General features: G+C 42.3%; 1 protein-coding gene across 1 annotated transcript; it reads right to left on the bottom strand.

Annotated features, from left to right (window-relative positions):
- Positions 1 to 7,363: 7,363 nt before the first annotated feature.
- LOC108714668 (fibroleukin) lies at positions 7,364 to 35,309 on the bottom strand. Its single transcript, XM_018259082.2, has 4 exons — positions 34,553 to 35,309; positions 14,694 to 14,774; positions 13,291 to 13,412; positions 7,364 to 8,744 (listed from the first exon to the last, which is right to left on the bottom strand). Exons 1-4 carry the CDS (start codon positions 35,124 to 35,126, stop codon positions 8,151 to 8,153), a joined length of 1,371 nt encoding a protein of 456 aa, XP_018114571.1. The 5' UTR covers positions 35,127 to 35,309; the 3' UTR covers positions 7,364 to 8,150.
- Between the last annotated feature and the right edge of the window lie 31,957 nt (positions 35,310 to 67,266).

Genomic DNA, 67,266 nt, shown 5'->3' with positions numbered 1-67,266 from the left:
AAATTCAGCTGTTTTTGTTTTCTTCTCTTTCTGCATCATTTGAAATCCTGGCAGGGAAGGAGGGACTAAACACTGATGTTACAAATTGTTGCAACTTCTCCACAGCTTACAGACAGCATGTATGAACTACATAACCCACAATGCATTGCACTGTGATATTCTTTTCCTTATTGAAATCACGTGTGCAGGGAATTGTGGGGTTTGGAGGATGCAGGCTGAGGACAGAAGGCTGTTGATACAAAGTAACAGTAGTCAGACAGCTCAGCAAAGTAGTCAGACAGATCAGCAGGAGAGCAGGGGGCTAGGCTTAGGGAACTGTTCCAAACCATTAAAAATCATGAAAAGTCTGCATATTTTTTAATTAATGTATATTGCATAGTTGCTTGAAATTATGTTTACATTTCGAAAAATCTTAAGTTATGTTTGTGTGGAATCCCCCTTTAACTCTCACTGTTAGCTGCTTCCTTTCAGTTTGACTTGAAGGACAGGGTCTCCTGCTTAGAAACATTATATCTTTATAGCAAGTGAGGACATACAAGGCTACTGCTATTAATATTCACATTAATATACTGACCCTGAAATTGGTCCGACTGTCTTTTTAAGAAGGAATTTTCCCCCCTTCTGAGGGAAAGCACAATTGGGGGGTCACCTTTTTATGGGTCACCTAGGGCAGTGATCCCCAATCAGTGGCTTCTGTGCAACTTATTGTTCTTTACCTACATATATAGTAAGTGCCGTTTTTCAATCCCTGACATAAAGGGATACTGTCATGGGGAATTTTTTTTTTTCAAAATGAATCCATTATTAGTGCTGCTCCAGCAGAATTCTGCACTGAAATCCATGTCTCAAAAGAGCAAACAGATTTTTTTATATTCAATTTTGAAATCTGACATGGGGCTAGACATATTGTCAATTTCCCAGCTGCCCCAAGTCATGTGACTTGTGCTCTGATAATCTTCAATCACTCTTAACTGCTGTACTGCAAGTTGGAGTGATATCACCCCCTCCCTTCCCCCCCCCCAGCAGCCAAACAAAAGAACAATGGGAAGGTAACCAGATAACAGCTCCCTAACACTAGATAACAGCTGCCTGGTAGATCTAAGAACAACACTCAATAGTAAAAACCCATGTCTCACTGAGACACATTCAGTTACATTGAGAAGGAAAAACAGCAGCCTGCCAGAAAGCATTTCTCTCCTAAAGTGCAGGCACAAGTCACATGACCAGGGGCAGCTGGGAAATTGACAAAATGTCTAGCCCCATGTCAGATTTCAAAATTGAATATAAAAAATCTGTTTGCTCTTTTGAGAAATGAATTTCAGTGCAGAATTCTGATGGAGCAGCACTATTAACTGATTCATTTTGAAAAAATGTTTTTTTTCCCATGACAGGATCCCTTTAAATTCAAGTTTTGGGGGCATAAAGACATTGGTTATCTCTAACAGAACCTCATGTAGGCTAGTAGTCCTCATTGGGCTATCAATTAGCCCATCACAGCACTTATTTGGCATCTGCAAGAGTCTGTTTTGTTGTTTGCGAGGCTCCTCAACAGTTTTTACATTTGAGTGTGGCTCACGGGGACCCCTGAGTAGAGGTGAGCTAACATTTACTATGGCAAAAAGTTAGACTTGATGCAAATTTATCTCTGTATAGTTTTCACTTACATCAAACAAAGTAATTATAAAGTATAATAATGTGACGTTTTCATATCAAAACCAACTTGAAGAGAACGGAGCATGGCCGCATTATAAAAAATATTCTTCTTGTTTAATTCAGTTATAAAAAGGAATATACATTTCCAAGCTTCAGATCTCCGGCAGGACGCAGAAGGCAGAGCGCAACTTAGTCTGAGCCTATAAAAACCAAACTACAAAAGATATACATATAAAATGCTTTTAAGCCATCAGTTCTCCTTTTCTTTACAAGAGTTTGGCAATTCTATGGCCTGGGCAACATCAAAGAGAGAGATTTAATGAACTATAATGGAACCATTACAAAATGAGGTAATTATGTTGTAATATCTTTAACTATACTTTAACTATAGTTTAGTATCAGCCTCCTGAGTTATGAGTTATGCTATGGACATATGCTAGAGAGACACAAAAGTCCTATATTTTATCTCATATAAACAGGGTTACAGAACCAGGCTGGTAGCTTTTTTTGTTAAAGTTCGAGTTTTCACTGTGCGGTGAATGTGCACCCGGCACAAAGAAGGAAGAAGCAGGATAACAATCTCTCAGTGGTTCTCACTCAGGAATAACCTGGACCCCTCAAGCCAGTTCTTCTGTTAGCAGAAAACTGCATCTGTCCAGGGATTGTTATCCTGCTTCTTCCTTCTTTGTGCCGGGCGCACATTCACCGCACAGTGAAAACTCGAACTTTAACAAAAAAGCTGGCATTTTTCACTCTACTGGGCATGTGTTGGCATAGAAAAGCCGGCCCTTTCACTCTACTGGGCATGTGTCGGCCCAGAAAAGCCGGCCTTTTCACTCTACTGGGCATGTGTCGGCCCAGAAAAGCCGGCCCTTTCACTCTACTGGGCATGTGTCGGCCCAGAAAAGCCGGCCCTTTCACTCTACTGGGCATGTGTCGGCCCAGAAAAGCCGGCCTTTTCATTCTACTGGTCATGTGTCTGCCCAGAAAAGCCGGCCTTTTCACTCTACTGGGCATGTGTCGGCCCAGAAAAGCCGGCCTTTTCACTCTACTGGGCATGTGTCTGCCCAGAAAAGCTGGCCTTTTCACTCTACTGGGCATGTGTTGGCCCAGAAAAGCCAGCCCTTTCACTCTACTGGGCATGTGTCGGCTCAGAAAAGCCGGCCTTTTCATTCTACTGGTCATGTGTCTGCCCAGAAAAGCCGGCCTTTTCACTCTACTGGGCATGTGTCAGCCCAGAAAAGCCGGCCTTTTCACTCTACTGGGCATGTGTCGGCCCAGAAAAGCTGGCCTTTTCACTCTACTGGGCATGTGTCGGCCCAGAAAAGCTGGCCCTTTCATTCTACTGGTCATGTGTCTGCCCAGAAAAGCTGGCCTTTTCACTCTACTGGGCAAGTGTTGGCCCAGAAAAGCCGGCCTTCGGCCTTTTCACTCTACTGGGCATTTGTTGGCCAAGAAAAGCCGGCCTTTTCACTCTACTGGGCATGTGTCGGCCCAAAAAAGCTGGCCCTTTCCCTCTACTGGGCATGTGTCGGCCCAGAAAAGCCGGCCTTTTCATTCTACTGGTCATGTGTCTGCCCAGAAAAGCCGGCCTTTTCACTCTACTGGGCAAGTGTTGGCCCAGAAAAGCCGGCCTTCGGCCTTTTCACTCTACTGGGCATTTGTTGGCCAAGAAAAGCCGGCCTTTTCACTCTACTGGGTATGTGTCGGCCCAGAAAAGCTGGCCCTTTCCCTCTACTGGGCATGTGTCGGCCCAGAAAAGCTGGCCTTTTCATTCTACTGGTCATGTGTCTGCCCAGAAAAGCCGGCCTTTTCACTCTACTGGGCAAGTGTTGGCCCAGAAAAGCTGGCCTTAGGCCTTTTCACTCTACTGGGCATTTGTTGGCCAAGAAAAGCCGGCCTTTTCACTCTACTGGGCAGGTGTTGGCCCAGAAAAGCTGGCCTTCCCACTCTACTGGGCATGTGTTGGCACAGAAAAACTGGCCTTTTCACACTACTGGGCATGTGTTGGTCCAGAAAAGCCGGCCTTTTCACTCTACTGGGCATGTGTCGGCCCAGAAAAGCCGGCATTTTCACTCTACTTGGCATGTGTCGGCCCAGAAAAGCCGACCTTTTCACTCTACTGGGCATGTGTCGGCCCAGAAAAGCCGGCCCTTTCACTCTACTGGGCATGTGTCGGCCCAGAAAAGCCGGCCTTTTCATTCTACTGGGCATGTGTCGGTTTTCACTCTACTGTGCAGGTGTTGGCCCAGAAAAGCTGGCCTTCCCACTCTACTGGGCATGTGTTGGCCCAGAAAAACTGGCCTTTTCACACTACTGGGCAGGTGTTGGCCCAGAAAATCTGGCCGTCTCACTCTACTGGGGATGTGTCAGCCCATAAAAGCCGGCCTTTTCATTCTACTGGGCATGTGTCGGCCCAGAAAAGCCGGCCTTTTCACTCTACTGGGCATGTGTCGGCCCAGAAAAGCCGGCCCTTTCACTCTACTGGGCATGTGTCGGCCCAGAAAAGCCGGCATTTTCATTCTACTGGTCATGTGTCTGCCCAGAAAAGCCGGCCTTTTCACTCTACTGGGCATGTGTTGGCCCAGAAAAGCCGGCCTTTTCACTCTACTGGGCATGTGTCGGCCCAGAAAAGCTGGCCTTTTCACTCTACTGGGCATGTGTCGGCCCAGAAAAGCTGGCCCTTTCATTCTACTGGTCATGTGTCTGCCCAGAAAAGCCGGCCTTTTCACTCTACTGGGCAAGTGTTGGCCCAGAAAAGCCGGCCTTCGGCCTTTTCACTCTACTGGGCATTTGTTGGCCAAGAAAAGCCGGCCTTTTCACTCTACTGGGCATGTGTCGGCCCAGAAAAGCTGGCCCTTTTCCTCTACTGGGCATGTGTCGGCCCAGAAAAGCCGGCCTTTTCATTCTACTGGTCATGTGTCTGCCCAGAAAAGCCGGCCTTTTCACTCTACTGGGCATGTGTTGGCCCAGAAAAGCCGGCCTTCGGCCTTTTCACTCTACTGGGCATTTGTTGGCCAAGAAAAACTGGCCTTTTCACACTACTGGGCAGGTGTTGGCCCAAAAAAGCTGGCCGTCTCACTCTACTGGGGATGTGTCAGCCCAGAAAAGCCGGCCTTTTCATTCTACTGGGCATGTGTTGGCCCAGAAAAGCCAGCCTTTCCACTTTACTGGGCATGTGTTGGCCCTATAAAAGCTGGCCTTTTCACTCTACTGGGCATGTATCGGCCCAGAAGTGGAAGAAGAGGAGGATCGCACTGTGATGCTCACTGAAAAGTACCCCTGGCTGGTGCAGTTTTCTGCTGACTGGGATATTGACCCAGAGGTATAAGGTGATTACAATCACTGCAGAGGGGGGAATGGTTTGACATTTGGCACCTATTAAAGAAGACTTTCCTTCTACTTGAAGAGGTGATCCAGTTTGGAAAAGTATGTATGTATGTATCCATCTATTTACAAACAATATACCCTGATACTTTAAAGGGGTTGTTCACCTTTAAATTAACTTTAAGTATGATGTAGAAAGTGCTATCCTTGGATAATCTGCAATTGGTTTTTATCATTTTGTTTTTTGAGTTATTTAGCTTTTCATTCAGCAGCTCTCCATTTGCAATTTCAGCCATCTGATTGCTAGGGTCCAAATGACTTTAGCAAGCATGCACTGATTTGAATAAGAGACTGGAATAAATATGAATAGGAGAGGGACTGAAAAGAAAGATGAGTAATAAAAAGTACCAAGAACGATACATTTTTAGCCTTACAGAGCATTTGCTTTTAGATGGGGTCAGTGACTAGGGATGTAGCGAACCGCCGAGTATGTGTTCGCGAACGCCGTTCGCGAACACCGGCAAAAAATGCGAACAGTTCGCGAACTGTTCGCGAACTTCGAACATCCGAAAATCGTTCGATTCGAACGATCGTAGGATTTTTAATCGTTCGATCGAACGATTTTCGTTCGAATCGAACGAAAATCGTTCGATTTTAGCGATCGAATGGTCGAATGGTCGAACGATTTTGACGCGAACGCCTATTGGCGAACGTCGCGCGACGTTCGCGAACTTGCGGCGGACGCGAACAGCCGATGTTCGCGCGAACAAGTTCGCCGCAGAACAGTTCGCTACATCCCTGTCAGTGACCCACATTTGAAAGCTGGAAAGAATCAGAGGAAGAAGACAAAAGATTCAAAAACCATAAAAAAGAAAAAATGAAGACTAATTGAAGAGTTGCTTAGAATTAGCCATTCTATTACATACTAAAAGCTAACTTAAAGGTGAACCACACCTTAAGAAACATACAGTATTTCATTGTGTATTTAACATCCTGTTTGGGTAGTAATCAGATTGATAATGGCTGATTTAAAGGATTAGTTTAGTTTAAAGGACAAAATTAACCCTAAATGAATTTGGCTAAAAATGCCATGTTTTCATATAATGATCTTATTGCACAATCCTAAAGTTTGAGCTTCTCAATAAAAGCAATGATCCAGGACTTCAAGAGTCCAAGAGATAAAATACAAATAAATAGAAAAAAATATAGTCCTTTCATTCCTGTTTACTCCTGCCGATCCCGCTTCAGTCTCTCAAACTGCAGAATTACTTCACATGTATATAGAAATGGATCAGCGCCTCTGGCAACGGAGAAAAATGAACAACAGAAAAAAGAAGAAAAATATAGTGTACTATTTTTGAAAAAGGAGAAAAAATTGAAAAAAAGAGAAAAAAAAGTTCATTTAACCACGTTTTACCATGGGGAATTGGTGATGTATTATATTACTTCCCCTTTAAATTCAGATTTGTTTTTCCAAATGTAATAAAAATCGTGTGTGGTTGCCTTTTAAAGTGACCGTTATATTCTTTCAGCATGCATGTGTGGTTTTTTGCAGATACTTCCACCAAACTGGCAGAAATGCCTACTTACTAGACGGTAATTATAAGCTGGCATGTAATATTATCTCTGCTGCTCTCTTCCTCCGTCTCTCCATATGGTTCCACATATAAAACAAAGCCTTATACAGTGTACTTCGCTTTAATAAAACTTTTTTTTTTTAAAAACAAGTTTTGCACTCACATTTCTTTCATTAAAAATGTTCATAGAGAGGCTGTCTTTACAAGTTGTCCAGTTGGATCCGGGATAGGAGTAATGCCGGCTTCTGGAGAACGGGAAGCCGGCATTACGCCTATCCCTTTTTCAAAAATACTACACTATGTTTTGCTTCTTTTTTTCTGTTGTTCATTTTTCTGATCCATTTCTATATAATTGTCACAGGGGGTCACCATCTTGGAAAGTGTCTGTGACACTCACATGCTCAGTGGGCTCTGAGCAGCTGTTGAGAAGCTAAGCTTAGGGCTCGTCACTAATTATCCAGCAGAAAATGAGCTTGGTCTGTAATATAAGCTGATGCTACAGGGCTGATTATTAAATTCTGATGCTAATTGCACTGGTTTCTGTGCTGCCATGTAGTAATTATCTGTATTAATGACTAATCAGCCTTATATTGTGACATTTCTATTCTATGTGTACTGTATATTGTGAGTGGGTCCCTAAGCTCAGTAAGTGACAGCAGCACAGAGAATGTGCAGTGAATCAGCAGAAAAGAAGATAGGGAGCTACTGGGGCATCTTTGGAGACACAGATCTTTACTGCTAAAGGACTGTGGTTTCCTTGGGCTGGTACAGAAGCACAAAACATAATGTACAACATTTCTAGCCTATTTCTTTAAGTAAGCTTTAATTCTCCTTTTAAACAATTGTTTCTGCCGGCTAATAGAGCACTCCAGTTGAGGGAGACAACAGTTTTTTTAAAGCCCCCTGCAAGCCCCTTAGCCACTCAGGGACCTCCGAATGTAGGCAGCCATATTCAGTGCCTAATGAGCGATTCTTTCGCAATGAACAATTCAGAGGGTCCAGGCACCTCCCCCTGTAGTCTGTCTATGGGCCTATTTATAATGACAAAGGGCTATATTAACACTGCAGGCTGCCCTGTGGCTGGGACATTCAATACGAGAAATCTCATTCATATCTATAAATACAAACAATAGAAAAGGAATGTCCTGTGCTCAGAAAAAAGCTATGCCTTTATAATAAACTCTCTATTATAAGGGAGATAACCCTTCCTTATAAATACACTTTAAGCATTATTATTCAGTCCAAGCTAAGAATTCCCCAATGCTACTGATGGTGGACGACTGAGAGGGGTTATTGGCTGGTACATATCCAGAACAAAAAAGCCTTTATTCTATGAGTATTATAGTATGAAGCTTCCATTGCATGTCTACAGCATTAAATGTATCCCGTGGGACGGCTGAACCAAACAACCTGATATTGGATTTTTTTTATTGACAGCCACTTAAAATGTGGCCTACCTACCAAAATGTTTAAAGCATTGAGCTTCTTGGCTTGATGATTTACTTCAAATATAACCCTAAATCTAGACATGAACAAATCATACAAAACATATATATATATATAAAAAAAGTCCAAGTCCTTCCAACGAGGCTTTTAAACATTAAGAATCCTGGTTTTCATTTCTACCTTCTTAAACGAATACTTTTGCTTCGTCCTCTTGTCCGTTAAGATGTACCATGTTCCCCAGTATATACCGTTGGTTACACCGCTATAGCGCCCTCGGTAATACTTGCCGTTCAGATTGGACGCCAGGCAGGTATCGAACCACCAGCCGGCACCGTAGTACATGCCGCAGTTCCCCGAGGGGTAATTGTCATTGTCACTGTCATGTGTAGTAAAATGCTTGTTGTCGTGGTTGTAGTTTCGGCTGTAACTGAGGGCGTTCCCAGCATTGCCCTGGTATTCTCTGGCCGTCAGTCTGTACTTGTTCTGCTCGCTGGCCAGTTTAAACTTGCGGTAGACTGCGTGCCTCTTGACTCCGTACCAGTCCTCCAGCTCAATGCGCAGGTTGTGTTGACCAAGTCTGGTGAGACTGTGCACGTTTTCATTTCCCAGCCAGTGTTCCCCTTGGAGGTTGCCGAAACCCTGCTTGTAATCCTGCCATGTGCGGTTAAAATCTACCGAGCCATCTTGTCTCCTCTGGAAAACCGTCCAGCCACCCCCATCCGTCACCATGTCACAATAGGCCTAAAATGAACCATAGAACATGACTTTGATTATCAGTTGGTGTTTTGTACTGCCAAAAACATTCATTGTAATAACTTTGCCTTTCTACTATTGTCATCTCCTCCTGTTTCACGTCTGCAAACAGACTCTGGAACAACAAAAAAAATACAAAAACGGTCTTGTGATTGTACAAATTGGGTTAAAGTCAGGCAAATGCTTTATGGCTGGGTCCAGTGGCATAAATAAGGTGCCACCTGTCTGGTTTGGACTCTGACAGCCCGTTTTTGAAGGGCTGTCTGGGTCAAAACTGCCTTCCCGGTTTTCCAAATTAGGAAACCGGGCAGGATTCCCTATGATTGACGTGGCGGTCACAGGCCCGGATTTGTGGAGAGGCCACCAAGGCCCGGGCCTAGGGCGGCAGGATTTAAGGGGGCAGCATGCTGCCCAACCACACCCACAATGGTTCAGAAACACTGGGGATGCTCATGAGATACGATAGGTTTTAAAATTTCCTGTGCGCCAATCCCCATTGCTCTCGCTAGGGGCGCCTGCTATGTAAATCTGGGCGGTCAACCAATTGACCCAGTCACATTGTGTCACAGCCCCACCCCCATTGAGTCACGACCATGCCCGGAGTTAGATGGGCCAAAAAGTGGCATCAGGGTCGGACTGGGGGGCCCGGGGCCCACCGGGACTGCTGTCCAGGGGCCCCCCTCCGGCCCCCCGCAGCCCTACAAAATTGCGTCTGCCCAGCAACACCGCCACTCGGCGCATGCGCAACAGCGCCGTTTGACGCGCATGCGCAACAGCACCATTCGTCGCGCATGCGCAGGCGGCGCTGCGCATCGCCGGAAAAAATTTTTTTCCCCGTGATTGGAAATATTTAGAGACGGGTTCTGGCCCGGCGGGGGCCCACGAGGGTCGGGGCCCACCGGGTTTTTTCCCGGTTTCCCGCCGGGCCAGTCCGACACTGAGTGGCATCCATAGGCGTAAATATAGAGGAAACAAGGAGTTTCTTCCAAAAAGTAGTTAAAAGTTCAAAAAGCATTTATTAGGCCATTACAAATAATGGCCTAACGCATTTCGTGCCTGTCGGGTGACTTAGTAATAGATTCAAACAGCCCCAACAGGCACAAACGTGTTAGGCCATCATTTGTAATGTCCTAATAAATGCTTTTTGAACTTCTAACTACTTTTAACAACAATTTTTGTAGTTGTTTCATGTATTAGCACCATTAGACGGGGCTGAACTTTGAGTATATCCTCTCCCTTCCACTACTTTCTTTGGTTTTTACTATTGAACCTTAATTCCTAGTGCTTATATTTGCTCTCTGCCCAATATTATTCTATTGTAAATATAGAGGAAGCAGACCCCTTGGTCGCAGGGAGGCCCGGACTGCAGGGTCTGCTTACTCTACAGTTAAGTGGCAACGCCCCAATCCCAGCCGCACTCTCAGGCCCGGATTTACATAGCGGGCGCCCCTAGGCACAGTGCCTTTTGTCGCCCCTGTCCCCTCCCCTTTATTCATGCCCATTTTCATCATTGGGACTGGAGCAATGGGGAAATTCTAAAAATTATTGTATCGCCTGCACATCCCCAGTGCTTTTGAACCAATGTGGGTGTGGTTGGGCAGCATGCCGCCCCCTAAAATCATGCCACCCTAGGCCCGGGCCTAGGTGGCCTTTCCACAAATCCGGGCCTGCGCACTCTTACCTTTGGCCGGGGAAGGGAGAAGCAGGCTGCTCCGGCACTGGGTGGGAAGGGGGCGGGAAGTAGGTGGGAGGGTCAGTGCAGACAGGCAGGTGGCTTGGGAAGTGCAATGCTCTGGGCAGGGGGGCCTGGCACACTGTAGTTATGCCACTGGCTGGGTCCATGGTATTGTACATATCGTTTGCCCTTTTCTCTGCCTGTTGGTGCCATAACTTACATTTACCCTGGCAGATCATTACTTTCCCCATCAAAACAACCCTACAATTCCTGATGTTAATGACTTGTGCACCTTAAATACATTTATATTATAGGAAATTACTGCAGGTATAGAATCCGTTATCCAGAAACCCGTTATCCGTAATCTCCGAATTACAGAAATGCCGTCTCCCATAGACTCCAATTTAATAAATTAATGCAATTTTTTCCTCTGTAATAATAAAACAGTAGCTTGTACTTGATCCCAACTAAAATATAATTAATCCTCACTAGAAGCAAAATAATATTTAAATTGTTAAATTATTTTTTCAGTAGACTTAGGGGCAGATTTATCAAGGGTTGAATTTCAAAGTAATGGGAGTTTTTTTTAAACTCCCATAACTTTGAAATTCGAAGAAGAAAAGACCAACCGAAACATATTAAAAAAAAATTACGTTTTTTTTGGCGGGTGAATAGATGCTACTTCCATTGTTTGAATCGAAGTAACATCGTATTCAATCAAATTAGATTCGAAGTATTTTCAAAAAAATCTTCCATTTCTCAAAGTTCATGCATTAATTTCAGATAGGAGGTCCCCCATTGGCTAAAACAGCAATTCAGCAGGTTTTAGATGGCGAATGGTTGAAGTTTTAAAGAGACGGTACATGATAAATTTCGATATTCCAATAGTCAGATTTTTTTCAAATTCGAATCGAATTTTGGCCTATTTGATTGATTTTTTTACTTCAAATTTTCACTTCGACCCTTGATAAATCTGCGCCTTAAGGTATGGAAATCCAAATTACAGAAAATTTCCTTTTCCGGGAAAACCTGAAATCCTGAGTATTCTGGACAACAGGTCCCATAGCTGTACTCATACTCCGAGGAGGAGGTTGAAATATGATGCTTTCCACTGGAAAATGTATAATGATATAAGAATATGTAACAGCCTCTCTAAATTGTCCATTTCTATTGATACTTGTGTTTGTAAGCAAAGCTGAGTCAAAAGCTGTGGGGTATTAATGTTCTAATCCTATTAAAAATTAAGAGTTAGGTTTAGGAGTTTTGCTGTACTCTCGATGCAATGTAAATCCCATAGAATATAAGGCAAAGTACAGGTTGAAATCCAAGGCATCTTGTATTTATTATAACTGCACAATTCCATTTTATGGAACACCTGCACATATTAAGGGCCTTTGTTGAAACTCAGACCTTACTGTTATTTTATAAATAGAAAAATTGAATAATACAATCCATATATATATAAGTTTTAACACGTACTCCATCCTCTACACCAGGGGTCCCCAAACTTTTTTACCCGTGAGCCACATTCAGAAATAAAGAGTTGGAGAGTTAATGTTCCATGCAGGTTGCTAAGATAATTTGGACCACAGCAACCAGATCTATGCTAAACAAAAAGCTGCTGAACAAATCTACAGCATAATAAAATTAATTTCAAGATGAACTGCCCCTTAAAATAATTTTCCTAGACTCTTCAGAGTCAAGGAGGCAGTTAGCATAAATGTTCCATGCACAAACTCAAATACAACGTATGTACTGTCTTTCAGCACAAACCCCAATTTACAGAGTTTATGTGCCGCAGAGGAGTATATTATCCCTTTAAATCTACTCATGAAGTGGAAACACTGTAGCACCCTTTACTGTAAGTTCTTTAATAGTTGGTTTTATGGTCAGATTCCTGAAAAAGGTGTGTGTGTACATCAAAACACTGAGTAATAAAGCCGTCGCACTAAAGTACTAGGTGTGCAGCTGTTCTGTCATCTTTCCGACAGCAGCCAAAATACATTGGAGCAAATTCTCTAACCTTACAAAAATTCGCCAGCGACGGCTTCGCTCACAGCGCAACACTTCGCCAGGCGAAGATTCGCCAGGAAAATGCTAATTCACTAAAATCCAAAGTTGCGTTCAGGGCGCCGAACGCTGACGAAGTTGCGCTAGCATTACTGCGCCAAGCGAAGTGAAGTTGCGCTAGCGTTGCCTAATTTGCATACAGCGGGAAGTTAAATTTGAATGGACGTATATGTAGCAGCAAATACATTACACTACACAAGCCTGGGAAACCTTAATAAAATAAAATAGAGTTGTTATATTGCCCCACACATGAGCCCAGTCTATAGTTTATGTGCCACATGTTGGGAAATTTAGGGGGGAAGCCGGGTACCCCAAAAAAATTTACGATCTTTTGCAGCCTATCACCCTGAAAAAAGGAAAATTCGCCAGCGTTTTTGGGATTTTTTTAGGAACTCCTATCTACTCTATTGCACTTTGCCTGGTCTGAGGTGGCGAAGGCAAGTCTGGCGCAAGAGGTCACGTTCAGTAAAATCCACATCTTAGTGAATTTGCGTAGTAACGTCCATTCGCCAGAGCGCAAATTCGCCTGGCATTAGGGAGTGAAGTACAGCTAGAGTCTATCTCCTTCTCTCTCTCTCTCTCTCTCTCTCTCTCTCTCTCTCTCTCACTCTCTCTCTCTCTCTCTCTCTCTCTCTCTCTCTCTCTCTCTCTCTCTCCATATACTGATAGTAATCCCCCAGACTGTAAACACAAGCAGGGCTCTCCCTTCCTTATATCACTGTATGTGTTCCTCAGTGCAATATGGAAAATGACTCATTTATAAGAAATCAACAGTAAAACTGCATTCACCTCAAATGGCTGCTTTAAAGGGATGGGTTGGATAGTGTAGATTCCATTCTCCCTGATGCCCTGCTTGTAGATCTCTGAGCAGTCACGAGGGAACAGTCTTTCCGGCTTTTCTGAAAATGTAACTTGCAGAAGAGAAAAATATACAGGAAAAGGAAAATAATTACATTTTCACATAATATATATATATATATATATATATATATATATATATATATATATATATATATATATATATATATATATATATATATATATATATATATATATATATATATATATATATATATACTATATCTCCAAAAGAGAATATATATATATATGCACATTAGGTTAAAGGGCACATCATGCCTAGGATACAACCTTGGGCTGGCCAACTAGAGTTGTCCGCCCATTTAAATTAACTTAGTATTATACCACAATAGTATGATGTAGAGAGTGATATTCTCTGACAATTTGCAACTGATTTTCCTTTTTTTATTATTCTTTTTGTTTTTTGTGTCATTAAGCTTTTTTTGAGCATCTCTTTATTTTGCAATTTCAGCAATCCGGTTGCTAGGGTTCAAATTAACCTAGCAACCATGCACTGATCTGAATGAGAGACTGGACTTTGAATAGGAGAGGGTCTGAATAGAAAGATGAGTAAGAAAAACAGCAGTAACAATAAGGGGCTGATTCACCAAGGGTCGAATATCGAGGGTTAATTAACCCTCGATATTCGACTGGGAATTAAAATCCTTCGACTTCGAATATCGAAGTCGAAGGATTTTAGCGCAAATAGTTCGATCGAACAATCGAATGATTATTCCTTCGATTGAACGATTCGAAGGATTTAAATCCAACGATCGAAGGAATATCCTTCGATCAAAAAAACGTAGGAAAGCCTATGGGGACCTTCCCCATTGGCTAACATTGAGTTCGGTAGGTTTTAGATGGCGAACTAGGGGGTCGAAGTTTTTTCTTAATGAGACAGTACTTCGACTATCGAATGGTCGATTAGTCGAACGATTTTTAGTTAGAATCCTTCGATTCGAAGTCGAAGTCGTAGTCGAAGGTCGAAGTAGCCCAAAAAACACTTTGAAATTCGAAGTTTTTTTACTTCGAATCCTTCACTCGAAGTTAATGAATCGGCCCCTTAATGTGCAGTCTTACATTTCTTTTTTATAGATGGGGTCAGTGACCCCCATGTGAGAAAAGTTGCCTAGAATTGTCCATTCTATACGCTGCTAAAAGTCAACTTAAAGGTGAAAGATCCTTTTAAAGCTTTTGAAACTGATTATGTATGAGGATGGGAAGATGTGCCCCTGCTCAGTAATACACAATTACCAATCCCATTTATTTATTTAAGGAGATTAACAGCTGAATGGTTGCCATGGGTTACAAGGTTGCTCTAAACATATCCTCACCTGGGGAGCCCGTGTTGCTCACACCTTTCAGATTCATCGGAAGATCTTCCTTTGTCTCAAAGGACTTGAGGCGTCGGCTTTCTGCAAAGAAGGCAAACAGTAATGAACAAGATGAATGAAACATTCAGCACAACCACAAAACATTATTTGGGGTACACGGCGAACAATTGTTGGCATGAATATCCAGCTAGTTCTAATGACAAGCAAATGTTGCAACAGGTGCCATGTTTTAGAGAGAGAAACAGGGCTTAGTAGCAAGGGTATCTGGGGTATCAGTTTAAGGGCAGAGATACACTGGAAGATTCGGGGAGATTAAGTCGCCTGGCGACTTCGGAAAACGAATCCATTTGATTGCCAGCCCACTGGTGATCTAGATTCTAGCTGGCAGGAAGGCTTTTTGGGGAGATTAGTCGCCCGAAGAAGAGTCGATTAGTCGCCGGTCAACTAAATCTCCCCGAATCTTCCTGTGTGTCTCTGTCTCTCTAATGGGGTGGTTCAACCTTAAAGAGATTTTTAGTATGTTATAGAATGTCCAATTCTAAAAATCCTTTCAATTGGACTTCAGTATTTATTTATTTATTTTTAATTATTTGTAGTGATGGGCGAATAAATTCGCCTGGCACAAATTTGCGGCGAATTTCAGTGTTTCGCCGCCGGCGAATAAATTTGCGAATCTCCCATGAAAATTCGCCAGTGAAAATTTGCCGGCGCCAATTTCCGATTTTTACAATTTTTCCATGAAAATGTCAGATTTTCCGAATTTTTTTGTGAAAACCTTAAAATTTCACGATTTTTTTGTGAAAACCTTAAAAATTCACGATTTTTTAGAGGATACTTTCAAATTTCACGATTTTTTTGTGAACTATTTGCCTTCTTCTTCTCTCTCTTTCCAGATTTCAAATTTATTGCTATTGCTACTTTTTATTACCCATCTTTCTTTTCAGTTCCTCTCCCATTCATATTCCAGTCTCTCATTCAGATGAATGCATGGTTGCTAGGGTAATTTGGACCCTAGCAACCAGATTGCTGAAATTGCAAACTGGAGAGCTGCTGAATAAAAAGCTAAATAACTCAAAAACCACAAAGAATAAAAAGTGAAAAACAAATGCAAATTTTCTCAAAATATGAATCTTTACGTTATCCTAAAAGTTCATTTAAAGGGCAAGTCAACCTTAAAATAAAAATTTGCCTAATAAAAGAAAACATAATTCTAAGCAACTTTGCAATGTACATTTATTAAAAATTTTGCAGTGCATTTTAAGTTATTTGTAAAAAAAAATTGCTATTGAAAGCAGCATTTGCTTAACTCCTGGTTGTTACTTTTAAACAATGTTGCAAAAGTCTTAGTTCCCCAGCAGCAAAGACAGGTCTGTTAATCTGCTGCCTTGTCTTACATTGTATCAACAGTCTGAGCCACCAGGACAGAGAATTGAAAGGGACAGACACTGGTTTCAGTAGTAATACATATACAAATAACTTGAAATCCATATAAAATATTTAATGAATGAATATTCGAAAGTTGCTTAGAATTATGTTTTCTTTTATAAGGCACATTTTTATTTTGGTGTTGACTTGCCCTTTAAAGGCGAGCAATCCCTTTAACTGGGAACATTCAGGGTAGAGCTTAGATGTGATTGTTAAAATCCCAGTTTTAAACTTAAAAAACTGAGAGGCAAACAACTTCCCTTTAATTGACCACTGTTGGAACACTGCCCTGTCTGAGTTATGAATATGCGAATTACTAAAATAAGAGTTCAAAGGGAAACTCTAGATAAATCCCAAAAGCAAGAAAAGAAAGGACAGATACACAGAACTTGCAAAGGGGATGCGGGTGCTGAAAAGAAGAGAAGGTGGATCTTGGCTATGAGGACAAGTACTAAAATAAGAGAAAAAAGAAATGGAAAAATTCTAAGAGTAAAGTAAACTGGAAGACTGCGGAGAGAAGGAAGGGGAGAGGCTTGAAAAAACAAAGCTGAAAGGACTAGGAGGTGAGCAAGTTTACCCAAGAGTCACCTGTGCAACCGGCTGGAGACAAGTAACTATTCAGCATTCCCAAGGAATGACATCTCAGAAGTAATGGTACATTCATGTTTATTCATTGGTTATCCTCAGCGCTTGCCTTAAGGTGGCCATACACGGGCCGATAAAAGCTGCCGACAGACCAAGTCGGCAGCTTATTGGCCCGTGTATGGGGGCCCCCGACGGGCTTCCCCGATCGAGATCTGGCCGAAAGTCGGCCAGATCTCGATCAGATGGGGTTAAAAATCCCGTCGGATCGCGGCCGCATCTGTTCGTTGATGCGGTCCCGCGATCCGACCGCCCGTTTGGCGAACGCTAGGATCCGATCGTTGGGCCCTAGGGCCCACGATCGGATCAGCCCGATATTGCCCACCTCAAGGTGGGCATATCGGAGGGAGATCCGCTCGTTTGGCGACATCGCCAAACGAGCGGATCTATCCGTGTATGGCCACCTTTATTCTGGATGTAGATTTAGTCACTGCCGTGTCTGAACTGTGTAGATAATTTTATAGTCTATTAATCTGCAATTGCTGAACTGCTCTACTCTTCTCATTAAACAGTAAGAAGGGATCATTTACCCAGGCAGAAGAGCAAGAGCACAAAGGAGTAGTAATGGGCGAATTTGTCCCGTTTTGCCATGAAATTCGAGAATTTCCAGGGAAATTTGCAAAACGGGTGAAAAATTGACGAAACGCGAATTTTGACGCTGGCAACAATTCGCCGTCGTCAAAATTGACACAATCGACATTTGACACGCCTGCTGAATAAATTCACCCATCACTACTAAGGAGCAGGGTCTGCACCTAACACCTTCCATAGGGTAGGTGATAAGTACTGCTTCTTCTACCTACCTGCCCCCCTCATGAATATAGCTTTGCTGAGTGTAAACAGCACTGTATCCATGGGGCTGGCTGCAGGTATCTCTGCTTTTCTATGGAGCACAGCTGCTGCAATTCATTTAGTATGAAAGGCAGGCCGAAATGTGCAAAGGAAGGGCAAATTATGTCTGTTTCTGCACTTTACACCGGGACTTCCACTTGATAAATGACCCCTGTCTTCATTACACTGCTTGGTTAGCTGCATACATGTGCATCAGGATTAAGCATCACTGAACTGCTTTATTCTGCTTAGAAAATTAATCACTGGCTGAACTGTGTTACCCTCCCATAAAATAGTCAGTCTATGATTGTTTCACTATCTTCATGGGCAGTCTGTATCATACACGCCATTTGCATGTAGGATATAGACCATCTTCTATTGAGCTCCAGCTTAGTTGTGCCAAAAAATAGTTAAAAACAGACTTTGTGGCTCCTCATTACTAAAAAGGACAATGGAAACCTTCAGCTGTTGTTGATCTACACCTATCAGAACCACCCAGCAGCCTTTGGCTTTCAGAGGGTGTTGGGAGGAGTGTTGGAGTGGCCCGATGGGCACTGGGAAAAAACCCATTGGACCCTGTTGGTTCCTTTCATCCCAGGCATCTCGGCAGGCTGTTTGGTACAATGGTGAAGCACTAATGAGCCCTGCCTCCCCCAGTCCGACACTGGTTGGAAGTTGTACTTTAGCAATGGCTGAAGGGCTGAAGGTAGAGCAACACTGATATAAAATGCTACTGTCTCACCTTGACCTATCAACACCACAAAATGCAGCTCAGCTTCTACTGGGTTTCCATTAATATTATTGTGTAATTAACTATGGTACCATCTGAATCTGTACAATAACTGAGAACCGCTGCTTTGGGTATCTTCCTGATGATCCCAGTTAGGGCACATTTTTTTTTTCCCCTCCAAAGCGCTGATGAGACCAGACAGTATTGTATCCCAACTTCCCTCATTTAATGACAATTTTTTCCTATACATCATTGTCTCTTCATCATAAATTCACAGCTCATAGCCAAAAACAGAGTGGGGATTGTGTGGGGGAACCAGAATAAAACAATCACCCTGTCTTTGTTCAGTGGAGGAGTTGGGCGCATGGCCGGTCACATAACAAAAAACCTTTTCCATCGTTGCAGCACGTCGCAGCTCCAAGGGTCTGTCGGGGCTTCGCAGACAATAACATTAAAGGGATCCTGTCATCAGAAAACATGTTTTTTTTCAAAACGTATCAGTTAATAGTATTACTCCAGCAGACTTCTGCACTGAAATCCATTTCTCAAAATAGCAAACAGATTTTTTTATATTCAATTTTGAAATCTGACATGGGGCTAGACATTTTGTCAATTTCCCAGCTGCTCCTGGTCATGTGACTTGTGCCTGCACTTTAAGAGAGAAATGCTTTCTGGCAGGCTGCTGTTTTTCCTTCTCAATGTAACTGAATGTGTCTCAGTGGGACATGGGTTTTTACTATTGAGTGCTGTTCTTAGATCTACCAGGCAGCTGTTATCTTGTGTTAGGGAGCTGCTATCTGGTTACCTTCCCATTGTTCTTTTGTTTGGCTGCTGGGGGGGGTGATTTCACTCCAACTTGCAGTACAGCAGTAAAGAGTGATCGAAGTTTATCAGAGCACAAGTCACATGACTTGGGGCAGCTGGGAAACTGACAATATGTCTAGCCCCATGTCAGATTTCAAAATTGAATATAAAAAAATCTGTTTGCTCTTTTGAGAAACGGATTTCAGTGCAGAATTCTGCTGGAGCAGCACTATTAACTGATTCATTTTGAAAAAATGTTTTTTTCCCCATGACAGTATCCCTTTAAAAAAAGCTGCATGTCCTACTTCTGTTTACTTTTTCTTTGGCATCAGCGCTTCTTAGTTAATTCATAGTTAGGATTTTTGGGGTGTTTAGTAAGGAAAGAATTGTGGTGAGCGGATTAACCACTTTGTTGGCAGCGGTCCGGGCAGCGTAATTACACACAACATAGAATCGTGCCTTCCAGAACTGCTGAGTGCAAGAAGGAAGCAATTCCAGGCAAAGAGCAGTGACAGTGAATGGCTTGTTATTGTAGGGAAGATCAATGAATGCAGGAGTTGGCAGTCAGGGAACCTTTAACATGATATTTATATCTCCATCACGTTAGAGATATTGATTTCATACACTTATATTAAGTTATACCTCAGCTAACCTTTTGAATGTCTCCTCTTATTCAATAAAATCACAGGAGCCTTCCAGTATCAGTACTTTGAATATTTTTAAAGGGATACTGTCATGGGAAAACATGTTTTTTTCAAAATGAATCAGTTAATAGTGCTGCTCCAGCAGAATTCTGCACTGAAATCCATTTTTCAAAAACAGATTTTGTTATATTCAATTTTGAAATCTGACATGGGGCTAGACATATTGTCAGTTTCCCAGCTGCCTCCAGTCATGTGACTTGTGCTCTGATAAACTTCGATCACTTTTTACTGCTGTACTTCAAGTTGGAGTGATATCACCCCCCCCCCCCCCAGCAGCCTAACAACAACAAGGAAACTTCGGGTGACTTCGGAATACGAAGGGATGCGCAGGTGATTTTTCATTTTAGCCGGCGTAAGACAGAGAGAAGGCATTCGGGGAGATTGGTCGCCGCAAAGATGAGGTGATTAGTCCTCAAATCGCCCAGTGTGCCCCTACCCTTAACTGATGTGTTTTGGAAAAGACATGTTTTTCCATGACAGTATCCCTTTAAGCCTTTCAGCCTTTCATTTAAAAAGATCTTTACCAGACAAGGCTGGAGAATGGCAAACTCAAAATCTATGCTGAATACCTTCTCAGAATATTTTAAGGACCAATATGAACATATAACCTATACAGGTATAGGGCCTATTATATAGAATGCTCGAGACCTGCGGTTGATCGGATAAGGACTCTTTCCATAATTTGGATCTCCATACATTAAGGGTTTATAACTTTAAAGCACGAAATTTTTTGGTCGTTATTTTAAAGGGGAAAAAAGAAAATCGAATTTTTTCAAGATTTATTATATCCTGAAGCTGCTAAAAGTCCAAATCAAAAAAAAATCCATCTCCAACCTCTCGAGGTCATGTAGAAGTCAATGGCAGGTATCCCTTTTCCAGTTTGAAGATATTGTGGTCTGCGTTGGGTTTGCGGTCAAAAACTCCAAAATATCTTTCGAGTTATTTTAATTAATAAATAAGGTAAAATCGTGGATAGAAGTTTGGTCGAGTTTGTTTTCTTGAAATCATGAGAAAAAATAGAATTTTAGTAAATAACACCCTAAGTCTACTGAAAAATCATTTAAACATTAAATTAACCCAATAGGCTGGTTTTGCCTCCAATAAGGATTAATTATCTCTTAGTTGGGATCAAGTATAAGATACTTTTATTATTTTAGAGAAAAGGGAAATCATTTTTAAAAATGTGAATTTGCTTATAATATGGGAGTCTATGAGAGATGGCCTTCCAATAATTCCAATAATTCAAAATTTTCTGGACAACGGGTTTCCAGATAAAAGACCTTCATCATCAGCCACTGTTTCTCTGTCATTGTGGGCAGACTGACTATACACAAATTATTATATATGGTACAAGAATGGCTTTTCTGATCGTTGGATAGAAACAAAAATTCAAGACAGTAAAGGTATTGGATCTTTTATTCAGACTTCTCAGGACCTGGGTTTTTCCAGATAAGGGATTTTTTCATTATTGGGATCATATAACTTACGTCTACTAGAAAATCATTTAAACATTAAATAAGCCCAATAGGCTGGTTTTGCCTCCAATAAGGATAAATTAAATCTTCCTTGGGACCAAGAACAAGGTTTTATACTTTACATTTCTCTATAATAATACAGAATAAAAGGAAATAATTTGTAAAAAAAAAAGTGATTTGTTTAAAGTGGAGTCTATGGGAGATGGCCTTCCCCTAATCTGGAGCTTTCTGGATAAAGGGTTTCCATATTATGGATCCAATACTTGTATTTGTACAGATACAATAGTATAAATCAGATATTTTCCTTCTGGGGGCTGGTGGATCACAATCATACAGGATTTGTCCCCAAAAGGCAAGGTGCTAAAAATATCAGAGGGTTTTTTAATGTCCTTTAATGTTCAGCATCTTCAACATTCCAAACCACAGGTATGTTATCAATTAAAGGGAAACTATTGCTAAAATGAAAATTTAACAAAAGCTTCAGCATGCCGAAATAAGAAACTTTATAAATATAATCAATTAAACATTCTTTACCATTTCTACAATAATTAAGTTTATCTTCGCTATCCTTCTCTTCGCATCTGTTTCTCTTCAGTCTGTATTCAGGCAGGCGTCAGATGTGTCAGATAATCATTCACAGTTAGATCTAATATATAATTTATGGTGGGCTCCCTTTCCTAACATATATATTAGAACTCACTCAAAAAATGACTCCAACACAAGCAAAATGTAACAACATAACTGACTTTCGCACAAACCCTGCAGGTAGGAAACCAAGATTTTTGGAGATTTTAAGTGAGCTCTAAGACATCATCTAGGCAAAATAGCCCCCCCCCCCAAAGCTGTATTAGACTTAACTGTCATTGAATATCAGACTCCCAACTCCTGCACAAGACATAATGAAGACCGATGCAGAGGAGGAGAGTGAATAGCAACATGAATATTTCAGAAATGGGTCAGAATTTTTAATTGATTATATTAAGAACACTTTTTATTTTAGTATGATGAGGCTTATATTAAATTTGCATGTTCTCGATAGTTCCCCTTTAACCTTAAAATTTTTTGATTCAATATCTTGGCCTTAGCTTTACTAGATATTACAGATATTACATGTATGACTTTTAGTAAACCTGTATCAATACAGGGCTACAAGGCAAGGCTGCCCTCTCTAACACTTTCTGGATTGTCTTTGTTGGAGGTGGAAACCCTGACTGCTCTTGTTAGATCCTCCCTGGACATTACAGGGGTCAGATTAAATTTAAACCATTGCAAAGATAGGCCATTGCATAGCCATATTAAGATGGAACCCTGATAAGACATATATTTACAGTTACAAACATAACAATACTTCTGTTCAACATGTCAAGGCTATACTAAACTAAATCAGTATCAGTGAAAATTTTTCATTTCTGAAATACCATGTAAGCTTCAAGAAACAACAAAAGCCTGAATAAAACACAAGTACTGGACCTGTTATCAAGAATGCTTGGGACCTGGGGTTTTCTGGATAATGGATCTTTCTGTAATTTGGATCTTCATATTTTTAAGTCTAATAGAAAATCATTAAATAAACCCAATAGGATGGTTTTGCTTCCAATAAGGATTAATTATATCTTAGTTAGGATCAGTTTCTGTATTATTATTACAGAGAAAGAGGATTTTTATTTAAAAGAATTTGCATTATTTGGATGAAAAGGAGTCTATGGGGGTGGCATCCCGTAATTCAGAGGTTTCTGGATATGGGGTTTCCGGATAATCTATTCCATAGCTGTATATATTTCCATATGAAATGGAACCTGCTCCTTGGTGTTTGATGTGTGGACTAAGGAGGAACTGTGGGATAGACAGAACAAATACTGGAAAACAGGTTTACTCTTTATTCAGGCAGAGGTGGGCCTAGACAAGGCAGCCAAGCAACGTTCCCTCTAATTCCTTCCTGAATATGTGTGCAAATAAATTCCTTTGTGCTCAATTTCTAAACTTGTGTGTACAGTTTTTAATAACTGTCAGAATTAATACAAAATTTGCGTTTCACACAAAATTCTTTGTGCACACCACAATTTGTTGTGTGCACTGGCCTCAAAATTTGTGTGCGTGTGCACAAGCGCACATCTTAGAGGGAACATTGCAGCCAAGAGATGTACCGGGAACAGGCACTGGAAAAGACCGGACAGGCAAGGTAGGTACAGGCAGACAGGCACAGGGGCAAAAGTCCTAAAGCAAGGTACCAAGGGGTTTGAGTACTAGGTCAGAGTCCAGGTAGAACACTATAAGAATAGTCAGTATTGCAATCAATAAAAAATTATGTACTGTCTCTGAAATAATCAAGTTCATCTTCACTATCCCTCTCTCAGCATCTGTTCATTCTGTCTTCATTAAAATCACCAGAAATCATGTCTCTCTACATGCAGTAATTGTGCAAAAGGCAGTAATTGTGCAAAAGGCAGTAATTTTGTTAGATTTTGTTTGTACTGGAATCAGTTATTTGAGTGAGCTCTAATTCATCTGCTAGGAAAGAAAGCCCTCCTATAAGATATATTGGATCATTCATCTGACACCCAACTGCTGCATGAAGACAGAATGAAGAGAAACAGATGCTGAGACAGGGATAGTGAACATATACTTGATTATTTCAGAACGATGCAGAATATTTAATTGGTTGTATTTACAAAGTTTCTTATTTCAGTATGCAAAATAGTTTGCGATAGTTCCCCTTTACCAAAATTGAAAGTCTGGTCCCTTCACACAGTTTGATTGAATTTCAGCTCGTGTGCACGAGGGGAAACGGGGGTGCAGAAGCCACGTTGCATGTACCAATCATACACGGCCCTTCTCCAAGTCTGATCATGCCCAATGTGAGGGGTCAATAAGTGTATACCAGAGAGCACCAGGAAAGACAAGATAGAGTTAAAAACGTTTGAGAAAGTGACTGTTGGGCTACGAAATGGTTCTGTGATATGAATGCGATCCTGAACTGCTTGTGTTTTTAATGGATGAATAAAGAATGGAGGTTTTAACGTTATCTCGGTCTTCGTGGTTCTCCGTGGTATACACTTTTTTGATTGGCCCTGAATGCCTTCCAGGGACAGGACTTTACACTGTAGCACCAAGGACTGAGTTTCTACCGGGGTGCTGGCTTACACTACTGTTTAATTTGCAATGTGGGGGGTCAGTCTAGATCTTCTCTCTCCAAATATGAGCCCTTGCTTTCTTTATATTCACTTTTGTCTTGTTACGTTTTTTCTAATAAGCCTCCCCTGACGGGGAAAGCAACTTGTTGATACTTGCTACACATATGAAAGCCATGTTGCAAATTCAATAAAAATAAATGTAAACAAAAAATTGAGACTTTTAGATAAAGGGTTATAAAACCTGCCTTGTGTCTTAAGGTGGCCATACACGGGCCGATAAAAGCTGCCGACAGACCGAGTCGGCAGCTTATTGGCCCGTGTATGGGGGCCCCCGACGGGCTTCCCCGATCGAGATCTGGCCGAAAGTCGGCCAGATCTCGATCGGATGGGATTAAAAATCCCGTCGGATCGCGGCCGCATCTGTTCGTTGATGCGGTCCCGCGATCCGACCGCCCGTTTGGCGAACGCTAGGATCCGATCGTTGGGCCCTAGGGCCCACGATCGGATCAGCCCGATATTGCCCACCTCAAGGTGGGCATATCGGAGGGAGATCCGCTCGTTTGGCGACATCGCCAAACGAGCGGATCTATCCGTGTATGGCCACCTTTAGAAAGCTATTTATCTCATCTATAGTATATACAGTATATTTCCAACCATAAAGCAAAACAGGTCTGCAAGAAAGAACAGAAGTCAGGCAGCCTATGGGTGGACATCTGTTCAAATAAATAACATTAATAATACTGATTTAATAAAAATGATGTAAAAAAAAGATATTTTGCTGAGGATTGGCGATGAATAATAAAAGCCTTAGGATATCTGAAAACCAGGCAGAGGGTGTATATGTCATAACTTCAAAATGTAATGTGAAATTAAGCTGAAGCAAATGAAATGTTCTCTATTTATGGCTAGGGATAGGCAAATTTTTTCACCTTGTTTTACCGCAAAAATTACGCCCATAGACTTGTATGGCATTGTGCGCAACAAAATTTTTCTATGCCCATAGACTTTAATTGGCGTCAGCGACATTTCGCCAGCAGCAAATTTTTGGCGAAACTAAATGGGTCAAATTCGCCCATCCCTATTCATGGCAAATGTAGAAATAAAGTCAGTAACCCAAACCAACAAACAAAAATACCCAAATGTATCTGCTCAAGTCATGACATGAGACAGTAAAGGAGACCTGGTTAGAGTGTGGCTGAACAGATGTGGGTGTGGCTGAGCAAATGTGGGCGTGGTATGGCCACGGCTGAGTTGACTTTAACCACCTGGCAAGTGCTAAATGCAGACATTATTTTTTCTGAAATTTATAACTGGCACAGCCAACAATTGTGACATCACTTGAAGCTGCTGCATACATAAAGTAATTATATACTTTTATACACAGAGTTGTACATTTCAAATAATCCAGTCCAGGGTCTTGCTGCTGTCCGCACAAAAATTCCAGCAGAAGGTGTCGTTTGCAGCAGCAATGGGTGCAGCCCTGTCCCTACCAACAGTTATAGGCGAGGGTCTCCTTTGCACCCTGTGACCTCCAGCATTCCCTAACTGCATCTAAATTTGAAAACAGGAATAGAAAAGGGGAAACTTAGGTACAGTATCTTGCTCCGACAGCCCCCCATGAATAAAGAACTGCCAAATGTAGGCAGCAATGTATTCATGGGGAAAGCACATGTCCTTGCTCTGTATTTTGGAGCGCAAAGACCTATGCCTAAAACTGCTGACCAGGCCAATATTGGGGTTAGGCAGGAGAGGTGCATGACTGAGGTGCAATAGTGGTGGTAGCACTTCCTAGATGTAACTGCTCTCTCCACATTCCCCTGTTCTCTTCACCATTTAATTGTGTAACCAGGGCATGGGGATGGACATCAGGTCCCCCATTCTGGTGCACAAACAAGATTCTGAGATGATACAAGGCTTGTCTTAATAACAGTGTCCACAAAATGGCTCCTGCCTGCTTGTTATAATTATGAATTCCCAGACTGAAGGAAACAAGATTCAAATAATTTATATAGTGTAATTAAAGTTCATTTTACTTGACTAATGTAATAAAATAGGATTCTGAATAATTGTTTTGGGTGATGGGTCCCCTTTAAGGGGTGATATGATAACTATGTATAAATATATAAGGGGGATCATATTATAATCTTTATTTACCAGTAGGTCTTTCCAGCTGACACAAGGGCACCCATTCTGATTAGAAGAAAAGAGGTTCCGGCTAAATATTGGGAAGGGGTTTGTTACAGGGAGAGCTGTGAAGATGTGGAATGCTCTCCCTGAATCAGTGGTACAGGCTGATACATTAGATAGCTTTAAGAAGGGGTTGGATGGTGTTTAGCAAGTGAGGGAATACAGGGTTATGGGAAATAGCTCATAGTACAAGTTGATCCAGGGACTGGTCCGATTGCCATTTTGGAGTCAGGAAGGAATTTTCCCCCCTCTGAGGCAAATTGGAGAGGCTTCAAATGGGGTTTTTGCCTTCCTCTGGATCAACTGGCAGCAGGGGCAGAACTAGGGGTAAGCAGAGTAGGCACGTGCGTCGGGCGCGAAGCTGGGGGGTACCAGGCACACACCTTCTCTGCCTCCTAGTCCAGTTGTCCCGGCGCTTTGGCCGGTGTCTGCATTCTCATGCAAGCATGCGCAAATATCCTTTTCGCTGGAGCGTCCTTTTTGCATGTATGTGCGTGCGTCTTTTTTTCACGCACGCGTTCTTTCGCACACACCTACTGGGCGCCTGCCTGGTTTGGCCCGGCATTGACTAACAGTTAGGCAGGTTATATATAGACATAGAAGGCTGAACTTGATGGACATTTGTCTTTTTTCAACCTAACTTGCAATGTTACTATGTTGCCGTGGTGGTGCTTAAGTGACAAGCGGGTGGAAGGGGGCTTGCCTTGGGCACCCTTACCTATTGGCCAAGCACAGGGCAGAGTACAAAGTGCAAAACATGGCATATTGTTCCTGGGTTTTTTTTTGCAGTTTGCCTCTGCCCCTCCATTATTTAATGAGCCCTACAGTCTAAAAGCCTTTTAATCCTGAACATCACAGACAGGTCTGAATTCTTTTTTGTTAATTTAGAGAGGCCAGGTTTCCTAGATTACACATAGTTCACGCTAATGCTTTACAATCTGCATCAGCCCAGACACACAGAACAATGCCCTCGTCTGAAACCAACTGCCACCCAGATCAAGTGGGTCACATGGTAACAAACACAGTTAGCGCCCTTCCATTGGCCGTGCATTTTCAGTACATCCCTGAATATTGACAGATGTAACACACACACTAAAGAATTGGCACCACTGGGAGGTATTCCACGAATCTCTCCTCCCTTCTGTGAAGTTTCTGTTGCTCTCCCCCTGGCATAAACTGCATGAAATGGCAAGGAATGAGCTCAAATGATGCATATAGAAGAGGCAGCAGCGTGACGCGTCTCTCCTGGCGGAACCTGCTTTAATACACAGAAATGGTCTGGTCAGGTTGGGGCCGAGGGCCATTTCCACCCCCCCCCCCTTCTCTGATAACAAGGAACAGATTCTGTAACTATCAGTTCTGACTTTACCTCTATGTAACCTCCAAGCTATCAGGGATGATAAATGATGAAGTGTGAGGTTATCTGTTCAATAGCCCAGATGTGCACAAAAGCATTTGTAGGGCCGCTATTAAAGGCAGAGATATCTAAATGTTTAATGGACTTTATGTTCTTGTCTCCCATCTAAGTATATCGCTTTCTTCCAGGTGATCTTGATTCTGATGCTTTAATCTGGTGATTATAGATGATATTAAAGGGCTTAAGGCTAGGGCCACACCATACGGATTTTGATCTGTTGTGAAACCCAGGCTGAGAATCCTCTGGGAAGCCTTTGTCCCAATAAATACTTTTTACATTTTACAACTACCTTTACTACTGCATTTACTATTTGTGGGTCTTTTTCACCTATTTTGAGTTTTCCAATTTCTGAGAGTCTGCTCATTTGCTGCTCCTCTTCTGCTCCGCTGCCTGCCATTACCTCCACTCAGGTGTAGGCAGACGTGGCAGATTTTGGCGCAGAAACGCAAGTTTTGTATTTTGCACTGAAATCCACCACGTCTGCCTGGACCCAAGCGTTGGTAATGATTGTGGGTGCAGACAGAACACAAGAAAAGCAGCAGCGGGTAGCGGATTCTCGGTCTGCTTTTCTCCGCAGGACAAGATACATATGGTGTGGCCCCTAGCCTTAATTTGTCCCTCAGCATTTTTGTTTCCTCTGGATCAGATATAATTCTGCATGATTCAGTGGTGTAACCACAACTTTAATTTGCAGGGTGCTTCTGCATTAAAGGGGTTGTTTACTAAGTGCATGGTGCAAATTGAAAACAATGGGTGGAATCTGTCATGTTTCACACGCTTCCCTGTATTTCTGTCAATGTATGCAGGTCTTAGTGTTCATAAATGGACCTGAGACCTGCCCCCATAAATACAGCACCAGCTCCATGTGGAATACAGTCATCCCTTCTCTCGCCCCCTACCCTTCCCCAAACTTGTGCATCATTCAGATGTACAGGTCAGGGAATGACAGTGAGCAAAGGGTGCAAAAGAGACCTGTACTTAAGGACTAACCTATGGCGGTGCTAACAGCAGTGCAACCCTGTGCCACCAGAGCTGTGCTCTGCATCCATACCAGATTTCCAATTCAGTGCCATTCAGCCAGACCCTGGACACAATTGCTTTTAGCCTAAAGCTGGCCATAGATGGAAAGATAAAGTCGGACGAATCTTCGTTTCATACGATTTTTGGACCGTGTGTGGTTGTCCCAACATTTTTAGTGCCGCGGAGATCGGTTGTTTAGTCAATCGGACAGGTTAGAAGATTTCTGTTGGCTAACGATAATATCTCTGCATGTATCGCCTATCTCACAATATCAGTGGGAGACTGTCACTACTATTTGTCAGACATAACACACGATTGCTCTGTGAATTAATGGCCAGAACATTATTTGATTTGTTCTTTTTACTACTTTATTTAATCTGAATGGTTAGTGGTAGGTCGGGCATTCATAGATAAATTCTGCACTGAAATCCCCCCCCCCAGCAGCCTAACAACAGAACAATGGGAAGGTAACCAGATAACAGCTCCCTTACACAAGATAACAACTCCCTGGTAGAACAGCACTCAATAGTAAAATCCAGGTCCCACCGCGACACATTCAGTTACATTGAGTAGGAGAAACAACAGCCTGCCAGAAAGCAGTTCCATCCTAAAGTTTCTGAAAGCACATGACCAGGCAAAATGACCTGAGATGCACCTACACACCAATATTACAACTAAAGAAAAATACACTTGCTGGTTCAGGAATGAAATTTTATGTTTTAGAGTGAAATATTTGCAGTGTTAACAGTGTAATTTAGAAATAAGAACTACACCATAAAAATCATGACAGAATCCCTTTATAGGGAACCTGTCACCTTCAGTCTGGGAATTCATAATTATATCAAGCAGGCAGGAGCCATTTTGTGGACACTGTTATTAAGACAAGCCTTGTATCATCTCAGAATGTTGTTTGTGCACCCGATGCACTGGTTACACAATTACATGGTAAAGATAGAGGGAGATGGGGGCAGAGCAGTGACATCTAGGAAGTGCTGAATGGAAAGTGAAAGTAATTGTCTGCCCCGCCTCTATGCCTAAGGCATAGAGGAGGGGCAGACAATATTTGATTGACAGCTGATATTTTTAAATGAGCTTACAACAGCTATGAATGCTTTAATTAAAATATTATTTGGATTTCATGTTTAATCTGAAAATGACTTTTATTATACAGCTTTTTATTTCTGGGTCACAGGCCCACTTCAAGCCCCTTAAAGTGGACTTATTAATAGTAAACCTATGTATCTTAAAAAAAATAATAATTTACCCCATCTGATGCCCACAAATATGTATTCTGAAACTGGCCCATGTCTAAAGCCCTCACAATGGCCTGCCTGACAAAAATTAGGCAACTATCTATCGCTTGGGAAAGGACAACATTACTGTTTATTTATTATAATAAGTTTATTTATTATAATACACAAGTTTCAGTGAGTCATGTGACAGAAATGACATCAGAACTCACCGTTTATAACTGATGACATCAGAACTCACCGTTTATAAGGATATACTTTACAAGACATTCATGGCTTTTGTGTATTATATATATATATATATATATATATATATATATATATATATATATATATATATATATATATATATATATATATTGGCAATTCAAGCCTATTACAACTGTGTGGGTGTTTTTTTAAAGAAGCCATTGAAATTAAAATACATTAAAATACATATAATCATTTAATATAGGCTAGGGTAAAAAGTAGGTACTAAAGCATTTTACTCTCCCTTTAAGGTCTGCCAAGTCTGGCACACTGGGAAGGGTGCTGGAAAATTTGAAGACCTCCTTCCCCCACCCCATTCATTCATTGCAGAAATAATCTAGGAAATAAAAATATGGGGTGAGACAGCTTTAATTCCTCGGTCATTTATTTGAATGTTTCGCTGACCAATTCCTACGGTGACGCAATATTTTCCATCCTTGACTTCCTCTCTGGGTCTTTTTTTTTGCAGGTTTTATGAATCCCAGCACTAAATCCTGCCATTCACAGACCTACAGAATAGTAAGGAAATAAAACAGTTCACAGCAGTTGATGTCATTGAAGCTTCCAAGGCACTCAGAGGGGATCCGAGGTAACAGCCGCTCGCTGACACTCTCAACAATAAAACGATTCACTCTGAACATCAGCCCCCCTCTAAAGTAGAGCCACCGGACTGTGCCAGAGAGGATAGGGTTAAGTCCGGCCACAGACATACAGCTGTCACTGCCATGCAGGGCTGTCTAACAAATGTATGGGACACATTTGACTTTCTGCAAGTTGTAATAAGTCTCAGGCCTCCCTCCCACACACAATCATTACTAGGAAATAATGACACTGACTCGCACTGGGAATAATAGTCTCTTGATGGGTGACTAAATCCATTTCATGCCAATTGTTACATTATTATATATAACCTAAATACTTGCCTTATGGGTTATTTATGAACATTGGGTAAATTTGCACCCGGGCAGCAACCCATGGCAACCAATCAGATGATTGCTTTTAGTGTTCAACCTGAAATAAGCTGATTGGCTGATATGGGTTACTGCCAAGGTGCAAATTTGCCCAGTGTTTATAAACAAGTCACACATATTGCATCTTAGGGTAGGACTACACAGACATTTTGGCGCGATACAACGCGCTGCGACAAATTGCATTCGACAAATCGCATGTGACGGAAATAAGGTAAGAGATGGAAATGTCGGCTGAAGTCGGAGCGTTGATCCGACGCGACATGACTGTCAGATGCAGACGCTGCACCCTGCGTCTGCATCCAACAGTCGTGTCGCGCCGGATCAAAGCTGCGACTTTATTCGACATTTCCATCTCTTACCTTATTTCCGTTGCATGCGATTTGTAAAACGACAATGCATTCACTTACCTTATTTCCGTCGCATGCGTTATGTCGCAGCGCGTCAGATCGCGCCAAAAACATCCGTGTAGGCCTACCCTTAAGGTGGCCATATACGCACAGATAATATCGTACGAAATAAATTTTCGTACGATTTATGGTGGGAAAACGAGCCGACCAATATCAGCAGAAGACTTGGATATCGGTCAGCTTAGCGATCGGGCTGGATGGAAAATTTCAATTGGGCACTTTTGAAGGCACCTGAACATCGGCCATTGTTAGTGCTGAATCGTCAGATACAGGTAGAATTCTATTGTTTCTATCTGTATATCTGACTATTCAGCTCTACACGTGTGTATTGGAACGAATGATCTTTCTTGGAAACATCTTTTCCAAGAAAGATTGTAATTGTTACTTCTATGGCCTACGAAGACATGTTTTATTATAATCTGACCCCAGAACAGAAAGGGACAGACGGGTATTGCTTTCAATTGCAGATAAATTTACAAATAACTGAAAAACCATTTCAGTACTTTATTAATGTTTATTGTAAAGTTGCTTAAAGGAGAATGAAAGCTCCAATCCATGGGAAATGCCAAATGTTAAGGCTCTCCCCTAGGATTGTAATGACTTACCTGAAGGAAGGAAGGAAGAGGATTACTTGCTTGCAAGTGCCCTGGGCTAGTGTTTTCTGCTAACAGGTGAACCGGCCCAGGGTATCGGGTCATTACAAACCTTGGGGAGGTGCCCTAACATTTGGTACTGCTATCGATTAGAGAGCTTATTCTCTTTTAAATGAATGAATATTTAAATTGGGCATCAGGACATAACTTACACATTCAGGAAATTTCCCATCAACATTGACTATCAGTACGTCAGTGTCAATGTTAAATCAGGGGTTTAAAAATGAGGGAAGCGGACCCTGCTCCACATATAGGGACAAGGAATATAGAGGACCCCAAGGGATGCTAAATGACATGCACATTCATTATATGTTTGGAAAAGAGATATCAAAATGCCATAATCACTTGGCATAAGCTTACAATAATTGGAAGAGTGATGTGTGTGGCCCAAGCTGCCCGGCTAACCCAAGTAATTGAATGGCACGTAGCAGACTATTCTCCACTTTGGTCACAACTGGAACAATACTTGGTGGGAAACTTACTTTTAACGCTTGTAAATCCACCCTCTATACCCCACTGCGGTGTACCATTCTCTCCAGGTCTGGTGCATGGCTGGAAAGAGGTTCCTATTATCCTTCTTTCACAGACCTGTCCTATGACATGGGCTCATTTACACATGTTGGCTGCAAGGCTGTGACTCTATTACATTATACTCATTGGCACAGGTACGCAAAGGGGCACCCAAAAAAGCAGGAATTTTACATTTTGCATATAGGAGTGTACTACCGGTCTAATATGATGGCTTTTGTAATTCATGCCGGGCAATACCAGCATGGGCAGCCCAAGTGTGCAATGGATGCACACTAGAAGCATTCTACCTGTGCCCACTAAAGGTGGCCATAGACGAACCGATAGTATCGTACGAAAATTTTTCGTACAATATTATCGGTCTATGGCCACCTTTAGTGGGTACAGGTACAATGCTTCTAGTGTATATTGGGTGTGTTTATAGTGGAAGAGGAGATGATATCTGCAGAAGGCTTGGATATCGGTCTGGCAACTTCGAAGGCACCCAAACATTGGCCATTGTTAGTGCTGAATCGTCAGATACATAGAATTCTATTGTTTCTATCTGTATATCTGACGATTCTACACATGTGGCTTAAAATGAACAATCTTTCCTGGAAAGATCTGTTCTAGGAAAGATGGTAAGTGTTACATTGATGGCCACCTTACGCCTCTCCTTTCTTGCCATTAAGTTGCCCCCTGGTTGTGTAACTGAAGCAGACCACTCGCTGCTGCTCCATTTGCACAAATGCTGTGGGAGCAGCTCACTATCTGTATATACAGAGCTAAACTAGTGAAACTGCCATTGGCTTTGGCACCAGATTTTGTTTTAGTGGATTTAACCTCTGTGTTCTTAAAATGCCAGGGCCTATTTTAAATCCCAGTCCAGACCTGAGTGAATGTATTGAAACTATACTTTCATGTAACACAAAACTCACCATCCTCTCCTGCTCCGAATAAATACAAGAATAAATACAAGAATAATGCAAATGAAGGGGAAGACAACTGTTGCTAAAACCTTTAGCATGGGACATCTGTGCGTAAAATTGATAGAAAACAGCATTAAATATTCCAACGCCCCCACAGAACTAATTTAAACAAAGAGGCTTGACTTTTTTCCTTACGTTCAGCTTCTATATTATGTTAAAGTTAACTGTAAGGTTAAGTTCTCATTTAATTATATAGAACCTATATGTCGAGTCTTTTTACAGAACCATTTGACCCAAAGCAAAGACAGGTTCAAAAGTGTTGCTGGATACTTCCATCTATACATTTATTTTTTCTTATCAAATTGGGGCTCCGGCTTTCCCGCAATATTGGGGCTCCCAGAATCTATAACCCTCCAATATTTTAGAAGCTAATGGTTGAGCTTCATGGATACAAGTCTATTTTCAACCTCAGCTGCTGTAATTATACCACTAAACACAAGAGGGGTAGAAGATCTGCTTGCACTCACCTAGCATGGAAAGCTTCTGAACAGACTCATTACAGGGCAGTTCACAGCCAGATAAAATTCCCAGGAGCAGCACCACCAGCGAATTGAGTTTCTCTTCTATCTTGCTCAGGTTGACCTTACTCTCATCCTGTAACTTCTGCAGTCTGGAGGTGAGGGAGAGAAGGCTGGCCTCCACCACACTCAGCCTGTCCCCTACGCTCTTGGATTTTGGGTTGTTCTGCTTGGTACCCCCCTCAGTGCCAGACTGCTTTAGGGTCTGTTTGAATTCCTGGTGGGTATCCTGGTGAAAGTCCTTGAGCTCCTCAGGTGTTGGTTGCACCTCGGGTGGGAGAAAATGCAGCCGGCATCCCATAGGTCCATCGCAGTTGGACTCTGCTAGTGGCCTGGCCACAAGAAGCTCCAAACATGCTGGGTCATCCTTCCTCTCATTACACTCAGGGCTCTCGGATCCAGGTTCCCCCAAGGTTAATTGCAGCAAAATGATCAGCATCCATAGCACCTTCCCACACAAGGGGAATCCCAACACAAATGCCCTGCAAGCTCCACTCATTCTCCCCAGAGACACAACATCCATCACGGGCTGATTGAAACAGACTGCCTGTGTAAACTCTCTGCACGTTTTATGGGTTGGGAAATATCCCTCTGTACACAATCCTTCCTAGGCTGGGAAATCCACTCAGATCTTCAAAGCAAATGAAGATAGTTAGTGTGAGGCATGCATGGGAGGGAGGGGGGTTCTGCATCCAGCAAAGAGGGGAGAGGAGGGACAGACAGGCTTCATGTAAAGAACACTTGAAAAAATCAGATTAGCATCTTGCAGCCCTTGAAGAACAGCGGCTGCTTGTGTCTAGGTAAATGGGCAAAGGCTGCTCATTATTCTGTGCACTTTTGTTTCCAGCTTGCAAGGACATGAATGGAAGGGCTGGGCTGCTCCAAAGGGCATGTAAAGTAAATTAGTACTAAATTGTCATGGGGTGTAATGGAAATGTGTACATGAAAGAGATAGATCTCCCAGTTACATATACAGCAGGACTGTCGATACAAACCATAATAAATCATTTATTGGATAGGCAGTAAGTAGAATAACTGGGGGAAAGTTTGATTTACAAATTGAATTTATGGTTGGATGTCTGTGAAATGAATCTGGCCATGACTGCTGGCTTGGTCACTCTTCGCCAATTTGGCAGCTAAGTATCCCACGTATAGGGTGCAAATAATTGTTTCCCCAGCCAATATATGGGCAGACCTCAGTCTGATATCAATTAGGCTGCCTAAGGGCAGAGACACACGTGGAGATTTGGGGAGATTTAGTCGCCCAGCAACAATCCTGCCTCTTCTTGGGGCGGCTAATCTCCCCAACTGCCTTCCCACCGACTAGAATCTGAATTTGCCGGCAGGATGGCACTCGTTTTCCGAAGTCACATGAAGTTGCCTCACAAGGAAACTTTGGGCGACTTCGGAAAACGAAGCGCTCCGAGTGCCATCCCGCTGGAGATTTAGATTCTAGCCGGCAGGAAGGCAGTTGGGGAGATTAGTCGCCCGAAGAAGAGGCGATTTGTCGCCGGTCGACTAATCTCCCTGAATCTCCACGTGTGTCTCTGTCCTAAAACAACAGACTGTTGCTGATATCCTCTTCTGGTGGTTCTACCCAGGCTTCCACATCAGACAATCACTGTATGGGGGAAATGATTAGATAAGCCCCATCATCTGGGTAGCCAAATCAGGCACGGATCTGCTACATTGTAGATCAAATCTTCCATTTTACCAGCTTTTAGTTTTCTATGCATTCTCCTGCTTAAAGGGGTTGTTCACCTTTGAGTTAACTTTTAGTATGATGTAGAGAGTGATATTCTGAGACAATTTGCAATTTGTTTTCATTTTCTATTATTTGTGGTTTTTGAGTTATTTAGCTTTTTATTCAGCAGCTCTCCAGTTTGCAATTTCAGCAATCTGATTGCTAGGGTCCAAATTATCCTAGCAACCATGCATTGATTTGAATAAAAGACTGGAATATGAATAGGAGAGGCCTGAATAGAAAGATGAGTAATAAAAACCAGTAGCCTCACAAAGCATTTGATTTTAGATGGGGTCAGTAACCCCCATTTGAAAGCTGGAAAGAAGAAGGCAAATAATTCAAAAACTATAACAAATAAATAATGAAGACCAATTGAAAAGGTAATTATAACTGGCCGTTCTATAATATACTAAAAGTTATCTTAAAGGTGAACAACCCCATTAAAGTTGGTCTTAAATAGGCCAATACTTACACAGCAGTTTATTGGTCCATGTGTGGGCCTAAAACTATGACCTCCCAACTGATATCTGATTGGATGCATGGTAAGGATTACATTGGTGTAGGCAGAGTATCATGGAATCTGTATGAATATTATTTTATTATGGAGTTTTTAATAAAACGTGTAATTTGTCATCTTTTTTGAGCTCTTTGTTCGACTGGCCATATACACTCCCCAAAAAGGATTTTAACCGTTTTTTACATCGGTCTAAGGTATAATTTTAAAGGAGAGCTAAACCCTCCAATAAGAAAAGCCCCTACCTACTACACTAGATAGTCCTCCCACATAGTTCATTACCTCTGAAAGTGTCCAGGATACTTTGCTCATGTATAGGTGCAGACTAAGCACAGTGGAGCTCATGGGCGCCATCTTCCAGATCTTCTTCGGGTCCTCTTCCTTCACTTTGGCAATTCCAGGGGTAATGGACTATGCAGTGGGGAAGCAGTAGGTATGGGGCTTTTCTTATAGGGGGGTTTAGTCCTCCTTTAAGTGTCCCATTTATTAAACCTCAAATTTTTCTGGTCGAGGATTCTAGGGGGGAAACTCGATTTTTTCGTGGGAAAAAAACCTCGAATTTTTAGAGATTTATTATACCCCAAAACTGCTCAAAATTTGAATCAGAAAATACTCCATCTCAAACCTGTCGAGGTCATATAGAAGTCAATGGCAGATGCCCCTGAAGTTGTTTCTTGACATTGTGATCTGCGCTGGATAATCCGAAAAAGTTGAGTTTTCGTTTGATAATCCAAAAAAGTCAAGTTTTCATAGAGAAAACACGATAAAAAAAAGTTTTCGGAGCTTCAATCTAAGGATGCAACGAATTCAGGATTCAGTTCTGGATTAGGCCAGGATTCGGCCTTTTTCAGCAGGATTCAGACTCGGCCGAATCCTTCTGCCCCGGCGAACCGAATCCTAATTTGCATATGCAAATTAGGGGTGGGGAGGGAAATCGCTTAAATTTTTGTCACAAAACAAGGAAGTAAAAAGATTTCCCCTTCCCACCCATAATAATAATTATTTATAAATGAGCTTAATTCATGGAAGGGAATTTGATTGGATTTACTTTCATAAAAAAATTGATTAATTCGTGTTTTAGTAAATCAGACCCTAAATGTTCTGGCAGCTTTTTTTTTAGAGGTTTCATACAGGGTTATAGACCTGAGCAAGAAGCACAAATATAAATAAGCCTCCAGTACTAAATACAAGAACTAAGATACATAACATAAGCGTTAACTGAAAACATATAGGACTATCTGTCTAATTGTCCCAGTGACTGAACAGAGGGATCATTTGACAGTTTGGCAACACACTAATTGCTCAATTTAAGCCAAGATCTGGTCTTTCAGCTGTAAACATTGCAGACAGGCCCGGACTGGCAATCTGTGGGTTCTGGCAAATGCCATAGGGGCTGCTATAAGGTCCCATAGAAAGTCAGTATTTAGTGGGCTGGTGGAGGCTGTTTGGGCCTCTGTGTGGGCTGATTGGGCCTCTGTGTACCTGAAATGCCAGGGCCTATTTTAATTCTCAGTCCGGACCTGATTGCAGAGGTGAGAGGCCCCTGAACTTGACAGCCCATACTGCAGCTGCATCTGTTCAAAATCATATCAGCCAATTGCCCTTCTAGGTGGGTTTATGAGGCATCTCCATATGTTGCTGAACTACAACTATGCACCCTGACAACCCACAGGTTGCAGATTTCTGAATGAGAAAAGCGTCCCAGCAGAAATTGCCCCCTCTAGTGTCTCCAGACGGACAAAGCAAGTGACTGTGCTCTCATGTAATAGTCCTTTTGCTGTTAAAGGGACAGTATCCTCCTTGTTCTACATCAGTGATTCCCAACCAGTAACATGTTGCTCCCCAACCCCTTGGATGTTGCTCTCAGTGGCCTCAAAGCAGGACCTTATTTTTGAATTCCAGGCTTGGAGACAAGTTTTAGTTGCATAAAAACCAAATGTACTGCCAAGAGCCAGTCCACATAGGAGCAACCAAATAGCCAATCACAGCCCTTATTTGGCAGTGACTTTTTTCATGTTTGCTCCCTACACTTTTTACATTTGAATGTGGGTCCCAGATAAAAAATGTTAAGGACCTCCATTCTACATGAATGCAATACATAGGGTTGTGCTAAATATTTTTTTTGCGTATCATGAAACATCTTCTTTAGCTAAACAAGGCCAACAGGGAAGTTGTTACATTGAATGAACAATCTTTCATTGTACAAAGAATAAATTCTGCATGCCTATGGCTATCTTAAGGGCAGAGACGCACGCTGCAATTCGAGGAGATTAGTCGCCCGTCGACAAATCTCCTCTTTTTTGGGGAGACTAATCTCTCCAAACTGCCTCCCCTGCCTTCCCACCGGCTAAAATTAGATTAATCGCCCCAAAGAAGAGGAGATTTGTCGCCGGGTGTCTCTGCCCTTAGGGTGACACCACATAGGCTGTTTATCACAAGCAAGAAAACGTCAGACAATACCTTTGTATTGAAGTCTATCTGACTCACATGAATGATGCATAATTGAGCAAAATTTACTTCTTCTGCATTTTCATGGGATTATTTCATTTAAATGTATTACCTATAACAAAACAATCACAACAAAGGGTGATGGGAGAGGGCTGTATACTGGGGATCTAATTATTTACCGGCTCGGAAGGACCAAACATGAAGTAGATTCAGTTGCCTGTTTACCCTGTTTAGTTCAAATAACAAAAGCCATAGATTTTTCCCTATAGGCAAAAAGTATGTTTAGCCCAAGCCCTGTCCTTTCTTACAGGACACAGTGGGAATGTTTACTGGTGGATTTTTTAACACTGACATCTGTCATTGCCCAAACTAACTTCACAAAATGGACATCGGCAGATTAGGTTCTTAGTTTAAATAGGGCAATGGCAGACTGATGCCAGTATGGTCTGTAGAAATAGACTGCACAAAGGTCCATGCATTGAGAAGGTCTGGCATTAAAGTGAAAACATTTGGCCACCATTAGGCAAATACTTTAAATGTTGATGGAGGGTCAGTTACCCCATCATATTGCCTTGTTGAAAAAAGAAAGAAAGAAAAAAGGTGAACTTTCACCAAAAAAACACACTTTGCTCCTTAGTAAATCTGCCCCCAGATGTTCCCAGAATGCAAGTATATAGTCATTTTCAGCTCCCACTAGGTGGCAGTAGCTAGGGCACTAATTATGGACGTGCCTATTGTCTGTTTGGACAGAATGCCCTATGCACTATGAATAAAATAGGATCCCCCTCCCTGAATGAGTTTCGGCACCAGAGTGTCTGCTTTTGTTTATTTTTGGCTCCTGGCTATCTTGAGATTATCAAACAGTCCAATCAATAGGAAGATTCCTGTGGAGAATAATCTGGGGGCACATTAGCACAGATGCTACATATGATACATTGTCAGTTATCTTAAATAGGGAGCAGGATCACATAAAAGAACGTCTCTTTTTTGCTCAGCCTTTTCCTAATGACAATTATGACAACAACAAAAATCTATTATTTGGGCACGAGTCTTTTTGACAGCCTGAAGGGATGGTTTTGTAATTAGCCCTTATTTTTGGCTCAGTTGCATGAGTGTTAGCCTTAAGGGCAGGGGCACATGGGCAGATTCGGGGAGATTTAGTCGCCTAGCGACTAATCGCCTCTTCTTCCGGGCGACAATCTCCCCAAACTGCCTTCCCCCTGCTATAATGAGAAAGCGCCAGTGCAATGGCACTCGTGGAGCTTTGATTTCCGCAGTCGCCCCGAAGTTGCCTCACCAGAAAACTTCGGAGTACTTTGGAAATTGAAGGGCCGCGTGTGCATTGTCGCAGCTGATTTTTAATTTTAGCAGGCGGAAGGCAGGGGGAAGGCAGTTCGGGGAGATTGTCGCCCTGAAGAAGAGGCGATTAGTCGCCAGGCGACTAAATCACCTGAATCTGCCCGTGTGCCCCTGCCCTAAGGTGGCCATAGACGTGCAGATTTACCTTCATATCAGACGAATGATCGTTTGGTGCCATCTCCCGGCCTGCCACTAACCTTTTAGATCAAATAAAGTAGAAAAGAACAGATCAGACTATGTTCTGCCCCTGGCAGCAATCGTACGAAAATTATGTCCAACAAAAACTAGTGACAGTCTCCCACTGATATCATCAGATCGGCAATACATGCAGAGATATTATCGGCACCCGACAGAAACTTTCTAACCTGTCTGATCAACAGAACGACCGATCGACATCTCACGAAAAATGTCGGGACACTCCACACACGGAGACAAGAGCTCGCTGCGGAGCGCTGATCAGAATAATCCAGGAGACTGTATAATATCAATCCGGCTTTATTACAACGCTTAAAATTACATGGATCGGAAGGGTATGTCAATCTCTCTAATGCGTTTTGTGCCTACATCCTTGGCACTTCATCAGAAGTGCCAAGGATGTACCAATGGTCACAATCTGTTGCTTGGATGTTGTGACTTGCAGTTTTACAACATCTGGATGGCCACTCGCCCCTGATGTTCAATATATAAGAGCAAGGTTTAGGAGCTCAATACACACTAAGGGCTTTGGCACAAAGAGGAATGGGATTAGCGCTCATATCTCAGGGGCAAAACACTGCTGTTTATTAATTTAGTAACTCTGTAGGCCCCCAGTTTAGCCAGACCTCTTTGAAGACTGTAGACATTGTGATGTGATTTGTATCACTGTGTTTATTTTATAATGATCAACAACTCAGGAGATATGGCTATCCACATCGCCCTCAGCAACATTAATAAACAATGTAAACATAAACAATCCCAGAACAAAACCCAAGGTTATACAGATCTAGTAGCAATAACTTCCATTATAACAGCAGCTCTCAATCCACCCAGCAGGCTCCTAGCCAATCACCAGTGTTTTCCGGATTTGTCCAATGTCCTGCTATTTACATGGCAACATCTCGACTGGATGGCTGAGATATGCCCACCTTGAAATGGGCAATATCGGGCTGATCCTAACAAATGGTAAAGGGCGGCCAGATGGCCGGACCGCATCAACGAACAGATGCGACTGCGATCCGACTGGATTTTTAGTCCCATCCGATCGAGATCTGGCCGACTTCCGGCCAGGTCTCGATCAGGGAAGCCCGTCGGGGGGCCCCATACACGGGCCACTAAGCTGCCAACTCGGTCTGTTGGCAGCTTTTATCGGCCCGTGTATGGCCACCCACCTTTAGCAAATCCAAAATACACCTCTTAGCAAGCAATGAAATGTATTTAAACTTTCACTATTACTGAACACATTGCCTGCTTGATTTTTTTTTCCAAAAATGTGCCTTTTTCTTCTCTTTCCACCTTACAATTGCTCTGTAAGGCTACCCATTTATTGTTATTACTACTTTTTATTACTCCTCTTTCTATCCAGACTCTCTCCTATTCATATTCTAGTCTCTTATTCAGATCAATTCATGGTCGCTAGCAACCAGACTGCTGAAATTGCAAACTGGAGAACTGCTGAATAAAAAGCTAAATAACTCAAAAACCACAAATAAAAAAATGAAAAACAAATTGCAAATTGTCACAGAATATCACAATTTGCTCCGTTAGTTGATACATTTCTCAGCAGCATCTGTGGAATATTAACAACTATTGTATCAATTCTAAGGGCAGAGACACATGGTCAGATTCAGGAATATTAATCACCTTTTCTTCAGGGCGACTAATCTCCCAAACTGCCTTCCCCTGCCTTCACGCTGGCTAGAATGTAAATCGCTGGCAGAATGGCACGCGGAGCATTTCGTTTTTGAAGTCCCCAAAGACGAAGCACTCCGAGTGACATCCTGCCGGCAATTTACATTCTAGCTGGCGGGAAGGAAGTTCGGTGAGATTAGTCGCCCCGAAGAAGAAGAGATTTCGTTTTCCGAAGTCCCCAAAGATGAAGCACCCCGAGTGCCATCCTGCCGGCAATTTACATTCTAGCTAGCGGGAAGGCAGGGGAAGGCAGTTCGGTGAGATTAGTCGCCCCGATGGAAGAGGAGATTTGTTGCCGGGCGACTAATCTCCCCAAATCTAACCGTGTGTATCTGCCCTTAGAGCTGCCTTTAATGGAACTATAAGAAAATTATCAACTAATGAATCGATTTAGAACAGTTTACAGGGTTGGTGCCTCACTGAGTTGCTAGAAGGTGAAAAATGTAACTTTAATATTAGAAAAATGATCACAAATAGAAAATATAAAGTAACTGGAAAACGACTGAAAACTGAAAAATGTGTTGAAAGGTGAACAACCCCATTAAAATTGCCCATGCCACTGTTTTCACTTCCTCACTTCACACTGCCAGAATTAGGGACATTTTGAGGCATTTTTAATTGCCAAACATTGATATTTCTGCACCTAAACAAAAAATAGTCAGAACTCACTTCTGGTTGTAATGAATTCATACCTGTGCTACAAGGATTTGCTAGTTGCCCTGAGCTCATCATTTTCATCATCTAGTTCTACAACACCGCAGCACATCTGTCAACTAAAGCACAATTAGCCCCAAAGCACACACTGGGAATACAAAGACATTGTCACTGATTAACAATAACACATATATATGACCATCCAGTCTCCATCCCGTCTGCCTCTACACCTGGGAAGGTTCAACTAGATGTTGGACATTGCTAGTGGAATTTGCTCCCATTCATACATACTGTAAGTGCTTGGGCAATGGGGACATGCCATTTAAGAGCAATTACAATTGAGGTGCTTCAGAGTTGAATACAATGTTACAACTAGGGTTGCCACCTTTTCTGGAAAAAAATACCGGCCTTCCTATATTCTTACCATTTTATCCTATTAATAACATTGGCATCAAGCATCATTTTTACCAGCCAGGCCGGCAAAATACCGGCCAGGTGGCGACCCTAGTTACAATTGCAACAACCTTCTGCACTTCCAGTTAACCCGTTCAGCTAAAGAACACACTCAGTGTGTTAAAACATAACCTCTATTTAGAATAAGTTAAAATCACCAAACACCATCGACTCACTACAGACAACCCTTGTTTGTAGTGCTGGACCATGTCCAGAAAATAACATTTAATTAAGAACACATAGGGGCACATTTACTTAGGGTCGAATATCGAGGGTTGATTAACCCTTGATATTCGACCTTCGAAGTAAAATCCTTCGACTTTGAATATTGAAGTCGAAGGATTTACTGCAATTCGTTTGTTCGAACGATCCTAGGAAAAATCGTTTGATCGAACGATTTGAAGGATTTTAATTCATCGATCGAACGATTTTCCTTCGATAAAAAAATACTTAGAAAGCCTATGAGGAACTTCTCCATAGGCTAACATTGTACCTTGGTAGGTTTTAGGTGGCGAAGTAGGTGGTCGAAGTTTTTTTTAAAGAGAAAATACTTTGACTATCGAATGGTCGAATAATTGAACGATTTTTAGTTCGAATCGTTCGATTCGAAGTCGAAGCCGAAGGTTGAAGTAGCCAATTCAATGGTCAAAGTAGCCAAAAAAATTATTCGAAATTCAAAGTATTTCTTATTCTAATCCTTCACTCGAGCTAAGTAAATGTGCCCCTTAGAGTGGACTAGTGGTATGTCTGGTTATTTTATTATAATTTTTCACTGTTTAACTGCTTCAGTCATCCAGTATATCATAGGGGTGTTGGTCACTGAAGCCTCCCTTTAATATGTTCCGAGAAAAGTATTCCAAACCATTGTCCCAGAGTAATCTGCCCTGCCTCCTCTACCCCCCTTCTCCTGGTAGATTAGTGGCAGGTAAAACAATGTTTCAGTTAATCATAGAAAGTATAAGAGCCCCAGTTCAAACACCGGGAAAATCTGCCCAACACACTCTTTTCCCTCCCTTCCAAGCATCCGTGAATCCTACCTATCTACGTGGGGAGCGAGTGGGAGCTATTCAACCACCGTCCACCTATGCCGTCCGTACATGCCATTTACCACTCTAGAGTATGTGTTTCCATTGGTGTTGACTCTTCTCCAGCTGACACTTGGTTATGTTTATTTGCCTCTGATCACCCGTAACACCCTACACTTAATATGTTTTTGTGTTGCCATTGTTTCTGCAGACAGTTCTGAACTCAGCAGTGACTGTTCTAACTGAGGACAGGGCATTTTAGAAGAAGTGTCCAGATACTTTTGGCTGAAAACGTATATTTGTTTGGCCACAGTACCGATAAAAGCTGCCGACAGACCGGGTCGGCAGCTTATTGGCCCGTGTGTGGGGTCATCCAATGGGCTTCCCTGATCGATATCTGGCTGAAAGTCATCATCATCATCATTTATTTATATAGCACTGACAAGATATGCAGTGCAAGAAAGTCAGCCAGATCTCGATCGGGCAGGTTAAAAAATCCCATCGGAAGAGCATCTGATATCTGAAAAAATGAATGGAAAAAATATTGTTGTATACGTTGTATTGATTATTAATAAAAAAAGAAAAAATCCCGTTGGATTGCGGCTGCGTCTATGCGGTCCTGTGATCCGCCCGCCCGTATAGCATCCATTATGATCCGATCATTGAGCCCTAGGGCCCACGATCGGATCAGCCCGATATCGCTCACTTCAATGTGGGCATATCGGGGAGAGACCCGCGTGTTTGGCGTCATCGCCAAACGAGCGGATCTCTACGTTTATGGCCACCTTGTTGATATGGTTCCTTTAAAGCTAAATGTGTGCAAGTCAGACACTTCATTTAGACCAGGGATTCCCAAACTTTTATATCAGTGAGCCACATTCAAATGTAAAAAGAGTTGAAAAGCAACACAAGAATGCAAACAGTTCCTGGGGATGCCAAATATGAGCTGTGATTGCCCATTTGGTATCCCCTATGTGGACTGTTAACCTACAGGAGACTCTGTTTGGCAGAGCACCTGATTTTTAAGCAACCAAAACTTGCCTCCAAGCCTAGAATTAAAAAATAAGCCCCTGCTTTGAGACCAGTGGGAACAACATCCAAGGGGGTGGGGAGCAACATGTTACTCACAAGCCACCGGTTGGGAATCACTGATTTAAACCATAAAGAGGAGTAAAACTGGTGTTAAAGGTACTCAGGTACTAGGCCCGGTGGTTGGGGGGATGTGAGGGAATATGGCTCATTATAATATGGGAACAGCTGGACACACAAGTTAAGTGGTATCATAGCCCTTGACAGCTCTGCCACAATCTATACAGAAAACCTTAAAATGAAAGCTAAAAATATGCTTTCATATCTGTCCATTGTTATTTTCCTTCATGGCATCAGTATTATTATTATTTTTTAATAAGAGGCGGGTTTGTTCTTTTCAGAGGTCATTATCTATGACGTTTCCTCAATCAGCAGGCAAGGTGGGGCAGATGGAAAAGTTCATGAGTACGGGACCTTTAATCGTCTCACTTCCTCCCACACCTGACGAGCAAGCGTAGCCCCTGTTCGGAAACATACCTTCCCATTGTGACATTTCCCTTTCATCTTCAAGCGAAGTGCTCAGTGATGATATGAGGGCAAGAAATGCTGGGCAGTCACATGCAAGGTTCTTAATCATCCTGTCTGATCCCTGCTGTGAGCAGTAAAAGCGGGCCAAATGGAATTATGTAGCAGTCTCTTCTTCCTCCCATAAAGGTTATTATGAATTATTAGATGCAACCCCCCACAGGGTGTGAGAATATAGATAAAACACAATGGATATATTTAATTAAGTAATAAATGTGAGATATTGTCTGTATATACAGTATATTTATATGATGGTGGCCAAACTGTAGTTTTTCAGCTGTTTTGAAATTGCAGCATTGAATATCTACAACCTCACAGTCACACTCAGAGACTATTATCCCACTGTCACTATAGGCACCATCTCTCCCTACTATACCTGCTATCCCACAGTCACACTCCCTTCCCAGAGACTATTATCCCCACTGTTACTATAGGCACCATCTCTCCCTACTATACCTGCTATCCCACAGTCACACTCCCTTCCCAGAGACTATTATCCCACTGTTACTATAGGCACCATCTCTCCCTACTATACCTGCTATCCACAGTCACACTCCCTTCCCAGAGACTATTATCCACTGTTACTATAGGCACCATCTCTCCCTACTATACCTGCTATCCCACAATCACACTCCCTTCCCAGAGACTATTATCCCACTGTTACTATAGGCACCATCTCTCCCTACTATACCTACTATCCCACAGTCACACTCCCTTCCCAGAGACTATTATCCACTGTTAATATAGGCACCATCTCTCCCTACTATACCTGCTATCCCACAGTAACAGTCCCTTCCCAGAGACTATTATCCACTGTTACTATAGGCATCATCTCTCCCAACTATACCTGCTATCCCACAGTCACACTCCCTTCCCAGAGACTATTATCCCACTGTTACTATAGGCACCATCTCTCCCTACTATACCTGCTATCCCACAGTCACACTCCCTTCCCAGAGACTATTATCCCACTGTTACTATAGGCACCATCTCTCCCTACTATACCTGCTATCCCACAGTCACACTCCCTTCCCAGAGACTATTATCCACTGTTACTATAGGCACCATCTCTCCCTACTATACCTGCTATCCCACAGTCACACTCCCTTCCCAGAGACTATTATCCCACTGTTACTATAGGCATCATCTCTCCCTACTATACCTGCTATCCCACAGTCACACTCCCTTCCCAGAGACTATTATCCACTGTTACTATAGGCACCATCTCTCCCTACTATGCCTGCTATCCCACAGTCACAGTCCCTTCCCAGAGACTATTATCCCACTGTTACTATAGACACCATCTCTCCCTACTATACCTGCTATCCCACAGTCACACTCCCTTCCCAGAGACTATTATCCCACTGTTACTATAGGCACCATCTCTCCCTACTATACCTACTATCCCACAGTCACACTCCCTTCCCAGAGACTATTATCCACTGTTAATATAGGCACCATCTCTCCCTACTATACCTGCTATCCCACAGTAACAGTCCCTTCCCAGAGACTATTATCCACTGTTACTATAGGCATCATCTCTCCCAACTATACCTGCTATCCCACAGTCACACTCCCTTCCCAGAGACTATTATCCCACTGTTACTATAGGCACCATCTCTCCCTACTATACCTGCTATCCACAGTCACACTCCCTTCCCAGAGACTATTATCCCACTGTTACTATAGACACCATCTCTCCCTACTATACCTGCTATCCCACAGTCACACTCCCTTCCCAGAGACTATTATCCCACTGTTACTATAGACACCATCTCTCCCTACTATACCTGCTATCCCACAGTCACACTCCCTTCCCAGAGACTATTATCCACTGTTACTATAGGCACCATCTCTCCCTACTATACCTGCTATCCCACAGTCACACTCCCTTCCCAGAGACTATTATCCCACTGTTACTATAGGCACCATCTCTCCCTACTATACCTACTATCCCACAGTCACACTCCCTTCCCAGAGACTATTATCCACTGTTACTATAGGCACCATCTCTCCCTACTATACCTGCTATCCCACAGTAACAGTCCCTTCCCAGAGACTATTATCCACTGTTAATATAGGCACCATCTCTCCCTACTATACCTGCTATCCCACAGCCACACTCCCTTCCCAGAGACTATTATCCACTGTTACTATAGGCACCATCTCTCCCTACTATATCTGCTATCCCACAGCCACAGTCCCTTCCCAGAGACTATTATCCCACTGTTACTATAGGCACCATCTCTCCCTACTATACCTGCTATCCCACAGTCACACTCCCTTCCCAGAGACTATTATCCCACTGTTACTATAGGCACCATCTCTCCCTACTATACCTGCTATCCCACAGTCACAGTCCCTTCCCAGAGACTATTATCCACTGTTAATATAGGCACCATCTCTCCCTACTATACCTGCTATCCCACAGCCACACTCCCTTCCCAGAGACTATTATCCACTGTTACTATAGGCACCATCTCTCCCTACTATATCTGCTATCCCACAGTCACACTCCCTTCCCAGAGACTATTATCCACTGTTAATATAGGCACCATCTCTCCATACTATACCTGCTATCCCACAGTCACAGTCCCTTCCCAGAGACTATTATCCACTGTTACTATAGGCACCATCTCTCCCTACTATACCTGCTATCCCACAGTCACACTCCCTTCCCAGAGACTATTATCCACTGTTACTATAGGCACCATCTCTCCCTACTATATCTGCTATCCCACAGTCACACTCCCTTCCCAGAGACTATTATCCACTGTTACTATAGGCACCATCTCTCCCTACTATATCTGCTATCCCACAGTCACACTCCCTTCCCAGAGACTATTATCCACTGTTAATATAGGCACCATCTCTCCCTACTATACCTGCTATCCCACAGTAACAGTCCCTTCCCAGAGACTATTATCCACTGTTACTATAGGCATCATCTCTCCCAACTATACCTGCTATCCCACAGTCACACTCCCTTCCCAGAGACTATTATCCCACTGTTACTATAGGCACCATCTCTCCCTACTATACCTGCTATCCCACAGTCACACTCCCTTCCCAGAGACTATTATCCCACTGTTACTATAGACACCATCTCTCCCTACTATACCTGCTATCCCACAGTCACACTCCCTTCCCAGAGACTATTATCCCACTGTTACTATAGACACCATCTCTCCCTACTATACCTGCTATCCCACAGTCACACTCCCTTCCCAGAGACTATTATCCACTGTTACTATAGGCACCATCTCTCCCTACTATACCTGCTATCCCACAGTCACACTCCCTTCCCAGAGACTATTATCCCACTGTTACTATAGGCACCATCTCTCCCTACTATAACTGCTATCCCACAGTCACACTCCCTTCCCAGAGACTATTATCCCACTGTTACTATAGGCATCATCTCTCCCTACTATACCTGCTATCCCACAGTCACACTCCCTTCCCAGAGACTATTATCCACTGTTACTATAGGCACCATCTCTCCCTACTATACCTGCTATCCCACAGTCACAGTCCCTTCCCAGAGACTATTATCCCACTGTTACTATAGACACCATCTCTCCCTACTATACCTGCTATCCCACAGTCACACTCCCTTCCCAGAGACTATTATCCCACTGTTACTATAGGCACCATCTCTCCCTACTATACCTACTATCCCACAGTCACACTCCCTTCCCAGAGACTATTATCCACTGTTACTATAGGCACCATCTCTCCCTACTATACCTGCTATCCCACAGTAACAGTCCCTTCCCAGAGACTATTATCCACTGTTAATATAGGCACCATCTCTCCCTACTATACCTGCTATCCCACAGCCACACTCCCTTCCCAGAGACTATTATCCACTGTTACTATAGGCACCATCTCTCCCTACTATATCTGCTATCCCACAGTCACACTCCCTTCCCAGAGACTATTATCCACTGTTAATATAGGCACCATCTCTCCCTACTATACCTGCTATCCCACAGTCACACTCCCTTCCCAGAGACTATTATCCACTGTTACTATAGGCACCATCTCTCCCTACTATATCTGCTATCCCACAGTCACACTCCCTTCCCAGAGACTATTATCCACTGTTAATATAGGCACCATCTCTCCCTACTATACCTGCTATCCCACAGTAACAGTCCCTTCCCAGAGACTATTATCCACTGTTACTATAGGCATCATCTCTCCCAACTATACCTGCTATCCCACAGTCACACTCCCTTCCCAGAGACTATTATCCCACTGTTACTATAGGCACCATCTCTCCCTACTATACCTGCTATCCCACAGTCACACTCCCTTCCCAGAGACTATTATCCCACTGTTACTATAGGCACCATCTCTCCCTACTATACCTGCTATCCCACAGTCACACTCCCTTCCCAGAGACTATTATCCACTGTTACTATAGACACCATCTCTCCCTACTATACCTGCTATCCCACAGTCACACTCCCTTCCCAGAGACTATTATCCCACTGTTACTATAGACACCATCTCTCCCTACTATACCTGCTATCCCACAGTCACACTCCCTTCCCAGAGACTATTATCCACTGTTACTATAGGCACCATCTCTCCCTACTATACCTGCTATCCCACAGTCACACTCCCTTCCCAGAGACTATTATCCCACTGTTACTATAGGCACCATCTCTCCCTACTATAACTGCTATCCCACAGTCACACTCCCTTCCCAGAGACTATTATCCCACTGTTACTATAGGCATCATCTCTCCCTACTATACCTGCTATCCCACAGTCACACTCCCTTCCCAGAGACTATTATCCACTGTTACTATAGGCACCATCTCTCCCTACTATACCTGCTATCCCACAGTCACAGTCCCTTCCCAGAGACTATTATCCCACTGTTACTATAGACACCATCTCTCCCTACTATACCTGCTATCCCACAGTCACACTCCCTTCCCAGAGACTATTATCCCACTGTTACTATAGGCACCATCTCTCCCTACTATACCTACTATCCCACAGTCACACTCCCTTCCCAGAGACTATTATCCACTGTTACTATAGGCACCATCTCTCCCTACTATACCTGCTATCCCACAGTAACAGTCCCTTCCCAGAGACTATTATCCACTGTTAATATAGGCACCATCTCTCCCTACTATACCTGCTATCCCACAGCCACACTCCCTTCCCAGAGACTATTATCCACTGTTACTATAGGCACCATCTCTCCCTACTATATCTGCTATCCCACAGCCACAGTCCCTTCCCAGAGACTATTATCCCACTGTTACTATAGGCACCATCTCTCCCTACTATACCTGCTATCCCACAGTCACACTCCCTTCCCAGAGACTATTATCCCACTGTTACTCTAGGCACCATCTCTCCCTACTATACCTGCTATCCCACAGCCACACTCCCTTCCCAGAGACTATTATCCACTGTTACTATAGGCACCATCTCTCCCTACTATATCTGCTATCCCACAGTCACACTCCCTTCCCAGAGACTATTATCCACTGTTACTATAGGCACCATCTCTCCCTACTATATCTGCTATCCCACAGTCACACTCCCTTCCCAGAGACTATTATCCACTGTTAATATAGCACCATCTCTCCCTACTATACCTGCTATCCCACAGTCACAGTCCCTTCCCAGAGACTATTATCCACTGTTACTATAGGCACCATCTCTCCCTACTATACCTGCTATCCCACAGTCACACTCCCTTCCCAGAGACTATTATCCCACTGTTACTATAGGCACCATCTCTCCCTACTATACCTGCTATCCCACAGCCACACTCCCTTCCCAGAGACTATTATCCACTGTTACTATAGGCACCATCTCTCCCTACTATACCTGCTATCCCACAGTCACACTCCCTTCCCAGAGACTATTATCCCAGATCCACAATTTTGCATGTGTTGGGTAAAAATGTGATGACAGCATTGCTGCTAATGTTCATTAGCACAATGAAATCTGCAGGAACCCCAAACACTAACCTTCTGCCCCGGGCTTGTGGGCCTCTTCTATAAAAAATGCACAATATAAATTAACTTTGATGTTATTAGACACAATTGTCAAGTCTGGTTGAAGTGGGTGCCTGATTAAGTACAAGCAAGTGTCCTGGGCCTGTTGCCGCAAGGCGCTAAGAGAACCCTGGAGCTACAGCACAGCAGCACCTGATTTGGTATAAGAGGCATAAAGAAGGCAGTGGCTGCAAGCACAACTATACCGGAGTGCAAGGAATGCATTTTTCATTACCTTTTGGGAATGTGCAAATAACTGCAGGGAAATCTTGTGGATGCAATTGCGGTATTGGACGTAAATGAGCCCTTGTGTGTCCAGCCAAGCCTTACACAGACAAAAAAAGATGGCAGTGGCACACTCCTTTGAGAAGGAAAATAAATTTTTTTTTTCAAGTTTCAGCATACTGAAATAAGAAACTTTCTAAATATAATCAATTAAAAATAACGTACTGTCAAGTTATCTTCACTATCCCTCTCTCAGCATCTGTTTCTCTTTATTCTCTCTTCATTCAGAAGTTGGGTGTCAGATATTAATTGACAGTTAGATCCAAAATATCTTATAGGGGGGCTAGAAGATGTTTTAGAGCTCACTCTATTAAAATCCCCAGACATCATATCTCTCTACATGCGGGGTTTGTGCAAAAGGCAGTTATTTTGTTAGATTTTGTTTGTACTGGAATCAGTTATTTGAGTGAGCTCTAATTCATCTGCTGGGAAAGGAAGCCTCTCCATAAGATATATTGGATCTAACTGTCAATGAATATCTGACACCTGCTGCATGAAGACCGAATGAAGAGAAACAGATATTGAAAGAGGGATGATGAACATAAACTTGATTATTTAAGAAATGATGCAGAATGTTTAATTGATTGTATTTACAAAGTTTCTTATTTCAGTATGCTGAAGCTTATGTGAATTTTTTATTTTCGCGACAGTTCCCCATTAAAGACAAATCTGTTGCTATTGTTCTTGCACGGCCACCATATAAGCTCATAAAGCCCCATACAAGCAGACTGAGCAGTTCCCCCATATTGTCCCCTCCATACTGTGATTTCTCTTCCATCTCTCGTCTCTTCCAGCTCTGTTCCTCCTGGAAGCCCTATCTGCCTGTAATGTGAAAAAGTCCTCTTGTCCTGTCAGCAGATCCCTCTTTGCCTTTTTCAAGTACCTAACGGAACACAAATTAAATCAAAGAGAGGCTGAGATGAGATATTAGAGGAGGCAGCTCAGAAGATCTGGCAGTTCTGAAGTTAACAGCAGATGAAAGGCTGAGTTCAAAACATGGGCTGATTGACAATGCAAAGAAAAGGCCTGCGTGCATCAAAGGCTTGCGCTCACTAAAACCTCCTCCCTTCCCAACAGACCTGGACTGCAGGACAAGTCAATCAGCAGAGTCTGCACAGAGTTCTTCAACAAGGGCACAGCTCATGATAAGAACCACGGCCTCTGGGACACGTGTGAACCTACTATACTGCTCATGAATACTCAAGCTTCCTTACTACAGCTGCGGATTTGGAAGTAAAACTGCTAACTGGTTGCTAATCTTACTGACCCTAGTGACCAGGCATCAAGAGAACCTGAAGAAACGGCCACTCAAAAATGACAGTGGTTTCAGTTTTTTGCAGCTTCTAACACCCCCCCCCCCAATACTTGCTTAAAGGAGTGGTTCACCTTTTAGGTAACTTTTAGTATGTTATAGAATGGCTAATTCTAAGTACCTTTTAAATTGTCCTTCATTATTTATTTTTTGTAGTTTCATTTTAATTATTTGCCTCTCTTCGGAGGGTCACTAACCCCGTCTAAAAACAAATGTTCTGTAAGGGCAGGGGCACAAGGGCAGATTCAGGGAGATTTAGTTGCTTGTCGACTAATCGCATCTCCCCGAACTGCCTTCCGCCTGCTATAATGGGAAAACGCCTGCGCAAATGCTCAAGAGGCAACTTCAGGCGACTTCGGAAGCTCCGCTAGTGCATTGGCGCAGGCATTTTCTCATTATAGCAGGCGGAAGGCAGTTCGGGGAGATTGTGGCCCGTGTGCCCTTGCCCTTAAGCTACAAATTTATTGTTATTACTACTTTTTATTACTCATCCTACTATTCAGGCCTCTCCTATTCATATTCCAGTCTCTTATTCAAATCAATGCATAGTTGCTAGGGTAATCTGGACCCTGGCAACCAGATTGCTGAAATTGCAAACTGGAGAGCCAAACTAGTCAAAAACTATAAAAAATTAAAACCAATTGCAAATTGACTCTCTAGAATGATCATAATAAAAGTTAACTCAAAGGTGAACAACTCTGCTAATGAATCAGGTTATTTGCGCTGCTTCAGTTCTGCATCCTTCAAGCTCATTTCAGCATGCAGAACTACATAACACATTAACGGGGGAATGTAATAAAAGTCGGTAACGGAAGAACTATTCGCAATGTGAAAAGTTATGCCTTTGTGCCAACAAATTTTGCTTTGCGCAAATTTAATATATTGCGAACCCGGAAACTGTTTAGCGACCACTTCCGTTTGCGAATTTTATAGTTTGCGCCAATGCGCAGTCAATGTAATAAAACTTCTTATTGAAAAAGTCGTTATGTTTGCTCCAAAAGATTACGACACCTTCAAGCACTTCTTAAGAGTGCGCAATTAAAATTTGCAATGGAATAACAGTTTAAGGAACAATTTTACATTGCGAGATGTGGATTTTTCTTCTTATTGGTGCGAATTGTTTTGCTCTTTGCGACTTTTGTTACATTCTCCTGTAAATGGTATAGCTTCTCAATAGTTTACCCGTTAAAATATATAAATCCTATGTGCTGGGCAGAAAAGTTCTTTAATGAAGTTCCATATTTTCCATCTAGTCCAAGAACATTGTATTCGAAGGACTTCTTAACAAAAGGTGGTCATACCCAGCCCAACAACGTACCATATCTGACCATTCAGGCCACAGGCCAAGTTATACCATAAATTGTTCTACTTTTACATGGCCAATTAAAACCCTGAGACAAGTCTTGGGTCAAGATGTGATGGGAAACCATTTTTAATGATTCAGTTCCCAACATTTCATAGTAAATGGGACCTTACTGGAAATGTTCTTCAGAAACCACTGCTTCAACATCACCCAGTGATCACCCATATTAGACTGTAAGATCTTTTCTTTTGCAGGGCCCACTTCTATCAATTATTATTTGTATGTATGTATATATGCAGAATCATAGGACAAAGAGCTTAAGTGCTATGTGGTAAGAGACATATTGGGAAGGACGTCCCTGTCCCTGCTTACAGTGTAAGTGGATGGGAGGCTAACATACAGGTACAAATTTGGAGATGAAAAAGTGCGGTAAGTAAGGTAAGGCATAGTCAGTAATGACAGGACTAGGCAATTTGCAATCTGTATGTTCATTACATTCACCCATATATTGTACACTGCTGTGAAATATGTTGGTGCTTTATAAACACAAATAATATCCATGGTTGTTATAAACAATAGATATCGTCATGTTTCTCTTTGCAAATGGGCCACCAGAATCATTCTTCACACATTCACACCCAGGGTGGTGGGTCCTTTGGGTCAGGTTCTCTAGTGAGCCCCTGGTACCCCAGTCTGACACTGTTGCCTATACACAGTAAAACACAATCACGACCCCTTACCCCATCTAGTTTTAATTTAAACACTATTCTACAGTTGCTGTTCCTTTCCCTGACACCAATGTGTTCTTACTATACACATATGCAACAGATACAGAACCTTTCCTTGATACCATACTACTATACAGACTGTCCCAGAATACTAATAACTCTGTGTGTCTCATGAGTCTCTTCATTCAGCCTCCTGTACAGGAGCCTCAAAGAATGAAACCAAGGGGGCAGTTACCATAGCTTGGCTTTACTAACCTGCGAAAATTCGCCAGGCGAATTTTCACTAGCTTTTCTTTGGCAATCAAAGCGAAGATGCGCTAGCGTTCAATTATGCCTAGCGAAACTTCGTTAGAGGTCTTCGCTCAGGCTAATTTGCATACTGTGGGAAATTATAAAGTTGAATGGACGTATATGTTGCAGCAAATACATTACACTACACAAGTCCAGGGAACCTTAATAAATAAAATAGAGTTGTTATATTGCCCTACACATGAGCCCAGTGTATAGTTTATGTGCCATATGTTAGGAAATGTAGGGGGGAACCCGATTACACCAAAAAAGGACTTTTGCAGCCTATCACTCTGAAAAAGGAAAAGACGCCAGCGTTTTTTGGACTTAGAAACTTTTTCCACTAAAAATATGATGTAAGTAACAGAAGACTGAGGAAGATCTATGCACTCCAGTGCACTTTGCCTGGTCTGGCGAAAGAGGTAACGTTCAGTAAAATCCGCATCTTAGTGAATTTGCGGAGTGACTTCCATTCGCCAGAGTGAAAATTCGGCTGGCGATAGAGTGCGCATGAGCGATAGCGTCTGTCTCTTTCCCTAGCGAAGTTACGCCTGCGCCCGTTAGTAAATCGGCAAAGTGCCTGAAAGCGGTAACGCTGGCGACTTCTTGCCAGCATTAGTCACTTTGCCCTTTAGTAAATCTGCCCCCATAGTGAGACAAGGATCATACAGGCAATACAGCATTAGTGTGAGGCAGAAAGAGTGCTAGTGTGGACCCGAGAGAGTAAGTGTGGGGCCAAGAGAGAGAGTGTGCTAGTGTGAGGTCAAAAGAGTGTGCTAGTGTGGGGCTAAGAGAGAGATTACTAGTGTGATGCCAAGAGAGTGTGTTTTGGATTTTTTTGCAAGCAGTTAGGCAGGTTAAAAGAGAGTTAAAAGGTTGAACTTGATGGACGCAGGCCTGGACTGGCAATCTGTGGTTTCTGGCAATCTGTGGTTTCTGGCAAATGCCAGAGGGGCTGCTATGAGGTGCCATGGAAAGTCAGTATTTAGTGGGCTGGTGGGGGCTGATTGGGCCTCTGTGTACCTAAGATACCAGGGCCTATTTTAATTCTCAGTCCAGACCTGGAAGGAAGTGTCTTTTTTCAACCTTACTATTTTACAAAACATAAGCAGCCTACACTGAGTATTTCATACTATTATGTTATTGTTGCAGCTACTTCTGTTATGTAATTTTGGTCCAGGAATCCTTGGGAAAGGATCTATATGAGTTCTCGTGGTCTGGGCCCTCTGTAGTGTGTTTATGCTTCCTCCATTGTTAGTATTTGTTTTGTTTATGTTTTGCATCCTCCACCAGTGTATTGTACAGCTCTACAGCCAGCGCCGGATTTGTTTGCCGGCCGCCCCTAGGCCGTGAGGTCCGACCAGGCGGCCGCGTGGTCCTAACGCCTGCCCACACTTCCCCTTCCCAGCACGCCGGTGAAAAAGCGCCGGCGCAGCTGGTGTAATTGAATGGGGACGCACACGTCCCCATAATGCGGCTGGGCGGCATGTCACCCCTATTTTTTGCCGCCCTAGGCCCGGGCCTATGTGGCCTCGCCACAAATCCGGGCCTGTCTACAGCATGCATTGACGATTTATATAATATTTTACTTAATCATCTGATTTTTCCAATCCTGAGAAACCAAAATCATACAGTGACACCTAGTGGCCAAAAAGAAATTGGTCTGTTTAATGCAATGCAATTTACTGTAATGTGAAAACAAATGTATAGGTTTTTTTTGGGGGGCGGGGGGCAGGTTTGAAAATAGAATCTGCCAATGTGCTATGTTGGCCAGTGAATATTGCATTTGCAGATAAGCTGTTCCAACTGTTTGTCTATTCACCTTAATATATATAAAGGTGTCAATACTGTATGTTTGGTCCATCACAGAAGATCTACTTTTATGACACTTTTTCAGACTCTCATGGGACCAGGGTGAATATAATTGGCAGAGAAATATAACACTTCAAAGAAAATTAGATGGATATTCAGTTTGTGGAAATATTGCAAGAAATAGTATTTAAAATTGGCAATGCAAGAGGTGCAAAGGCAAATAAATTGTTACAGGATTCCCTTACATCTAAATTTACGCCAAGCCTTCAGTCTGCATAGGCTGTGCCTCACCTAAATATCTACATGGTTCTATATCTGCTCATATATTGCCATAAATAGTCCCGGAACAGTTTTATCTCCTTATGACCACTAGGGGCAGCATTTCATAGCTATAGAATTGTAGTAAATACATTTCTTAAGCATGAAAATCTATGGCAGTGGTTCCCAAAGTGTAAGACAGTCACAACTAGGGGGTCTTGGAGTTGAGGCTTGGGGTCCCACCATGAAGGCTGAAGACTAAGATCTTGGAAGAATGCCTAATGTTTTCCTACATAGCCCTGGAAGGCTAGATGTTAAGGTCAGATTTGGGGTGAACATGTATTTGTTGTTCCAATTATGGCAATGTTTTTATACATCTGTTACATTATTAATAGCTTGGGCGTCCTGACAAAATGTTGGAGATCAATGGGGAAGTCTGAACCGAAAAAGAAAACGTCAGATCTGCAAATTATTGATAGGGTCAATATCTGCCCTCAATATCTGCTGAAATCACAAAGTGTAGATCATCATTGACACCCTGCAAGAGATTTTGGAGCCATCTCCATCATGCTGTTATTCCACTGCGTTCAGATCTGTATCTAGGGGGTTCATCCAGGCCTGGACTGGAATTTAAAATAGGCCCTGGCATTTCAATTACACAGAGGCCCAAACAGCCCCCCACATGCCCTATAAATAGTCTATGGCATCTTACAGCACCCCTTTGTTTGCTAGTCCAGGCCTCGGTCCATTAATGTTTAGTTCCACCAGTGTTTATAAAGAACAGCCCATATTCTATTGCTGAAATAGTTACTCCTACAAAGTACAGTGTACAACAGGGATCCACAACTTTTAGAACCCATGAGCAACATTCAGCAGTAAAAGGAGTTGGGGAGCAACACTAGCATGAAAAATCTTCCTGGGGTGCCAAATAAGGGCTGTGATTGGCTATTTACTAGCCCCTATGTGGATTGGCAGCCTACATTGAGGCCCTGTTTGGCAGTGCACCTGGTTTTTATGGAGCCAAAACTTGTCTCCAATCCTGGAATTCAAAAATAAACACCTGCTTTAAGGCCACTGGGAGCAACATCCAAGGGGTTGGAGAGCAACATGTTACTCACAAGCTACTGGTTGGGGATCACTGGTGTACAGTAATGAAGGAGGCAATTTGCATTTGGACCCAGCAAATAAAGTGAGCAGGAAAGTCGTTATTATCTGTCTGGAAGAGACAGTACATAATATAGTGGTTAGAATGAACAATTAAACCTATAAATGACATTAGCTATAGCATATGCATTGATGCTTGTGCAATTAAATATATTCAACCTGTGCCTCATTGTGGTGCTGTGTGTAGGGGGAGATCCCTTGGCCAAACACAGACTTGCTCTTGACTATCCCCATAAATACAGAGTTATGACATTAAGCAGAAGGCACTTAAGTTAAAGCCCTGGGCCATCCCTATGCTAAAATTTGACAGCTTCTCTCTCTTGTAGAAGAAGTAAATAATGAAAAAATGACATGGCTTGCTTTTTCCTCTTCCATTAGTCTTCAGGGTTGACACCGTAGAAAACCCCAAATTGCCGTTCTCGCTGTGCACAGTTTTACCACAGTATCCTGGCAAAGCATCTGGTATCACACTGATAATGATGTACAGCCCAATGCTGGAGGCCTGAGGCCAGGCCCTCCGGAAATGTGCGGTTGGCAGCGGTCGAAAACCCTTGTCACGTACAATCTGTTTAAGTGACAACATCAAACAGGAAACTTCAGGAGGCCTGGAGAAGTTCTGACCACTTTCTTCAGTCACTAAATAAGAAAATAATGAAGTATAGGAGGCATTTTACCCGTTTACTGAACCTTTAAAGAGCCACAGGTGGTGGAATTTGGGTCCTTATTGATAGGTTTTTATTTAGCATATACAAAGATTGGTCTGTTATTAAGTCACATTGCTCCAAATACAAGTCTTCTTCAACTAAGGATAGTGAATGTATTGGCTTAAAGATGAGTAAGCCAGCATTTCATCTTATATATATGCTCTTACAGCATGTGCCATTGTGTTACCAGACTCGGTATACCCTATAAACCTGCACTCTCCCCTTTACTTATGTAATTAGTTCTTGTTCTAAATGTGTTCCATCACTGCAGTCATTTGCCCAGAGTTACATTATTATTCAGGATCAGGATGTTGGTTTATAGTTTGTGCAAGTTTCTGTAAGTGAGAGGATGAGTGCAGTACCAAATGGTATTAGTGGGCTAACTTCCCTTTAATTTCATACAAGAATGGCTTCAAGGTACGGCATTAAAGGCATCGCCTAGGGGTAAAACAGAATGATGTAGATAACACGTTATATTTTGCAAAAATTATTTATTTTCGGGATATATTTTAGGATGTCAGATGGCTGGCTGTCAAGCCAAGGGCCGGGTAAGGGGATAGAGACATGGATGAGTCAGTAATAGTTCTGAATGGCAGTTCTGATGGGGCATGGCAAGAACAGAGGGTGCACATATGGGTAGTGGGGCACATGGCCTGTTAACATGTCTAATAGTTCCCAGTGGGGCCTGGAGCAGTAATTGCACATAAAATATAACCACTGATGTCTATATGTGTGACTACTAAAGGCCCCCCATATAGGGGCAGATATAAGCTGATCAAGTTGGCAGCTTATTGCCCATTGTATGGGGCCCTCCAACTTGCTTCCCCATTCAATATCTGGCCAAAACTCAACCAGATGTCAATCGACCAGGCTCAAAAATCCCATCGGATCGAAGACCGAGTCGGTGGTCTTCCATCCGATCGCCCATTTTCGCCATGTTGTGATCCAGCGTGGGCCCCCTACGATCAGATCAGCCTGATAGGTCTCCAAATGAGTGGATCTCCTTATGTATGGCCAGCTTATTTATGTATATACCACTAATCTTGTCCTCTTTTTTGGAAGGGTAAGTTTGTGCTTAATCATTCTGTAAGTACGGCCTTATCCTCTATCTGGGCAGTGAGCATCTGTAATAAATCATTCTGTGTATATCTATATTTATGTTTGGGCAGGGTAAATCTGCGGTTGCTCAGTCTGTATGTATCAGTCACCCTCTTGTCTGAATAAGGTTCATTTGAATTTAATCTTTCTTTATGTTGCACTCACTTTACCATCCTCCTCAGCAGAGTAAGCTCATCCAATCGACTATAGGCTAATAACTTGAAGGCCTGTGATTTGCAGCAGACTGATTAAAGTATCTGTTTGTTTCCTATCGTTTCCCACACTGAGACAAGCCCCGTGTTTGTAAATGAGCTCAAGCGAACGATGACCATTGTGTGCTACTGAATTCAGATTATCCCTATGGAGGGCCATCAATACCTGCTGATGATAAGGGAAGTTCCCTGGGCAACTGTATTCCCAGCCACCTGCACTTTAACTTCATACTAGGGCTTTAGGGCTACCTTAAAGCAGTGGTAGTTCCAGGGAAAACACTTTAATATGGAGAAGGGGGGCTCAGCAGACCTACCTGTAATGTGTGGCAGTAAAGGAATCCAGAAAGCTCCAAATTACAGGATGGCCATCTCCCATAGACTCCATTTTAATCAAATAATTAAATTTTTTCTACATTATTTTTTCTCTAGTAATAAAACAGTAAATACTTAATTATATAATTTATCCTTATTGGAGTTAAAACAATCCTATTGGGTTTATTTGATATCTAAATTATTTTCAAGTAGACTTAGACAGTTTTATATTCTAAAATCCGAAGTTATCTCATTATTTAAATTTAAAAAAACTCCCATACCCGATTTATTTATAATCATTATTAAAAAAGCTCGATGTAATCGGTTCAGGTAAAAACTCGATAAAATCGAGTGAAAACCTGAATTGTACAATATTGAGAAAAAATGTTAAATTTGAATTTTTACCTCTTTTTGGTCACTAGAGGTCTCTGTCATGCTATAGTGTGCATTTACATCATGTTTATAGTGTTCTGTGGCCAAGCTTTTCTGTGTAGGATAATTCTAGCGCAGACCACAGAAACTTCAAAATAGGATAGAGACCTCTGCCATTGACTTATACACAACCTCGGCAGGTCTGAGATGTCGGATTTTTGGATTCAGGGCTTTTGGCTGCATCTGGCTTTAATAAATCTTGAAAAAATCGAGTTTTTAAAAAAAAAAAAAAAAACAGACAAATTCTAATTTTGCCCCAAAAAGCCCACCTTAGTTTAGTAAATAACCTCCTTATTGTATGGAGATCCAAATTACTAAAAGACCCCTTATCTGAAAAACGCCAGGTCCAGAGCATTCTGGATAACTGGTCCTATACCTGTTCTGCCTTCAACCTATTTAATATACTCACACACCCCTGATAATAATGCTGGAGAGGAATAACTTGACTAAACAGAACATCCAAAGCTCCTTTCAGTCTTGATTTCAATGTTTTGGTTTCTGATATGTTTGCAAATGTAAAGTAATAGCAGGGTAAAGTCAAAAGAATTCCGTGCATTTTCTAGGACTGAGCTGTGCTCAAAGGGAATAAGGCAGGGGCCTTTAGTTCTAGTAAGGCTTCCAGTTTATCAAACTGTGCCTAAGCCCCTATAAGGATGGACTGCACTGCGACCCTAAAATAAATAGCACCCCCATTTTAATGTCTGCCACATTCTATAACTCTTACAGCTAAACACATATCTCCTTAACTTGTGCTCAGAGCCAGAGAACCAGCAAGCAGAACCTCCCAGCTCCCCTGCACTTGGGACACCACGAGAAATAAATGTCCATTTGTAAAGCTAATTAAAATGAGGGGGTTGCTATTTGTGGGGTGATGCTTTATTCAACATTTATTGCAGTTTAAATGGCTGATGATGGGCCCCCTTGCTTGGTAAGTCCTAGACAAACATCCTAAATGATTAAAGACAGTGGACCTGACTGTAACACCGAGGCTATTTGAGCTTTAAATTCTAAAAACAAAATTGTTTGTCAATAATCTGCATGCTTAGGCAAAAGGCTGTCACATATTACTGGGGGCAATGTTTATTGCAATGCTGGGGCCACTGTGTTGTGAAAACAGCTCCCCTAGTGGTTAGAAATCACTTACAGACCTACACAGGAGGTAAAAAGTCTCTAGCCAAGGAAAATAATAGGACTGCTCCCTCTTATCTCCCTCTTATCTGTAAAATTAAAGAGCTGCATGTAATTATTTCTCTTTGCATACAATAAGCCATATCTTATACATATAGCTATATATATATATATATATATATATATATATATATATATATATATACACTTCCAAATGAGCATCCACACTCCAAGGCTAATAGCTTCAGCAAAGGGAGGGGTGCACTGTAATTTTATATACACCAATTATTTTCAGACCAGCACTCCCTGTTATATAAATTAAATTATTTATTATTGCATGGTATCTATGCCCGACGTTTCGGTCCGATCGGGCATAGATACCATGCAATAATAAATAATTAATTTTTATAACAGGGAGTGCAGGTCTGGAAATAATTGGTGTATATATATATATATATATATATATATATATATATATATATATATATATATATATATATATATATATATATATTTATAACCGTATATTAGTATCTCATAATTATAAAACGCCAACATATTGCACAGCACTGATGATCTAGAAATGGTGTTTATAATCGGTATTTATAAATAGGAAGTATTTCATCATGGTTTGTACTGGAACAGACGGCATCTCTTGAATCCTGGCAAAGGCCGAGCAGAAGAATTCTTAGGGTTACTTGACAAAATATTCCTGACCACAAAAATACATCAGTTGTACCCCTTAAGATGGATCTGATATAAGCGATGTCCTGCAGTTTCACACCTGTATGGCTTTGGGGAATACAGGTATCTTCATTATTACAGTAGAAGGAATTGCTAATTGCAACCAGTTTCTGACTTCCTGACATTAGGCTGGTTGGCTCAGCACGAGGAAGCTGACATCTGGGGACATCTAGAACTGGGCACAATCTGGCTGTATGACTGTCATTTTGCATTTAGTAGGATTTAAAGGGACCTCGTTTCTAAAAAAAGAAAACAACAACCAATGTTTGGAAAGTCCCGTCTAGCTGCATATTAAGAAAGATAGTGTATTTTCCTAGGGTTCAATGGTAACTGCTCATAAAATAACAAGCATTCTACCTTTTTATTTCCATGACAATGTGGCCACTGCGGTTGTTGCAGTCACCAGATGAAATTCAAGTTTATATGGCAGGTCAGTATAACCAATGTCTATACATTTTATAGAACATTTCTATGAAAATCTTGAAAATACTAGATTTTTTTTGTTTGCCTTTCAGAAGACACTGGAGGGGGAATTGCCCTGCACCCTGCCATTTTGCTGTGTAGGAGAATAGGTTGGGTTTGCAGTTTACAGGCCTAAGTAGGATCCATCAATCTGGTAGCATCAAATGTCATCTGCACACTTCTTTTCTTCCTGACAGTTAGCACATTACTTATTTTGTGTGTATGTTCTGGGCAGGATCAGTTTTATCACAGTTCCGTTAATGTCAGGCCACACTTTCCGGTGGCTTCCCCCTGTGTCACTTGAGCTTGGCAGGGACCTCCAAGTCATTTCTCTCCTCATCAGCAGCAAAAAGTCACCCATCGCCCTCCCCGCACATGACATGGGTCTCTTACCACATCAGGATACAGGATCAGCATGAATTCCGGTTTAAATGCGAATGTTTGGGCACTTTGGTAAACCGCAAATTTAGAAGACATACATCACTACTACATAAGGGAGTCAGAGGGCTGAAGCACGGGACCTGGCATTTAACGGACCCATTCGCTTGATAACCCTTTAAGTGCCTGAAGCACATCTACAATTACGCATGTCAATATTATCATTGATTTACACCACGCCAACGTTTTCGGTGGTTATGTATCTATCAGTTCATATATATATATATTGTGTGTGTGGTCCCTATAAATCTTTATAGAGCTACTTTAAGCAGTAAAACTCATACATAATTAAATGCAAATAAAAGGGGTAAGGTCAAAATGAACGGGTATGGTATATAGTAGCCGTGCCACTGCAGTTCTAGAAATGTTGTGAGTGGATAAAAAACACGACATCACTGACCAATCAGTCAAAAAGTCTGAGCTATTGTTCCCTCTGTACAAACCCCCACCAATAATAAATCTCTCCTATGATTCCAAAATTGCACACATTTAAGAATAATTCCCATGCACACTTTGGAGCTGAACATTTACTGGGTCACAGCAGGCCCGGACTGGCAATCTGTGGGTTCTGGCAAATGCCAGAGGGGCTGCTGTAAGGTCCCATAGAAAGTCAGTATTTAGTGGGCTGGTGGGGGCTGTTTGGGCCTCTATGTGGGCTGATTGGGCCTCTGTGTATCTGAAATGCCAGGGCCTATTTTAATTCTCAGTCCAGACCTGGGTCACAGTGTATCCCCTCCCCCACCATACATGCCACAGTTTAGAAATTCCTGTTACCAAACCGCCCCAGGACAGTTAAAAAATAGGTCCTGACCCCAGAAAATCAGATATTCTTGGCAATAACATGTTCTCATCATCTTCTGCAGCAATTCAACTGCATTTTCTTCTGCTTGTTGTTCCCAAGATGACCAGCAGGGATCACCAGCATTCCACAGCACAGGGAAATCTTCCCCAAATATATTCTCTGATAACCAAATACAGACCAACCAAATAACAGGTTTGCATGGGAACAAGCCAAGAATGATATATTTTCATATTTTGAGCAGGAATCCTGCACATTTGCTAAACTGCAGACTAAACGGGAAACAGCAACATACCAAAAAAAAATGACAAAATATATCTGTTTTGCTTTTGGTCCTCGTTGCTGTTGGGGAGGTGGTGGGAACGTGTCATGGAGGATATCATTAAAGGGGAATTCCACCCTAAAATGTAATACTAACCAAACTACCTCTCACATCCAGAGTGAGCTACATGTAGAATACATTCTACCACTATATAGTTTTCATTGATGGGGACTTTCCACCCCAAATATACTCAGGTGTCTCTTTTAAACTTGGTTTTCTTCTTCCTCTTCACTGAGGCCTCCCTTGAGGCCGGCTCTTGGCACCACCCACGCCTCTTCATGAGTGGAGTCCAAGTGGCCTATGCAGGTCCGGACTGAGAATTAAAATAGGCCCTGGCATTTCAGGTACATAGAGGCCCACTCAGCCCACACAGAGGCCCAAACAGCCCCCACCAGCCCACTAAATACTGACTGTCTATGGCATCTTATAGCAACCCCTCTGGCATTTGCCCGAACCCACAGATTGCCAGTCCTGGCCTGGGTCCATGAGGTATAGTGTCCTACCTTTTTCTACCTTTAGGGCTAAATAACCCAAAATCCCAACCACCCTCAGGTCATGTATATACCTGGAGGGTTAACACAGTGCAGCATGTGACTTTAGCCTATATTATATGCCAATATGAGTCTGTTGATGTAGTGCAGGAGTTGGGTGCAGAGACAAAAATCCCATATTGACTTCCACCAATCCAGGTACTACAAGCTTCTGCTGTTTTTACTAAAATACTCCTGGTCTGAGGGTTTATCCCTGCAATACTGAAAATGTAGATGCTGCAAAATATATCTTAACTGAACATGGAACAAAAAAAAGAAAGTGAAGATTTATGTTAACCCAGTAATAGAGGCCTGGTTGCCAGGCAGGTCCTATGCACCAAGAAATTCAATAGGATGGAATTACTCCATCATAGACATGGGCCTGCTCTTCTCATCATCTGTTTATGTGTGTGTTTATGCTCATGAGTGTGAGGTTACAGGAATTGTGCTCAGGAGTGAAATTTCCTTTGGTCTTTGCCTTCAGTTTCTCACCCCACACCTTCTTCCTTGCTCCTTCTATCACTCCATGCTGCTTTTAGGAGACTTTTCATGTCCTACGTAGGCACCAGCTCATTCCAGAAGCAGCAGAAAGCATTAGA

The sequence above is a fragment of the Xenopus laevis genome, chromosome 4L (genome assembly GCF_017654675.1).
Source record: "Xenopus laevis strain J_2021 chromosome 4L, Xenopus_laevis_v10.1, whole genome shotgun sequence".
Taxonomy (NCBI): Eukaryota; Metazoa; Chordata; class Amphibia; order Anura; family Pipidae; genus Xenopus; species Xenopus laevis.
The sequence above is the reverse complement of the archived record's forward strand: the minus strand, read 5'-3'. Positions and strand labels throughout refer to the sequence as shown.

Bases quoted from the DNA above. Each gene is read 5' to 3' on its own strand.
- LOC108714668 (XM_018259082.2), bottom strand. From the start codon at position 35,126: ATGGATGTTGTGTCTCTGGGGAGAATGAGTGGAGCTTGCAGGGCATTT. The intron at 14,775-34,552 runs GTGAGTGCAAGC...CCTTCTTTGCAG, and splicing joins TCAGAAGCTTTCCATGCTAG to AAAGCCGACGCCTCAAGTCC. The intron at 13,413-14,693 runs GTGAGGATATGT...CTCTTCTGCAAG, and splicing joins GAGCAACACGGGCTCCCCAG to TTACATTTTCAGAAAAGCCG.